Consider the following 62252-nt stretch of genomic DNA (forward strand, 5'->3'; position numbering starts at 1 on the left):
TAACCAATTGTTCTTAAAAGGAACATTGGATGTATATTGTCAAATTATCCAAGTACTATAGCGGAGCCATTGATTATGGACTTATATTTAGTAGTTTTCCATCATTGTTGAAAAGGTAATTCTTTTTTTTCTCAGTAAGCAAAAATTTGTATTGATGAAAGGTGGTTGTGGGGGGGGGTGTGGGTAGGAGGAGAGTACATGAGGAGTTATTTACAGTCTACTCACACAGTAGCACTATAAGAACTTAACAAAACCTATAATAAACATGTTCTGGAACCTCCCATTTGGTTATCCATGGGGGTTTTACAATAAAAACAACTTGATCATTGTCTTGCAACCGACCGAGTACTTTGCCAATTGATCTGGCGGAAATTGGCTTCTCTCCAAACTGGAGTCAATTTGCAGTAGTCTAAAAGATTTATGCATCTCTGCCATCTCTGCTTCATACACCAAGGTACACTTGAAGTTCCAAAAGCATTAACCGCAGATGTCGAGTCTGAAAAGGTAATGTGTTATAAGTTGGATCCAGTAATGTTTATATGTTTACCCTTGGTGGAAATTGAGTGTCTTGGATGTCATCCAAGCTAATCGCCTTAGAAAAGGCATGTGATGATGTTGAGTGGGTTAGCAACCTCTTGGAAAATCTTCCTATTAGCTCTAAACAGTCCCCTGATGTATATATGTTTTGCAACTGTCTCATTGCAATAGCTAAAACATAAAGATATATATGTGCAATGGGAAAATAATACATGTAAGTTTGAGATATAACTTAATCAAGCAGCTGCTAGAGATTATGTTAGGTTGGACTTCGTTTGGCCACATGTCTGACCACACCACTTTTTGGAGGCAAGTGGTTATACGTCGAAGGGGATGGGACTTATGCCCATATATATATATATTATTATCGACGAACCCTACCTATGTGATTGGAGATCCCATGAAGTAGGTTTAAAGGGGAAAACAAGTTACTTCGTCGTCCTGCAGTACTATCGTCTTATTTATTTATGAGACGTCCCACCCTATGGCGAGATGGTACTATAGTATACTTTGTATAACTAGAATTGCAATGAGTAAAGATGAGTTATTTTACTCTTATTGGAATCCATAGTCCATTTTATAATGAAATAATTGGATATCTACCTACGTGAATGTATAACTGGGTCGGTTCTTATGAGTATACGGACAAGTACTCTAGAGCATTCATGGAACACAGGCAGCGTAAGGGCCAAAAAGTGCAACACCGCAGAACAGGCATATAATGAAAGAGCAGTGTGGGTGCATGTGATCTATTTTACTACAAGGGAATGTTGGTTCAAAGATTTTTTAATCCACCACTTTCACGTATTATAAGACATTTTACCCTATGACTGGTTCAAGCCCGTAAAGCACCAGTATCTTATGCATTGTTTTTTCGATTCTCTCTAGCATTTCGTTAACCCATTTCTTTTGTAATATCCTATTCCAAAATAGTGGGGGACTATTAGTATAACACCCCGTGTTTTATAATTTATTTTTCCTAATAATAATAAGAATAAGAATAAGAATAAGAATAAGAAGAAATAATAGATAAAACAATAAAATAAGATAGATATTAGTAAGGATAGGAAACCCAGTAGGGTTAGGAGATAAACCTTCCTTCCTTGTTTTTAGGAGAGTTTGAAAAAAAAAAAAAAACAAAAAAGTTTTTTTAAAATAGAGAGAGAGAGAGAGAGAGTGAGAGTTTTTACACAAAGAAGAAAAAATAGAGTTTTACACATAAAGGAGAAGGGAGGTTTCTTGCTAGAATTTTTAATAGCTACCTGATGGTCGAAGCTAATCAGGTGAGTGAGTTTAATTTTTCTATTTCACATGTATACATAAATAAGTTTACTGGCCAATATCTCCGCTCACTTTTGTTGCTCACCTTCTTTCGTTATTTTGTTATTTTTCTGTCGAAGGTGTTAAATATTAGTACGCCGATTTGCTTAATAATTATTGAAACTCTGAAACTTGTTAATTATTGAAACTGTTGAAACTCTGTGTGATGGAACTGTCGAAGCATTATGCTTGTTAATGGCTGCGCGAGCCAGAGTCGTCCTGTATATTAGTTTGAACTTGAATCCTTACTATTGTGGTTATGATTAAATGATGTTGGTTGTTGTGGTGAAGTGTTGGGTATGTGAATTGATGTTTGGTTTGGGTGATTGAGTGTTAGAGAGGAGTGGAGCTGTTGAAGCTCTGTAAATGCATTAATGGAGGCGCGAGCTTGAATTTGTACTGTTTAATTTTGTTGTTTGTTTTAGTGGGTTATGCTGTGGTTCTAGTATGGAACGGTGTTGGTGATTGGAGATTTGATTTGGTAGTGGGTTGGGGGCTGTTGAAGCTCCGGACAAGCATTAATGGCGGGTCGAGCGCGAGTTATGAAGTGTGAGGGTATTGGGATTTTGTGGTATAGTTAGATTGGTCTTTTGGCAAGGAGGAAAACCGAGGGTTAAATAGTGGTGGCAAATGGTGGTTGTGGGGGCTACTGTGGCGGTGGAGGCGCTGGTGAGGTGAGGAAGAAGATGACCAGCGAGATTATTTTTCTGTTGGGCTTGGGACGAGATTAGCTTAGGTGGGTTTGGGCCGAAAACCATAGGTCTGTTTTGTTTGGGCACGGAATTAACTTAGAATGTTTGAGTTGGGCCTGATATGTGTTAGGCATGGGCTTGAGGTTATGTTTAAAGATTTGGTACAGTCATAAGTTATGAGTCTAATCTAATTTCATTTGTTTGGGCGGTTTTTCCTTTTTATTTGATCTATCTCATTTAAGTTGATTTGAGCCGGTTTCTATTTTTGTTAGGGGCTGGGTCATTATTGCTTTAAGTGGATCTGTTTCTTTTAGATATTTCTAGTTGGGTCCTAACCATGACCTTAACCATGCCATGAGCCCATGAGCCATGCACCTTGACCTTAGCCATGAACCATAGCTATGACCATGAACCTATTGAACATGGAAATGACAAGTTGACTTTGATTGTTGACCAGGGTTGATTTTGACAAGTTGACCAAGTTTGACCTTTGACTCGACAAATGATTAGGTCTATTAGGATAGGTCTAGTGCTATAAGTGTGTTTGGCGTTAGGCTAAGACTTTATATATATATATACGTGTGTACGTATATTAACTACTATGTTATATATCAGTCTTTTATGATATATGACGCTATGACACTTAGACATCGATATATTAATAACGCGTAAACTATAATACAAGAAACAAGATACTCCTCCGTTCTCTAAAATAATATATGCAATAAAGTTCAATAGTGTTCTCAACAATTTACCACACCCTTTTAGAATCTCTCCACGCCTCAAGTTTTGGAAATGAGATTTTATGACTGAAGATGTCATGTGATAGGTGGGCATTTATTGAATGTGTCATAAATGGCCCGTTAGCATTATAACTAGGTATTCATTGACTATGCCATGAATGACCCGGTATTCCTTGAATGTGGCAGGAATGACCTAAGGTACATAGGTACTAAATGGTGGGTGTATAAGAAAAATAATTAATTAATTGATAAGAGAAATTGATTTGATTATGCAAGTGTGTTTGGGCTTACATTTGAATATCTATAAGATATCTACACATGTTATATAAAATTTCTAACTTCATTTGCAGGAGGGTAGGACTTAATAATATTTTGTGCAAGGACGCGGACCTACCATTATACAGAAGTGGATATCGGTAAGTTGTAATTCAATTACTTAGTTATTAAAACAAGTTATTATAATGAGTTAATATAATGGAAGTTTTGCTTGGGAAGAAACTATGCCGGTTGAAATGACGAAACTACTTGTCTCCCAAGCTGAGAATGATTAAGTTATGATATATTTAAAGTGTTAGTTTGATAAGTAAAGACTGAAAATGTTTATATGTGGTTAGTCTACTCATACCAGCAAATTCCATTTTGCTGACCCATGTTTGCTTTGTTTTGGCAACGTGGGTGTGTTCTTGGGAATATAGGTGGAAGGCAGTGGAACCACGGCGTTTGATTTGGATTTGTTTATGGAGTAGTCCGGGAGTTTATTTTATTAGGCCTGATCTTTTTGGAAGTATGTAATAACGTAGTTTCATATTCATATGACATGAGAATACGATGTTGAAGACCTATTAATCTTAGAGTTTTATATTGATGATTTTTGGACGGAAGATAGTCTTTTAATAAAGTGATGGTTGAGAAATTCTGAAGATATTTTGTTGTTAAGTTGATTCTTTTATGATGTGGGTTTTTGGTTTTGGCATGACTTGTATCCACCCCGTCATAGCCTGGGTTTTTAGACAATTGGACATAGTAATGTTTGAGATATTTATATTTCAAATATTCACTTTGTAATTGTTTAGAAATTCGGGCTGTGACAATTAGTATTTTGAAATAGTGGGGGATTATTGGAATCTCTTGTGTATTTCTAAATATTAGTGTGTGTGTGTGTGCAAAGTGGAGGAGATGAACAAAGGGTGTTCTCTCCACTTTAGTGCATAGTAGATAGTCTCACATTGGTTATCCACCACATCGGGTATGGTTCGGGCTTGGGCTTGGGCTTACTGTTGTGGGTAGTGGTTTGACCAATTGCCTAAACTTGTTTTGGTTTTTTTCTTGAGCAGCAAGTTTTAGTGTTCTATTATGAGTTGGTCTCTCTTCCTTATCTGTTTAGGAGACCGACTTAACCTCTATAAATAGGATTGTGAGTCCATAGAGGAAATGGACTTCAACAGAAACCAATCTCAGAGAAATAGAAACTTGGACCTGCCCTATTGTTTTCTCTTCTTCCTGTAGCCGCTAGAAAGAGTTATATTGTTGTTCTAAAGAGTAGTTTGTTCTAGTGCAAAGTCAAGCTACTGTAAACCATTGAATCCTGTGAGGAAGACGCCACTGCTGCCTTTCTACACCACTGGAAGGGGTGAAATCTTTTCTTAAGGACAGCCTAATACGCGCCTTAGTTGTTCCCTATTATTATTGTCCTTGTCTATTGTTCCTTCTGTTCTACTCTAGTTGTTGTTTACATACAACTATTCTAACACTAGGGATGTGCACGGGTAGGTTCGGGTTGGGTTCGGGACTAAACCGACCCTATCAATTTATGTTTTTCTGGAACCGAACCAAACCGAACCGAATTAATTTTCAGCTGAACCGATATCTGAACCAAATTGTATGATCCCATTTCATATACACTAATCTTACAAGTCTCTACTCCTCGGTTTCCTGCCAAAGATGAGAAATAATCGCGATTTGAATTGATCAGCTGAACCCATTTGGGTTGCCTACGTACCCCCGAGCCCTTCTCGGAGGATCAAGTTGTTCCATAGTTCTCCCCTTTCTCTTTTCTCTCTCCTGTTTCCCAAAGCCGCCTCCTCTGGTAGTTGGCCGGGGATTTGGGAAACAGGAGAGAGAAAAGAGAAAGGAGAACTACGACACAACTTGATCCTCCGAGAAGGGCTCGGGGTACATAGGCAACCCAAATGGGTTCAGCTGATCAATTCAAATCGCGATTATTTCTCATCTTCGGCAAGAAATCGAGGAGCGAAGACTTATAAGATTAGTGTGTATGAAATGGGATCATACAATGGTGCCGTCTGTGGGGAACCGAAACAAAAAGCTAACGATAAACTATGGGTCGGGTTCTCTCTATTGATGATGATAGAGTGAAGTTAGGAGTGGAGACGAGTGAGAGTTTTGTGAAAGAGAGATGATGGCTAGATTGAGACACATCACGGGCATTGTATTGAGTTTGTAGAGTGAGAGCGAAAGGGAATAGACCCTCCACGAGCTTAGTAGTGAGTTCTATGAAGGAGAGTTGATAGTTGGGTTGAGACACTTCGCGGGCATGGTAATGGATTGTGAAGAGTGAGTGCCAAGGGGAAAAGAACGACCCTTCGCAAAATGGTAGTGGGATAAGCCTTCGTGGGATCAACTTGGGGGCAAATTGAGCTACCCCCCGCCGAGACCGGGATGAGCCCCATCTTGCAAAGGTTTGGAATTCAAGTACGAATACAAAAGAGGTCAAGGTCTTCTCGGTCCACCGTCTTCATCGACGGACCCGAGAGGGGGCATCTGTAGTAGCCATATTCATGACCATTGACATCATATGTAGAAGAGGCCCAAGAGTACAACACTGAGGGAAATGAAAGCACCAGAATATAACCCAACAAGGAGTGAGAGAAACAAGTAGACCTTGTATGGTATTGGGGCCAAAGAGATGGGCCCAATATCAAATAGGTCCAGGGGATTAACCTAGAAGAGAGGAAAAGAAGAGAGAGAAGAGAGAGAAAAAAAAAAGGAGGCGGCTCTGGGAAACAGGAGAGAGAAAAGAGAAAGGAGAACTACGGCACAGCTTGATCTTCGAGAAGGGCTTGGGGGTACATAGACAACCCAAATGGGTTCAGCTGATCAATTCAAATCTCAATTATTTCTCATCTTCGATAGGAAACCGCAGAGCGGAGACTTGTAAGATTAGTATGTATGAAATGGGATCATACACGAACCGACTGGGTTACTGTTTAACCGATATTAACCAACCTGAACCGATCGGTTTTCACATATTTTTAAATTAAATCAATTAAATATTTATATTTTAATATATATTATATATGGCAAGTCGGTTCGGGTCAAATTTGGGACTAAACCGACAACCGAACCGACTCTATCAGTTTTCACATATACTAACCCGAACCGAACCGATGAATAAACATAACCGACCCGAAACCTACCGGTTCGGGTTTTGTCGGTTTGACCAGTTTTATGCACACCCCTTGGTATGTACGTAGTCGAATTGTGTAAATTTGATAAGTTTCGAATAAACCAGTCTTGGAAAAATTGACTTCCAATGAGCAACAAAATATTAATGTGTGAAACCAAAATACTAGTGAAAATTAAAAGATATTAGTTGTTTTTTGAGCTATTAGGAAAAGTGTTTTGTTGGGCAAAAGTGAGCTCAAATGTGAAATGTCTTCAAGAAATCAGACTTCGATGGACGTACAAACTACCCAATTATAACTCGAACCCAAGTCTCTCTGGAGAAAGCTAAGTCCCTTATCCAACTAGACTAGCTGTTTTTTGTGTAAGCAAAACTATTTGTTTTTACATAACATGAAATATCAATAGCCTCTTTTGTGTTTTTTAACGACCAAGAAGGCATAAAATGCAAATGGCTTCACTCCACCAAAATAATATAGAATATTGGATGGCGAAGCTTGGACAAGGTAGGGTAGCGATCAAATACTCCATACCTTTAACATTCTATATTAGCGCGTAGTTGAATTGTGCTAATTTGATAAGTGAAACATGATAAACTAGCTAGTCTTGGAAACTTCCAATGAGCAACAAAATGGTGTGAAAGAAACAGGCGCATCACGCTTGGCAATGAGCTCCGTCGAATTGTGTAAATTTGATAAGTGTAACTGATAAACCAGTCTCAGAAAAATTGACTTCCAATGATTAACAAAATTGTATGAAACCAAAATACTAGTGAAAATTAAAAGAGATTAGTAGTTGTTTTTTTTTAGCTATTACGCTCAGTTTGGTTTGATTCAAACAAGTACAAATAGCAAACGGATGCAATTGGAGCTCAGACGTAAATTGTCGCTAGATCTGAAACGTCAGGAAAAGATGGCGCTAGATCTGAAATGCCGCAAGATAAAGGAGGAGTTACTGGAATCTGTAATGAAGCAATATGAAGGAGCAGAGGGTGAGAGGGAAACATATGGGACTACAGATGTGTTGATATCGCAGCTACCTATACAAGGCAAAGATCGGCCGATGCAATGTGGCATGGTCATGACTAGCAACAAAGAGGATGAGAGAAATTCCCGGATCGCGAAGTAACTAAGCGCATAAAAATAAACGAATCCAATGGAAAGGAAACTCAAGTAAATCGAAATAACTGGATCGAGAATGGAGAAACGAAGGTACAAGAGCCTCGAATGTAGAAGTAGAAGGAATCACGACCAAGATTGGAAACACAGATAAGGAACCCATCAGAAAGAGTTCATGGGCAGATGTCATAGGGAAGAAGGCAGTTGGAAGTGCAGCACTATCATACGTCCCTCCCTCCATAGTGAATGGAAAACCTGTCATTCACGTCACTAGCACGCAATTTGAAGAGTACAACAAAAAATTCGATAACCTAGTGGTGGGATCCTTTGTAGGAAGAAGATTAAACTACAACTTTGTGAAGGATGTAGTAAGTAGAGCATGGGGGATAAAAAGTTTTGTAATGAAACCATATGGGGATGCTATGTTTACATACAAGTTTGAGAAGGAAGAAGATAAACAGATGGTATTGGATGTTGGATCTTTCCACATTGCCAGCCAATTGTTTGTAGTTAGGCCGTGGAGAACCTTCGATGAAGCAGAATCGAGGGAACTGAAAACCATACCAATTTGGGTGATTGTAAAAGGATTGCCAATGGAGATGTGGAACAAAGACGGCTTCAGCCAAGTGGGGAGTCTTTGTGGGCATCCCAATGTTCCGCGAGATAAACTAACAGAGAATATGACACGCACAAACTATGCGAGAGTTTGCGTAGAGATCGACACTGAATGCCCGTACCCAGATCACATTCCAGTGATACTTGATCAAAGGAGAGCATATAAAGTAACTTTCGAATACAATTGGAAGCCGCCGAGGTGTGCGAGTATCAAACCTTGACGGACACCGATCAAAGATGCCCAAAAAAGGAACCAACGGGAACAGAGGCTACAAATAAAGTGTGGCTAAAGAAGGAAGTAAGGGGTACAGAGGGAGAAGAGAATAAAGATAAAGTGCAGCACCAAACACAACCACAAAAGGATCAAACACAGGGGGAAAAATCAGAAGAGACAGTTCATGAAGTGTATGCAGTGCCAAATGATGATGATGGCTGGGAATCTCCAACCAAGAAGCATCGATGTAAGGCTAGGAACCTCCAAGGGGAAAGTAGCATGACAGACGTGGCACAATCAGTTAAGAGAGGGAATGACAGCAAGGAATTAAGGACAGAAGGGAATGAGAGAGCAAAGGTACAGAGGGATAACAGCAAACCACCAGCAGAACCTAAGGCTACAGAGAGACAAGCAGTTAGAGGTGAACGAATAGAAAAAGAATGTTCTGAATCAGAGAAGAAGAGGGCAGAAGGAGCAGAGTATGAGAAGGGACAGGGTAGGCAGCAGAGTGAAATACTAGAAAAGGGGAAAAAAACTATGCCGACAAAGCAAATCGAACAATTAGAAGAAGGGGAAGCAGAGCTGCCAATTGAACAGGGAAATAATGCCGCTAGAGGATCACACACAGCAAAGCTAAACAAGGGGCCGGAACCACAAAAATGCCACTCAAGGAGGGAGACACAACATAGTGACAGCCAAATGCACGGTCACGCGTTAAGCATCCAAACTCGAGTAAATGAGTACACACCTCGGCTGCTGGAACATGAGGGGATTCAATATGAATTTCAAACAAGTAGAAGTGAAGGATATGGTAAGGAAATATAATCTGAGCATCATGGGTTTAGTGGAAACAAGAGTGAAAGAAGAAAAAAGATATCGAGTGTTTAACAAAACGTTCAATCAGTGGGCAATGGAGGATAACTACTCACATAATGAATTGGGTAGAGTGTGGTTTTGTTGGGAACCTAGAGTATGCACAGCAACCTTATTGAGAAAGGATGCGCAACAAATCACGATGGAAGTGAACACTATATCAGGGGAAGAGTTTGTGATTACAATAGTCTATGCAAGTGTGGATATGAATGAAAGAAGAGAGCTATGGAGAGCATTAATAGACTTATCTTGCATCATACAAAAGCCATGGTTAGTAATGGGGGATTTTAACTCCATTTTGAGTCCACAAGAGAAGAAAGGGGGTATAGAAGTCAGACGAGAACATTTTTTTACGATCTCTTGCAATCGGTGACATCACGGACTAGTGGATATCAAGTACAAGGGGAATCACCTAACATGGAGCAACAAGCAAATGGAGAGAATAAGTTGCAAACTTGACAGAGTTATGGCAAATGCAGAGTGGATCGATGAGTTTGAAGATCATGAAACTGAGTTCTTAAACCCAGGTGCCATCTCCGACCACTCGTCCATGATAGTAACTTCGATGAAACGAGAGAAATCAAAAAGAAAAGAGCCTTTAAATTTTTTAACCGGCACAAAGAAGAGGTTTATCGCGAATAGTGGAAGAAGCGTGGAAAAACCCAAAGAGGGGTAACCCAATGTATGTCTTTATGAAGAAACCGGAAGGTAACGGAAGGGGCTCTTATTGTATGGAATCGCGAGAGTAGGGAATGTAATTGATAGAGTTAAAGAAAAGAAGAGAGAGCGGACGGTATCCAAAACGAATTACAAATACTTGCTCGAGCAATCGAGATTTGATTACAAAGGAAAAAGAAGCACTTAAACATTATGTTCATGCAAAGATAGAATGAGAGGAGGGATTCTACAAAACGAAGTCCCGCGATCGGTAATCGGTGTGGGTGACAAAGAATACCACCTACTTCTTTAGATCGGTCCAAGCTCAAGAGTGGTAAACAAGATCACTTGCTTGATAAACGAGACGGTAACATCATGCAAGATTTCAATGATATTGGAGATGAATGTGTGAGATATTACAAGGATTTGTACAGCCCAGAACAGATGGCAGAGATTAACCTAGCAGTATTTCAAGAGATTGGGCCAAGGCAGACCATAAATGAAGTCGACCATGCAGATTTACAAAGGCAGATCACCAGAGACGAGATAATAGAAGCTTTGGCAGCCATAGGGAATGAAAAAGCCCCGGGAAGTGATGGATTTTCAGCACTCTTTTTCAAGTGTACATGGAGAATTATAGGTGATGACTTCATAAAGGCAATACAGAATTTCTTTACCTCAGGTCAGCTCCTTCAAGAAGTTAATGCAACTTTGCGTCCACACTCATACCAAAAGTACATAGTCCATCCAATCACGGGGAGTATAGACCAATAAGCGTGTTGTGGAGTGGTATACAAGTGTATTACAAAAAAGTGATGACAAGAAGATTGAAGCGGATAATGCCGAAGGTGATAAATAAGAACCAGTCAGCATTCATTACAGGCAGGAGCATCCAAGATAACATCTTGTTGTCCCACGAACTCATGCATAACTATCATAGGGATGCAGAACCACCAAGATGTGCAGTCAAAGTGGACATCAAGAAGGCCTTTGATTCATTGAGATGGGAAGCTATTGAATTAAGCTATGGATAGAGTTGGGATGCCTAGGAGATTCACTGAGTGGGTTAAAGTGTGTGTGGAATCAGCTCATTATTCAATCATGATCAATGGGGCACCATACGGGTATTTCAAGGGAAAGCGTGGGATACGGCAAGGGGACCCTTTGTCCCCATACTTGTTTGTCCTTGTGATGGATTTGTTCTCGAAATCATGCACTACAATCGTGTAAAACAAATGAGTATAAGCTTCATCACAAATGTAAAAAATCGGTTATAACTCATTTGTCCTTTGCGGATGACTTGATGGCCTTCATGCGGGGGATGTTCAAACAAAACCACAAAGCTAAAAGAGAATCTGAATACATTCAAAGATTGCCTTTGGATTAGAAGTGAATGTTGTTCAAAAGCCGGATATATTTTGCGGAGTGGATGACGGCACATGCACGAGAGATTGAGGGATACTACAATTCCCCGCGGGAGAGAGCCGCCGATGAAATATTTGGGACTCCCCTTAATTACAACAAGATCGAAATCACCCAGATTGTAGTCCTTTACTCACAAAGGTTACAAACGGGATCTGAGCTGGAAAGGAAAGGCATTGTCATATCTTGGGAGATCTGCAGATTAGTTAAAGCGATCCTTAACAACCTCGGTGTATTCGGTTTTGCATCGTTTATTATGCCGCTGAAGATCATTGATGATATAAATAGGTTGTGTAGGAATTTTTATGGGCCGGGGCACGACCACCACCAATCACATGCTTTGATTGGATGGGAGGAGTTGTGTTACCCATATGAGGAGGGAGGGGGACCGAGGAATCTCGGCAATGGTGAATCAAGCGGCCAACATGAAACACATCTGGAAAGTACTAACAAAGGCCGATACACTATGGGTGGACTGGATACACAGAAACTTGATCAAAGGTAGGAATTTCTGGCAACTAAAGATTCCAAGTGACTGTTCTTGGAGCTGGCGAAATCTTTTAAAAGAGAGGAAAGAAGCGTTTCGGTGGCTATACACCAAATAGGAGACGGAAGTAACACCAACTTCTGGCTTGATCCATGGCATCCGAGTGGAATTTTGAAAGATAAGTTCCCACAAGTATTTACTTACAACTCCACATGTCACATAAATGCAAAGGTTTCTGAATTTATAGTACAAGGAGAATGGCACTTTCCTGATCGAATTAAGGTTCACATAAGAGAGATAGTGGAAGAGATCGACTATGGAACAGAAATAATGGGAGGAACAGATAAGTTAGTATGGACTGCATCAACTCATGGAGACTACAGCCTGCGAGACACTTATGAAGGACTGAGAGGGACAAAACAACTAGTGCCTTGGCATCAGCTGGTATGGTTTTCAAATCGAATCCCAAGACACTCGTTCATCAGCTGGATGGCGATTAAAGGAGGACTCAAAACACTAGAGAAGATGAAAGAATGGAATAAAGTCACTACAGATACATGTATATTGTGCTGGAAGGAAGTGGAGACGACAGAACATCTCTTTCATTATTGTGATTACTCTAAGGAGGTTTGGCAGCTGATACTGGACAAAATGGGATACAATAGAACACAGGCAAGCACATGGCAAACAGAAATCGAATGGGTACAGAGCAAGGCAGTGGGTAAAGGGCCGAAACAAGACGCAATGAGATTAGGATGGAATGGGTTCATATATTGGATTTGGAGAACACGAAATGAAAATTTTTTTGAAAATAAACAGTCGGGCACAGCTCAGGTGGCTTGTAGAATTCTGAATGATGTCAGAACAAAGTTAGAAGCAATGGATATAAGGATGGAAGAGGGATCCGGAAAACAACAAATTGCTCGAGAAAGGTGGAATGTAGATGTGATATCGGCCGGTGAGGAAGACGGCAATCAGAGGCCGGGAAAAAGCGCACGAGGGAACTCTAAACTTAAACACGGCGGGTACACTTAATGGGTCTTTGGCGGGATGGGTAGCGGTTATAAGAAATGATCAGGGTCAAGTCACAATAGCGAGTAAGGGAAGGTCCAACAAGCGGACCATTGCCTTAATAGAGCTGCAAGGCGTCGAAAAAGGGATCAAAATGGCTATTTCAAGCAGGAATCGAAAACTTCGAGTCTTGACGGATTCAAAGAATGTAATCTCTTTTTTCAAAAATGAAATGAGTTACCCATGGCAAGCAGAACAGATGATGAGGAGCATTACCCAAATGAGAGAGAAACTAGAGAAGTTCACTATTACTCATGTATATCGAGAAGCTAACAAACTTGCAGATGCATTGGCAAGTAATGTTCCTACGGTTAGCTATGTAGAATTAGTTCCTAGCTCCTTTTCAGAGGATGTAAAGAAAATCATATATGATGATGCAGTAGGCAAACTCTATATCCGATTGTAACAAGCTTATTAATCTTTTATTAATGAAAAGGGGTAGGGGACCTCTATAACAACCTCGCTTGCCCATCAAAAAAAAAAAAAACGTAAATTGTCTTCAAGAAATTAGACTTTGGTAGACAAACCCAGTTCTACCAATTTCAGCTTCACCACATCTCCAACTCGAACCCAAGTCTCTCCTGTGAAAGCTAAATCCTTTATCCAACTAGGCTAGATGTTTTTTTTTTTTTGTGTAAACACAGCTAATTGTTTTGATGTGAGCTATAACTGGAGTTGGAGACCAATAGTTGATAGCTTAATTGTTGCATTTGAATCTTTTAATTTCTCTAAGTTTATGTTATGCCATGTATCCATTGTCACCAAATTCAGCATTTTTTAAAAAAAAAACGCGTTTAAAACCCGTTAAATTAGCAAAGCGTCTTGTACTAGTTTAAAACCCGGGTTTTTCAAAATATCATGTTTTAAACGTTTTAAACCCGAGATTTTAAAAATCTCCCATTTAAAACTCTCTCTATTTTTTTCTTCTTTTTTTTTTTTTTTAATCTAAAAGAAAAAGGGGTTTTGGAGTTTACTACCTTTTTGAAGAGTGGGCGTTGGATTGACTTATTGAGACAGTTCTATTTTGCTTTGGACTATTAATATTTTGAAATTTTAAAGTTATTCACTTATTTGTAGTACTTGATTATGCAATTATGGATGGTAATTAGTAGTATGATAGTATCTTATTTAGGATCGTGTTTTGGTACTGAATCTAAAACTTCTAGTATTTAAATGAGTAATTTATAATTTGATACTTTCATCAGTTTCATCTATTTATTTATTTTTTTCCATTTGTATTATTATTTTTTTTTTTCTGTGCCTATTCTTTTTTCTACTCTTATAAAAATCAAACTCCTTATCTATCGTATTCTTTATCATCGGTTTTTATCGTTTCTTTTACATATTATACGTTTTAAACCCGTTTTTTATGCCCACATTTTTTTTTTTTTTTTTGCAAGACGTTCCGTTTAAAACATGAACTAAGTGTTTTTTTCAAGTACACCGTTTTAAACCCGTACCATACTTGGTGACAATGCATATATCTGCCAACTCCTGGGCAGTTCTTCATGGCCCAACAACTTTTGTTTGTATCAAGCAGAACACATTAGGCATGTTCTAAATCCTATGGTTAAAATTATAAATTTATTAACGTTTGAAAAGGCTCATATATTCAATTCAACGTAACATAAAAATCAAAACCTATCAACAATTTCTTTTATGTAAAGTTATATACTCTTAAGTGGTGCTTATTTAATTTTCAAGTGACTGTTTGGAATTTTGGCATTTTTGAGTATGTTTGGTTTTGTTTGTGTTGGGCAGCACTTGGTAAAATAGGTGGTGCCTTTATGAAAACCCCAAAACTAATAGAGATTAGTTGTTTTTTGAGCTATTAGGAAAAAATATTTTGTTAATCAGAGGCAAAAAGAGCTCAGATGTGAATTGTTATTGTCTTCAAGAAATCTGAAAACTAAGTCCCTTAACCAACTAGGCTACCTGTCGTTTGTGTAAGCAATGCTAATTGTTTTTACATAACAGCTACGTCTGGTTTGCAGAAAATGAGTGAAAATAAAACATTTTCTTAGAAAGTACAATTTTCTTGCGAAAACTGGAAAATGGAAAATAAATTCTTCAAACAGGTCAAAACAATGGAACTCAACCTCTTTTTTTTCGGAAAGAGGAAGTTGTTTTCAATTTTGAGGAGAGAGATACTGTTACAAGATTGGAGTTTTTGTCAAATGTTTGATCCGGTGTTTTGCCGGCGTTGATCCAATCTAAGTATAAAAATTAATCAAGACAAATAAGTCGGTGGATTAAAAAATAGAATAATAGATAACCCAAGTCAGCAAATCAGTAAAACTTGTCCGGTTTAGTCCAACTAATAACGACATTTAAAGGGCATTCCCCGTCATTAAGGAAATCTCTTACCAAAAGCGCCAATAGAAATCAAACAAGTAGGCTAGTTCACGACCTCTAACACCCCGTTTCACATCAAAACGTCAAAGTCACTAACTGCCCTCATCTTTTGTCTTCTCGTCCCTTCCCTCCCTCCCAAGTAACTTCCTCATTCTCTCCCTTTCTTTATAACTTCTCTTACCTAACTCTACTTGCCCCATAACCTCAATACTGTAAAACATCTTTCTCTCTTCTATGTCTGAACATAGTGATCCATCAAGAAGATCAAGAAAAACAACTTCAAGAAACCATCATAGAGTCAAACCTCCAAACCCCAACATCTCATCTTTTCGTCGTAGAACTTTTACGACTCGGAGATTGAAACACTTAAAGCCTATTAAACATGATCTTCTACGGTGTAAGTCAGAACCAATTCTTTTGAGTTGGACTATTGGTGTAGTTTTTTATGGGGATGATGACAGTTCGAAATTCAATGGCGTACCACAAACGCAAAGTTGTGCTAACATATTTGCACCTGTGTCTCCATTGCCTTCAAATTCCGAGGTAACTTCTACTTTTTGTGTGTCTCAGTGTCTCAGTCATTTTTTTTTATCTGTGATTCTAGATTTCGAGGTCGCAAAAAGGCAACCGTACCCGGTACCCTTGCCCGAACGCCCACCCTCCCAAGACCCTGGAGGGAGCCTCGTTCACTTGGCTAGCAGCTAGCTCTTTTTTTTCGTATTTTTTCTTAGTTATCACGAACGAATTCATGGTTTATAAGTTTGATGTCATTAATTAAAACTATTTTCGTGTACTCTTTTAAGTACTTGCTTCTTGCTGTCTTTGATTTGTAAATCTTTTACCATTTATGTCATATTAAATTCTCCCCACGGGTGAATATGTTTTCTAGGAAGAGAATGCTTAGAAGGCACGCACATGGATCCATTGGGGTAATACAAAATTCTAATACTTGCCTTGTTATCTGTGGAACTTCAGAGATCACTCCCGCACCCCTCACATTTATTTTGAGAGGTTACTTGAAAAGATATGCAGGGCCTTCCCTCAGTTTTTGTATGTGAATAAGAAGGTGGAAGTTGTTGGATTGAAAATTATACATTGGAGTAGTAGTTCGATTGTGATTACAAATCAACAGTTATAAGCTCTAACGCTCACATACAGAACCATCCTAATCTAAGAATATGTAAACTTTACAGCAGCCAGCAACATATTGTTCATTCCTGTTCCTTGGAACTTCATAGTTGATCTGTTCTTTTTTTTCTATACTCTTTTCTTAATGTCTGTGAAGCTAAAGAACGAAAATGGTAATGCAGAGGTATAATAAAGACGCGAAGGTAGTGGTGAATGTAACTGTGGAGGGTAGCCCAGGTCCTGTGAAGACTTTGGTTAAATTAGGAGCTAGTGTTGAAGATACAATCAAGCTCGTTGTCGACAAATACAGTGAAGAGGGACGAAGTCCTCAAATTGGCCGTGATGGCGTGTCTTCGTTTGAGCTGCATCAGTCCCACTTCAGCCTTGAAAGTAAGCTCTACTGGCTATTGCCTTTTTCTAAGTCCATGGTTCAGAGCAAGCTCAATTTAAATGACGTTCAACCGTTTTGTCAACCGTGTGAGCTTTTACTTTGCTGATTGAAGTCCTCCGACTGATTATGACTTCTGTTTTGTTGTTAGGCCTCAGTAAAAAGGGCACAATTGGGGATGTTGGGAGCAGAAGTTTCTATCTTAGGAAGAGCTGCAGTGGCCGTAGCAGTAATGAGGGTGGCATATCACAGCTAGATTCATTTTCTTCTACTACGGGGATGGTTTCTGTGAAATCGAGCACTCCTCCAGCATCACCTTTTACTTTCATGTCAACTTTCATCTCTCGGAAGATTAGTAAGATTGGCAGAAGAATGTCAAATCTCTGGAAAGTTTTGGTTTGTAGCCGTTGAGATAAAATACATTTATTTTCCCCCCCTTATTTGACTGTTAACAATAACACACAGAAAGATGTAAAACAAAAACCTTGTACAGAAAATATATATGTTTTATTGATGACACGTACAAGTTGGATATTTGGATGTGCATTGTATTTCTGCAATTCATTTAAATTTCTCAACAAATAATAAAATAGAAAAAAAAATATTAAGTAAATTGCCTCTGCTTTTGCAATGCGAATCTGAAAGTATTCTCTCATAGTTTACAATTTTAATTCACTGCAATACCTAATTACCTATTTTGTATTTATATCATTGCAAATCAACTGATGCTATATTTGGTTAGGCTATACCCAGTAGAACAGAGCCGACAATATAGTGGTCTCCATGGTCACCAATTCACCATGACTAGAATATTCGGAACGTTGAATGATCCTTGGTTCCATAAATTTTGGGAGAGTGGAACTTCTGCTGAGATCAAAACGTTATTTTGGAACCTATTACAGTACTTAGGCAATACTTTATACCCTTGGTTAAATTAAGTCAAATAAAGCAGACAGGAAGCTAATGGAATAACTAATTGTACAAAACAACTGTTATACATATCAAACCTTCGATAGGTTAAATGGCGACCATTTTTTATGTTTTTTATTGGCACTACAAAATAGAGTTGTATGGAGTTACATAAATGACTGTAAAACAGACCCACTACACCACAGCATCAGGTTGTTGTTGGGGCAAAGACGCTTGAAATGCTGGTAGAACCTTATATGCTTCATGGACCTTACTCAGGGTAGGGAACTCAGACTGCACAAACACAACACAAACGAATGTGATTATTGAAGAACTAATGATAAAGCAAGTACACACACACACACACAGATTCACCATATCAATGTTGAACCTTGCAGCGGCTGCACTGATTTGTGGGGCCAAAAAGACATCAGCCTGCATATAAAAACCCTTGGTAGTATCTACTGACTAATTTACAATATCAAGAAACACAACAAAGCACAGCATAAAAGTATTATAAACAAGAGCAGAGAATGAGAAACATACCAAACATATCTCGTCTCCAATAGCGTATCTGCCAGAACATTCCCTCAGTAACTTCTCCAGAGCTGCACAAAGATTAATAGACTTGTGAATATAATTCAATTCAGTAACTTAATAGCCCACTTCATCATAAATTTCAAATGGTGAGATTATTTTTACTGGACATCATGTCAACTTAATCTTTGGAAGAAAAATCTTCATTGTGCAGACTGCACATCCAATGGTTCAAGCACACTGCACCTAGAATGGTTCAGGTTTGCCACAAGTCCGACAAATCTAAAGAAAAATTTGTTTCCCCTAAGCCATTATTTCATAGAGTCAGAGTGGGATAGTTGGTACAGAAGTTTGGTTCAGCCACGACAGCAAGTGCAGTATACTACATTTAGACTCGAATTTAAATTCAAAATGAGCCACAAAAAGGCTGTTGAATGCAGATAATGGCTGGTAGACCTTCTTTCTGCATCCAAACTAGATGAAGCTAGCTCCTTAGTCCTTACATATGCCATGTGCACATGCGAGTTATGAACACAATATTAATCATTATTTCTTTTTGATGAGATAGACCTTTTTTTCCCCGATCAATTGTTAATGCGATAGAACATGATGTGGAAGAAAGCATATTACCAACGAAACCTTTCTTCATATGAATTTGAAGCAATAGTCGTTGCTCTGCTGGACCAACTTTTTCCTCGATGGACTTCTGCAGAGATGTGAAAGGTCTATGCAGTTAAGATTTACTATTGAAAGTTTGAAACCATCAATAAAGAAGTTGTAAGATTGAGAATCGATTAAATTGAAGTAATACACACCAGCCTGCCCAACAGATGAAGGGGTTGTATGCTACTAGCGACAATACTTGCAACCTGTAAAAGAATATTAATCTCAGCTTGGCTCGCATGATGCTTACATGCTAACTATGCAATAAGTATGGAAATGATGGCATGATGCAATACATCCTTCCAACCTCCTCAACATAACAAATGGACCCTCCCTATAGCTTGTAATTTGTGTCATTCAAATGCCCACAGCTCAGGGTCTAACTTTGCAATTGTGCAATTTATTGCCAACAATGAAATATTGAATCAGTTCTCGTTACAAATGTCGTTGGGAATTTACCAAATCAGCTCTGGTTATAAATATATATGTATTGAAAAAAAAAAAATGAGCATGTAGCTATTGATATTGCAATCATATAGTTACACCTTAAAAACGGTTTCTCAGAAAAGGATTCTAAGAGCAATGAAACAATACACTTTAGAACCCCCTACCTGGAGATTGAAAGCTTTTTGCTTAATATCAACAGGCAAAAGAGCGCGTTGGGGATACTTATCTTCCAAATACTGTCACAATAAAACAAAAAAAAAAAAAAAAACAACTAGAAAGCTATTGCAAAATACAGCTAATATTGTTTCCAACCATTTATGTTATCGAAAAACTAACCAGCAAGATGGCAAATGAATCCGACAGGATTAAATCGCCGTCAACTAAGACTGGAACGAAGTGTAAAGGATTCAAACTCTCGAATTCTGTGATTTCAAACTAGACATAATTAAACTAAAGCTATATATAGCAAGCTAATTATTAGAACATGATTAATTAAAGAAGGTGATTTAACTTCACCTGGACTAAATTGTTCTCCTTTGTAAAGATCAACTGCTTTATACTCATAAGCAAGTCCTATATATATATATATAACATCCAAACTGATATAATAATTCATTGATCAAATAATAAAAAACACTAGGAACAATATATTTTAGATAGTATATACAGTACCTTTGAGGTTTAAAGCGAAGCGAACACGCCATGCACACGAACTTTGCCAGAAAGAGTATAACACGAGCTTTGAAGACGAAGAATACGAGGTGTCCATTAGAGAAGAAGTGATCAAGAGATTCAGACAAGATGAAATGTTTCTTTTTCGGTTTGCACTGTGAGAGTGGACTTGTTTGAATATCAATTATTATTATATTGTTCGATATATCGGATTCTGAAATATCGATAACTATCAGCTAATTACTAGTGTGCAAAATTAGTCAAAATTACTCCCTGTGTATCCGATCAACGTGTCTTAAGTCTGCACGGATGGAACGGGACCTGTGGTTCAGCGCGTCAGTACCAAAGGTTCATTTTATATTAAGTCGTTGTATGTATATACCAAACCAAAGGTTAAACCTAATTTCAATTTGGCTTGGCTGCAAGTATTTGGCATTTTTACCAAATGTTCAATCTACCTCGACAAACTAAATGTTTCCCAAGCAAGTATAAATTTGTTATTTTGTTCATGGGATATGGATGTAAATAATATAGGGACACGATTTTTTAGTCTCCCTATTAACAAATTAGTTATAATGTTCTATCCTCTCCATAAAATATCAAAAACTTATCAACAAGCTACCTATTAAGTTTTTATTAATGTAAAAGATGGAAAAAAAAGCATTAATAATATTCAATTCTTTATGATTCTCTCGTTTGTAACATCTTATCACTCTCCTCAATGTAAAACACAAATTTAATCAGGCCTGGTGTATTGAAAGTAAACAAGATTAAAGAATGTAATATAATCAGTCATGGTGTAGTGATTCTAGAAAAAACTTAAGGTGTGAAGTTGCTTAGCATCAAGTTCAATGCGTAAGTCTGCGCTTTTCTTACTTAATCAAGAGCCATCAGAACAAATGTCGTGTACAATCACGACTAATAATTTACTGTCTCTGTGTACGACATCCGGCTTTTGTGCCGAATGACCGAGTAGTGGAGAACCGAAATTTATGAAATTCGGACAAACTAAGTACTGAACCATTCAAAATACCGAAATTTGTCAAATTGGAACCTTTAGGTTAAGCACTAAACTTATTCTCGGTGCAAAACACGCTGATACAGCTAGCCAAAAACACGTGGATAGCCTTTTCAGGGTTTAAGCTTTTTGAACGCCACCAAGCCCACAGTAGGGTTTTAAGAACAAGCCGCACCTTCAATCGAAGCATTAGGCCATCTCAACTTCTCTACCCAAAAAATGGCCTTTTGGGGTTAGGCCTCTTCTCTCAATCTCAAACTTACATGTTTATTTTTTTACTCCATGTTTGCTTATGTTACTGTTATTGTCTATTTTATTAGGTGTTGAAATAAAACCAGAAACACCATATAATCACCTATTCGATGAAACCCGAGGGCGACTTCATATATCTCAGGTAATAATAATATTCCATATGCCCATCATTTTATTATTATTATTATTATTATTATGTAGTGGGTTTTAAGAATGTTGTATTGTGATGTGGTGTGTAGGCTACATTGGGCAATGGCACGTCGTCGAAAAAGAGTTTAGTTCAATGTATTGTAGGTTATAATAGTCCGGTTCTCTTATGTTCATTGTTACCGGATAAGACTGAATCGTGCCCCTTGGATTTCGAGTTTGAGGAGGTGGATGTTGTCACTTTCTCTGTTATTGGCCCAAGAAGCGTTCACCTTACTGGTTATTATCTCGATAAACCTGCCAATTTCAATGAAAATGATGACGAAAGGTATACATTGGCGAGTAGTATGAATTATTGTTTTTGCTTGTGGTGTTATTTGTAGGATAGTCTTACCGTGTCTGGGTTTTGTTTTTGTTGTAGTGACTCTTATGGAGAGGATGTTGGTGAGAGTGAGAGTGAAGAATCTACTGATTACGACATGGATGATGAGTATGATGATGACTTCATTAATGATATTGATGATGGTTTTGATTTAATCCCATCGACAAGGACTAAAAGTGGAGGTATTTTTGTTGTCTTGTTCATTTCTTTCATATATTTTTTTGATCAAGTGTATTTCATTCATTCATTTGGATTGTTAACTTGAATATACAAGCCCCAGTAATAATAGTACATTATCAATTTCTTGAGGGCGAGTTTGCTATTAATTATTGATACACTATGTTCCTCCCATACGAAAAAAAGGAAAATTGGTTGGTATCAGTAAGTTCAATGACTTCTTGTTTGTTTAGTTCCACTATAAGTTGTTGGAGTGCCCAATTATAACGTAAGCTCTTAAATGTATCTAATAATTGATATGTTAAAAAATGTTGAAACATCCACTTTTGGCTCATGAAGAAACATTTTCTCGTAGTATCTTGCATTTGAAATTTGTACACTTCAGGAATGGAGTTGATAAGTAAAAATGTATCTTAAATTTGTATGTGTAGGCAACATAGTACAATCTAAAATGTATTGTTAGGCTCAAAACTAGATAGTCTTGGAATATTTCTTTAAGGCGTTGCCTGCATAGTTGGAAGATAAACTGTTCCATTGTCATTTTGAGTATCCCCGACTGCGTCTGATCTGTGAACAGCATGTGGATTGATGTTTTTCCTTTTAAGTACGTTGTCTTCTTATTGGGAGTACTGTGTATTAACGTTTGATTTCTGTTTTTTTTTTTGTAGTTGTAATTGAGGAGATATTGGACGATGAGAAATATGTTGATGGTGATGATAGGAAGCAAATTATTGTTAATGGTGGCACTAGCAGCATTGATACAGAGAGTGAGGATGAAGATGGTTTGCCAAAATATTCTCTGTCCAAGACTGACAATGAAAGTGGTGAAGCACAGAAGAAGTCTGACAAGAAAGTAAGCAAAGGGAAGAAGAAGAAGAAAGCTGAAGATGGTGGTGATCGAGTCACAGGAATGAAAAGGAAAATCGAAGACATTCAGGAGAGCAAGACAGAGAGGTATGGATCTGCTCAAGTTTTATTTCGAATCGAACTGGTTGCTTCTTTTATTTTCTGGAATAAAATTCTCTCAAAATGATTGGGAAGGTGGGGGTACTTGATAATACTGCTCGATGTGAGTATTTAGGCTTATGACACTTGCGAGGAAAATCTTAAGCAAGTTCATAAAAGAGTTTTAGAATCATGGTATTCTAAAAGCTCAAGTAGTCGCTCTTGAGCTTGTAGGCTAGTAGCTATCTTTAAAGTTCGGCTATATACCTAAATGGCCATTATAAGAATCCCACATTAATTGTTATCATAAATTGCGTTATGGGGGATGCTGTTTCCATGTGTTCAGTTAAACAAAAATAGCAGTTGCTTTATACTGTTGTTCTTCTAAAATACTGCCCTGTGAACAAAATTTTTAATGGTGAATAATTCCTCTGGCAAATTAAATGGAGCTCTTTTAAAGGCAGTTTGTCTCAATTTCCTAATTATGAGTAGCTTAAAAATGCATGTATTTGTGAAGCTTTTGTCTCACATGTGCCACTTTTAATCTATAAATACAAGCAGAGGAACAGAAAATCGAAATGATTCTGCTGTGGATTCTTTGGAGGCTGGACAAGAAAATTTTGAAAAGCCAAAGAAGAAGAAAAAGAAAGAAAGAACTAAAGAAGGGAAAAGTGGCGGAGATAGGGACGATAGCATAAATGATGACCAGAAAGAAGATAATGCTCAGACTGAGGAAGGAAATACTGATGTTATCAAGAGGGTGCCTGTCTGTCATGAAGCAGATGACAAAGCATCCAACAACAAGTGAGAATCTTATTTAGCATCTTATGCACTTTAGTTTTCCTCATCTTTATCTGTTTCAAATGTTTCCTTTCAAGAGAAAAAGGAAAGTTTCGGAATTTTAAGAGATTAATTGACCATAATATAGTCTGGTTTTATTGCTCTGGAAGCCTTCTTATATACTATTAAAAGAATAAAAATACTGTCACCTTGACTTGAATTCTGATAACTGGGGACGCCATATTGCTACTTCTGCCACCTTTGCCCTTTCTTTCTTTTGATGTTAGAATGTTAGTGGTCTCTGTTTTGATTGGTCTCTATTGAACAAGTCATAACTGAAAGTAATATATATCACCATGTGGTTTTCTTTCTTTGTTTTCACAGGAATTTGAAATCTCATGGCAATGGAGTTTCTGATGAAGATACTACTACTGGAAAAAAGAAAAAGAAGAAGAAGAAGAATAAGAAGAATAAGACACCAGAGAGTGACAAAAGTGCAACTGCAGACGAAGCTAATAAAGGGTCTGTAGTGGAAATTGAGGATAAGAAAGCAGAACTGAAGGCAACACAAGCAAGGAATTACCCCAACGGCCTAGTTGTTGAGGAGATAAAAATGGGCAAACCAGATGGGAAAAAAGCGTCTCCTGGAAAGACGGTAGCTACTTCCATACTTAATGGGTTTAGTATTATGTTCTAGGCTTTTAGCCAGTGCTACATGTTGCTATGGTTATGAAGAAATTGGTTAATAAACATTTAAGTGATGTTGTCATTTGTTGGTTTCAGGTATATGTTCATTATATCGGGAAGTTGAAGAAAAATGACAAAATTTTCGATTCTAACGTAGGGAGAGTACCATTCAAGTTCCGTCTAGGTACTGATTCACTTTTTTGGTTAGCTAGTGCGTTTCTTAATGTTATCCTATATTTTTAATTTCCTGTTGGTCTTTGAGTGATTCTAAAATCTGATTTTCTTTTTGCAGGTGTGGGACAAGTTATTAAGGGGTGGGATGTTGGTGTTAATGGTACTAATTCTTGTTGACTATTTAAACAAACTTGTTATTGGTTTCTTTTTTCTATGAAGAAGCTGTTTTAATATTTTGAACTCTCATCCTCAGGTATGCGGATTGGTGACAAGAGAAGGTTGACAATTCCACCATCAATGGGGTATGTATTTATCTGACTTTTTTAGTTTTTCTTCTTGTTATATTTGTTCATATAGCTCGACACTAAATATCCATCCTCTCCGTGATGCAGATACGGATCGCAGGGATCACCTCCTGCAATACCACCAAATGCGTGGCTTTTGTTTGATGTTGAGTTGGTGAATGTTCGTTAGTGTTTGCTGGAGTGCGTTATACTATATCTTGTTTATACAAGTATAAATGTTATTTTCGGCACAGATTATCTGAACTGGTGAAGAGTAGTAGTTTCAGAGCTTCAGGGCACCATAATATTCAGCATTCACCTGGGAATTTTTCTTCTCTCCAAACTGGGAACACAGTTTAGTTTTAGGTGTTTTTTTTTTATATGTTAACTCCATTTCGAAGGATTGAATTTTAGTATAGCTTTTTAAGGCTTGAATGTTTTAACAATGAGCTGGATATGATACGAAATTCTTGATCCTGCCTTGAGTTTTAGTATGAACATATAAAGTGCAGATGCTAAATGTTAAAAACTTTTTATTTAGTATATTCAGAATCCCCACAACACCCCCACACTGTATGACTGTAACCAGCACATAGTGCCCCAGAGGCCCGGAATGACTGCTCCGTTACAAAGTAACTGCCTTACATCTAAGGCACAAGAGATTGAGTACCAATTTTCATGTGGGACGTCTACGGGGAAAGTATTAGAAAAGATACTTGAAACCTTTCTGCATCTCTTAGAGGATCGAATTGGTGTATACTTTTAAAACATTAACAGCGAGTCAGTGACTTATTAGACTACAGGGATATCTATATTCTCTCTCTTATGTACTGTAAATTGTTCCTGTGATAATTTCATCAAACTAAGATGCATATGACTAGCAGAGTAGCAGCCAATACTATAACAGTAACCAAGCTTGGTTAATCACACGTCTTAATCTATTCGGATGGTTAGTCGAGTCCGGCTACACAGTAACCGGTTACTGGGATCAAATCCCAGCAACCATTACAAGTTGCCGTTGGATTGTCTCGTTACGGATCTCGGCACACCCACACAGATCTCGGTGCACACACACGGATCTCGGATCTAAATCAACGGTGACTGGTAACGGTTGCTGGGATTTGATCCCAGTAACCGGTTACTGGAAACCCGAATCCTTTCTCTGTTGTTATATTTTCAGCCACAATTACACGTGAGACACGTTTCACAGAGAATCTCATTTGACTCTTTGGACTTGTACTCTTTTATTACCTAAACTGCTCAACAGAGAGAGAGAGTTTCACGCATGGCTTCAATGGCATTCTCCGCAGCAATATCAACTACTCATTCTCTCTATAACTGTACTTCCAACAGTAGTAATGTATCTCTCTTCGTTCCTCGTATCATCGCCTCTGCGCAGAGTAAAGAATCAAATGCACAAATGGGTCGGAGAGAATTGATCTTAAAGTGTAGTGAACTTGCAGTTCTTGGAGCTATCTTTAACTTCAGGTACACTTTTTCTGTTGTTTTTGACATTTGGGTATTTGTTGAAAAGGTGTTTGGGGCATTCATCATTAATGAGTTTGTTATGGTTGTTGATAGTGGAAAAAAGCCTGGTTACCTTGGAGTACAAAAGAATCTTCAAGCACTAGCACTTTGTCCTGCAACTAAAAACTGTATTTCAACTTCTGAAGATGTTAGTGATAAGATTCACTATGCTCCCCCTTGGTAATTCATCTCTTTTTTCTTTCACTCGTTATTTCTGTGTTAGAGCTTGATATTAATCGATTCAATGTGGGTTACTTAAATACATGAAAATGTGATTGAGTTCATTAGCATTTCAATAACTGAGGCATGCTTTAATGTTTCGCCTACTCCTTGAACACGGTTTTATAAACTAAGGATTTGAAGGAGCTCCTAGGTGTGATCTTATGAATTAAAGTCCAATAGACCAATTCATTCATGACTACGGGCAAGTTCCGAACATTTTTGTTGTAATCATCGTGGTAAACCCAGTCTGTCTAAGTGGCAAACTCCTTTTCCAGGTTACGTCAAATATGATGACCCCTTATCTAGCTGCATGGTCTCATTGATGTTCTGCTACCCCTTTGGACAGTATAGACTCTGACATTTTTTTTCTTGTGATTTGAAAAGACAAATGTAGGCAGAATACCTCCTTGTTCACTAATGAAAGTGGTATGTTACTATTAATAATAATATGCAGGACGCTCAAAACACGATGTAATGGAAAAGCAGGACATTGTTATGTAACAGGATTTGTAAATAATGAAATGGGATACCGGTTGGAGATTATCAGTAGCTTTTAAAAGAATCAATTGGTAACTTGTTACAGACCTACTATAAGTTCATTGATGGGGGAAAATGTCACAATTTAACAGCAGGAGATCTTCAGTCGAACTTACTGAAGTAGTGTGGGTCCACCAACATCCAAACTCTCCAATAGGAACTTTGGCAAATGGTTATGTAAGGAACTGTTAAACTAACCATTTCACCTCCTTCTGAGATTCTTCTTGGTCTTATGCTTTCTGTAGGAATTATAACCCCGAAGATGGGAGGGGTAAGAAGAAGCCTGTGAGTAAAGAAGAAGCAATGGACGAGCTTCTTCAAGCGGTATAATTCTACTTCAAGTACTTTGAAAATGATATTTGTAACCTGATTTAAAACATTTACTTGTTAACATATTGGACTCAAATGATTAAAAGTAGGGAATGATGAGTGGACTCGCTACCAGGAGTACCAGCTCATCTATCCGTTTTAGGGTCCATATGAGTAAAACCTAGGATTTCACTTTAAATTTGTGTGGGCATGGATGGTTGATCGTAGAGAAAGAATCAAAGCTTTGATACCTCCGTCGCCAAATATGGAAGAGCTTCAGAGAATGTTCACGTTTATTAGTAAAAAACTGGGGTTAGGGGCTGTGAAAGGTCAATTAGATCTTATGACCTCACGTAAAACTCCATGCTTATTATTTTTTATTTTTACTTAGGTCTTGATTCCTATCATCAGATTTGACTAAGAAGGAAGGAACTCGAAGTGAGATGGCACCGTCTTGTGCAATGTAACGATAGTTGCCCTCTATCATCTTCTATTTGGTAGACTAAGTCAAAGGGGCCCTCCATATGATTATCAATCAAATGAAAACTTATTCTACGTAGCAATCCTTACATCGCCTACAACTGGCGGAGTGTCCCTATGTTGTTCATTTCCACCATCAAGTTGAAGACCTAGTTCAGTAAGATCGAAAACTTCGTATTGGTCTAGACACACAATTTGAACTATTTCTATATGTTCCTAGCCTCCTAGGTGACTTCTTGCAGGTGAGCTTATAATACTCTTACTGGTGATCCTTACATTGCTCTTTAGTCTTCATGGAACTTGGCCTAAGAAACTGTCTTACCGGGTTAAGTTAACACCAGGCTTCCAAACTTGGTCTGGTTTAACTCTAAGTTTGACCTTGATCTTTTCTTTTTGCAGATAAAATCAACAAAACCAGACAAGTTTACACCACGGATACTGGAGAAAAAAGATGATTATATACGAGTAGAATATGAAAGCCCCATCTTGGGAGTGAGTATTTATATATGTTTTATCACCAAATAATCTCCATAAAGCCACAGTATTCACAGTTATTTCTTTTGAATATGTGAGTCAATTTACTTTGAATTCGGATGTTGGCACATATGCTAATATTCTTTTCTTGTCTATGATAGTTTGTTGATGATGTTGAGTTTTGGTTCCCACCTGGAAAGAAACCAATTGTTGAGTATCGATCTGCATCCCGATTGGGGAATTTTGATTTCGATGTTAACAGAAAGAGAATTAAGGTGATATATACAACTTTAACCTCTCCCTTGTAGTAGAGTAAATTGCAAATTGGTTCTTTCAAGAAATGCTAAGGAGCTACTCATTTAAGAGAAGCATCAAGCTTCTTCTTCAAAGACAAGTATATACTTCTTCCTGAAGATAAAAAGTGGGTCATTCAAATCTTGTTGTCTTGAAAATCCATAAAAACTGTCTTTTCAGAATGATAGCTTGTTGCATCTCAGCCTTTTACAGCTGTAACTCCTCGTCCTTGGTATTTCTTGATTCTTTCCTGTACCGTGGTTTAAAATTTATAATTGTTAGCACGTCTTTTAAATTGTGTCAGGCCCTGCGCTTAGAGTTAGAGAAGAAGGGATGGGCTTCAGAGGGAACTTTCTGACACAGAAGAAGCTAAGAGTGTTCCACATTCTTTGATCCAGAGGGACGGTTCAGACTTGAAATATATACAGGCATGTGGAAGGTGAAGACTATACAACTAAAGCAATGAAGACTGCAGAAGGCAAATCATAACTTTCTGTAGTTTCATGTCATACACAATGTTACCAGAAGGTGATGGAACCAATTATGCAAGCTTAGACAATTGCCTCTCATTTTCGCTGGTATGCCAGGCAATTAGTTTCAGTTAGAACCAGAACTAAGGTGATTTGCCAGGCAACAATTGCCTCAATAAAGTCTACTTATCAAAAAACAAAGTTAGAACCAGAACTACCTCGTTTTAAAAATACGGGTTTTTTTACTTAACCCCCCTCTCAAATAGACCATTTTTTGAGATAACCCCCCATTTTGGAAATCATTACTAATTGCCCCCCATTTTTAACATACGTCTTTGAAAATTTTTAAAAAAATAAAAATAAAAATCTGAAAACTCAAAAAAAATCCTAAAAATTGAAAAAAAAAAATGAAAAAAATAATAAAAACTCGAAAACAAATTAAAAAATATGCAATAAAAGGAAAATTTAAAAAAAAAAAAAAAACCCAAAAATTTCCAAAAATTGAAAAAACAAATCGGGAAAAAATTCAAAAAAAATTTAAAATAAAATTCAAAAAATGCATAAAAATTTAAAAAAAATAATAAAACAACTCAAAAATTTTGAAAAAATAATAAAATTCATTTGTTTTCCTATTTTTAAGTTGTTTTATTATTTTTTTTCAAATTTTTATGCATTTTTTCGATGTTATTTTATTTTGCCGAATTTTTTTCCGATTTGTTTTTGAATTTTCCTTTCATCGAATATTTTTTAATTTGTTTTCGAGTTTTTGTTATTTTTTTTTTAATTTTCTGGATTTTTTGAGTTTTCATTTTTTTTTTTTTTTTTTTCGAACTTTTCGAAGACGTATGTTAAAAATGAGAGGTTTTTACAAATTTGACATAAAGGCAAAATTGTCAATATGGAAAATTAACTCTGAAATGGGAGACAATCAGTATTGATTTCCAAAATAGGAAATTATCTCAAAAAGAAGTCTATTTGTGGGGGTTAAGTCAAAAAAACCTCTAAAAACACTGCAGGCGGATTCGAAAATTGTTTATGCCACCAAAGATGCGTTTTTACATACGTTGATACTACATTTATTTGGGGTTGCAGCAGAAAAGTGGATCGTATAACAATTGTGTGATATGGTCAGAAAGTTATCAATTCAATAGATTATGATGCCACAAAACCAAAAGTGACCTTATTTTATTTTTATTTTATATGCAATCATTTGAGAAACTCAATAGATTATATGCCAAAAAATCAAAAACTCAAAAATTCTTTTATTTTTATATTATTTAGTATCAGGATTTTAGGTATCTCCCAGGATTCATTTCCAATTGCATACATGGTCCACTTCAGCATTTGGTCACTGGTTCGGTGGCTAGTAGTTTTCTATTTCCTAAAAGTATTCCAAGAAGCCACAATCACATTTTAATCACTTCGTTTTCAGGATAAATTTGGCCCTATACAACTCTCTAAATCTGGCAACTTCGATAACGACTATAATTTGGTGGTAATTAATCAGACAGCCCACGCCCAAAACAACCCACCCCCCTCCTTTCCAGGAACCTTCCTTATATTTTTCTCTCCCTCTCTAATACGTACGAATGTTTCCATTTTTTTCATCTCTCCTCAGCATTTTTCTCTTGTCTTAAAAACTATAACATCTGGCATGGCGTCTCGTCCAGAACTTACCCAAGTACCTGACACAACAAAGAATGCAGTATCGGGAAATTCTGACGTACCCCAAAGGCCGAAAAGTTTGACAGAGTTTTTGGGTTGGCTGGAAGTTCAAGAATGCAAGAAAACACCAATACAAAGAAACTAACGAAACTATTGCTGAATGTAACGATACAAAGAAGCTTAGGAGCGGTTCAAGTTGTGATATCGCCGGAAAAGAAAGTGGAAGATTTGATAAGAGTGGTTTTGGAAATTTACGTAAAGGAAAAAAGAAGACCGCTGTTGAATATAACTGATGCTCGTTGTTTCGAACTTCACTATTCTCAGTTCACTTTAGAAAGTACGATTCTTGATTTCCGAGATTCTTTTTATTCAAAACCAATTGTTTATTGTTTATTTTCTTGGGTAAAGATTTTTTATACTGTGTCTGAATGCGGTTAATTTTGGTGTATATATATATATATTTATATAGGTTTGGATCGCAAGGAGAAATTGATAAATTTGGGATCAAGGAATTTCTTTTTATTTCCAAAGTCGACTGAAAACTTGAACTCGTCATGCTCGGATCAAGCGATAAGAGAAGTCGCCTTCACCAAGTTCATGGTTTTCATGCTATAATACTTCACTTTATTTTTATTTTCAGTTGTTGCATTTTGCTTAAAGCTGTTGTTACATGTTAATAATATAGTTCACATTATGTAATTTCAGTGATTAATCCTTCCAAAGCATTGTAACGAACTAAAGATAAGGGATTTTGCCATGGTGGACACTGGACAATAAACACTTGTTTGTGCGTTTTTCAGTGGATTCTTAGACTTTGTGACATGAATTATATGTTGTTGAATATCAAAATCAGTTCCTGATGTCCAGCAAGTAGCAGCACAATAACATTCCCCCCCTTCTCCATATCAAAGGAAAAAACCCTACCCCAAAGAGCAAACCACTCTTATCACCTTCTTATTCCAATTCAATTCATAAATAATATACTACAGCAGTGCAGGCCCTACTTTAAAAAATTGGCACCAGTACTTGGATACTTCAAGAAATAAGAGTGCTGTTAAGAGCATTCCCAGTGCAGGTGGATATGGTGGGAATGTGACAATATTCACCTCTTTGTGGTTTAAAACCTTTGCCCAATGCAAAGGTAAATATCAAGGTGACTATTTTCCCAAGTCAAAATGATGGTGAAACCTTCAACCGAAATAGTAGTTGAACTTCGTTGTGAACTTCGGACGGGATGTTGGATTCCATCTCGTGTGTTTTTTAAAAAAAATTCGGTTTTTTTTCGGATGGAACGTTTCATTCTGTCTCACGTGTTTTTTCGATTTTTTTTAAACTTCAGACAAAATGTTTTATTCTATCTGGCGCATTTTTTTCAATTTTTACATTCAGTCAGAATCCAACATCTCGTCCGAAATTAATATTCACCTTTGCATTGGACAGCCTCACCTTGTTTTTTACCAAAACGGTAAAAAGAGAAGAAATTACATTAGACTGCCTCACCTTGTTTTTCACCAAAACAGTAGAAAAAGAAGAAATTGAGCCTAAGTGGACATAGACAGATTTGGGGTATCATTTGGAATCTGGGTTTTCTACTAGTTCTTGCGTAATGCATTTAAAATTTTCTTGAATCAGATGAAAATACATGTTAGAAGGCGTTTCCCTCCCATATTAGAAGACCATAACAACTTTGCATCAAACGGACCAGATATTAAAAGACACAAGAACCGCGGTAACGAGCATAAAATGAAGTTTCACATCCCATATACGACCAGCCCATTTTAATTATTTACCACCACAGCCGAAGCCTCTTAGTTTTCACACAGTTTTCTCTTCTTTACTATATTTTTTCAATTGAGAAAACAAGAATAAGAAAAGTAAAATTAGAGAAAACAAGAATAAGAAAAGTAAAACTAGTCAAATTAATTGCCAATTCCGTATAAATGATTTAATAAACAAAGCCATAAACAATACACAGTGCAGCACCAAAAAGAGTGAAAAAGGCAACAGATATTGATTATGATGATATGGAATATACAGTTTGGAAGATTTACATTGGTACCCCTATTTCGTTCAGAGATCTCATTCCCAATGGAAAGGCTGATTGATTCTATCCCACCCCAACCCCAGATGAAAATTCAAAACCTCCATTCCATACGGCTTCTCAAAAAAATATAAATGGCCGTGTACAAAAAGGTAAACAAAGAATCATGAGTGATAGCGTCAAAATCTTGAGCCCACGGACTCCTCTCATGCTAATATACACTTATGTACATTCTCTGTGACTTGATTTAGCCATTAAGCTTTGCAAGGAACTGGTTGAGATCATACTCCTCCGTATATTGTGATTGGTCCCACAGCTCCTCCAGTCCACCAAGGACAGCTTTTAATCCTCTCCCACCTCCCACGACTTTAGTTTCTCCGTCGATCTTGACCTCAGGATTCTTTGAAGGTGCGGCACCCTGGTCCATCATTAGGCAAACTAAGTCGAGATTCTCTATTTCTCTATTTAACTTAAATTTTAAAGGATATAAGTAAATACCTTGTTGCCTGTCTGAGCAGATGTGAACAAATCCAGCAACTGGTCTGTATTCATTGTTTTCATACTGGCATTCTCTGAATTGATCACGGCATTGGCTACTGAAACTTTAAACTTTTGGAGGCTCATAACTTTTTCCTCCAACGTTCCGCGCATGATAAGGCGATGAACGTTTACAACTTTACGCTGACCCAACCTATGTGCTCGGTCCATTGCCTGCAAGGGCATATTGCAACAGAAAACATAAGTAATCCAATATAACATATTAGGTGGCATTCACTTTTTTTTCGCTAAACCCTAGGTGGCATTCACTAAGCTGAACTTAAAAATTGTTTTTCCCATGATTCAATGTATACTTTTATTTTAATTGGAGCACTATTACATGATTAATGTAAACTGCAGTCCTGAACAGTTGTTGACTTGTGGCCTACCATACTTTAAAGTTGATCAGGTGATACTTGTATGAGAACAAAAAAGGATAAAATCACAGCCCTGTCACAAGAAAACATGAGTGAGTACCTGGTGATCTCTCATAGGATTCCAATCATGTTCCATAAAAACTAGTGTATCCGCTGACGTCAGGTTCAATCCAAGTCCACCAACTGCAAGCATAACATCAAAACAATTCTGAATATACAAATAGTCCTAAAATTTCACGAGCAAGGTAAAAGAGGCTTCTTGTAGCTCCATCCAGTCTATAAATCATAAAACCAATATGTACCATGTGTAGTGAGCAGGAGTACATCAATAGTCGGGTCTGAATTGAAAGCTTTCACAATTTCAAAACGTTTTCCTGGTTCAACAGAGCCATCTAGCCGCATGTATGTCAAACTGATTTGAAACAAGATTTAAAGTTTTAAATCAGATTGGGGAATCAATAATAATCAGTAATGTTCATAAAACTCTGAATTACAAAAACCAAAACTTAATTTAAGAAAAATTTGGCCTGATTATCAACAAGGTAACGAGAACTTATGAAGAGATATTGACGCAGCTTAAACAGAGGGTTTGAGTACTAGAGACGCAAATGCAACAACCTAGACATAAGTAATAAACTTTTGGAATCAAGAGCTAATTTCGTCTCCACTAGACACAATTTGTAGAATTTGGTCCTTTGGAGTACGAAATTGTTGGTTTTTGCAAGATCTAGTCTAAATGCCAGTCAAACATAAATACTCCAAAAGGAGCCTTGTTTATCAGTCTATCAATTTCCAAGCACACGAGCATATGCGTTTGATGTGTCATATATGAAGAACAATAATGTGATACCTCTTGGATATGGTCCCAATGTGATCAAAATTCTTCTCGACATTAGTACAGAGTTTTAAAGTGACAATACACACAGTAAAATACTAGGACACACTTCAAATATGCATCAGATACACTAAATATCTAAAGGATATTTCTTCAATATGGTCCCCGCCTGATCAGCATATTTCATAGAAAGTTGTCAAAGTTATGGCATATATACACAAGGACTCTCGTATCATAGGACGCTGTGAAAATTATGACATATATACAAAAGGAGAAATGGTAAGCCGTTGGATGGTTAAGAGAAGGGCGGTGTTATCAGTAAACACTAGACAAACATCCGCACTGATACTAAAACCAAAATTCTATTCAACATTGACCTTCACTAAAATTAGTCCCACACAGCTAAAAGGGTCAAGATATTAGCGAAGCCATGTTTAACCAACTACAAAATAAAGCAGTTTCCAACCTTTTCATATGTGCATGAAACAAATCTCTTTCAATTATATCCAGCAAGGCCTGCGAATGCACAAACATATAATGGAATGACATTCTGACTCAACTTCCAAGGAATCCAAATTAAACACGAAAGAGTAAAATATTACCTTGTGCTGAGCAAATATCAAAACCCTGTGTTGTCCAGCAGCAACATCAGCTTCTGAACTTGACACATCAAGACCTATCCCACACTCCTCCAGTATTTCTTGTAAAGCTACTAGCTTAGGAGAATGGTGCAGTTTATGAAGGTCAGAGATAATGTCAGCACACCCAGGAATGAGTTCTGAGAAAAGGCTTGTAAGGGAATTAGAAAGCTTTTCACCAACAACGAGCAATGGATGACTACAAAGTTTTAGCAGGTACTGAAGTGCCTGTAAATTAAATATATAAGTACAAAGAAAATGAATAAATTATAATTTAAATGATCTAAACACAGTTAGAGTTGTAATACCTGGAAGACATGTGAAGTTGCTTTTGGCGGAGCACTATTTCCTTCAGCTGTGTCTTCTGACTTGTTTATCTTTACCAGCGTAGAGATCTCTCTTTTCACATCGGAAGAAGAGAACTGCTCATAAAGTTTCAACTGCACAGGGCTCAAATCACAATATCTATCTTGAATAATTTTCTCAGGCAGATCAGACAACACCTCATCCTTCGTTCGACGGAGGAGGAACGGCATGACCTGTTAAAAGATACTTTAAGTTAAAACCAAAACGATATTGAACCGTTTCACATCAAAATTGTAAGCATCTTATTAGAAGAACTAACCTGCTTGTGCAATGCTTCCATAGCAAGTGCCCCAGCTTCAGCATCCTTGACAGAACATTTAGCATCTTTAGATGCTAAAAGCGGTTTCCCATAAGTGGCTTGGAACTATAAAAGAAACCCGAACAAGGACTATGGTCACAATAGATAATGAAAAGCTAAATGTCCACGGGACCTTATTAATACAAAATGCATCGTTATCAGAAACTTCAAGATTAGCAAAGCTAAACTTCAAGAAATCACATCTACCTCTTCTATTATATCAAAAAATTTAAGGGTGATCCCTTTTGAGTATTTTGTGGTGAGATAGGATAGGCTTTTGTATTTAGAAGTAGAATAATTTGTAGTTCTTGGGTTAGCCTCTTGTGGCTATGTTTTTAGTTTTATTTTGTTTCTTTGTAATAGTAGGCTTTCTCAGCCTACTTTCTTTTCATTTTTAATGAGATTTCAACTTAACCGAGCAAAAAATATATATATATTTTTGAGGTGATGGAGAAAATACACCAAGCAAAAAATATATATATATTTTTGAGGTGATGGAGAAAATACACCATACCTAGTTCAGATAAGCAAATCATTCACGAATAGGTACAAAATGGCACCAACAATTTCCACAAATTTTCAAAATATGCAACCATCTCTACATTAGCTTCAAGATTTTCCACATACATCACATCTCAAACATTCCATGCCACTACTACTGTAATTACATCATTACGCATACGGATATGCTTCCGTCGTACAACTCCTTTTCGTTTATTCCACATCATGTTGGTTAATGAAGTTCCTACTTGAATTCATGAATAAGAACGCAGTTTTGTATTTTTTTTTGGGGGAAAACAAGATCGAGGATACTATCATTTAAAATTATAGACAAGATAATGATAAATATAACCCACACCAAAGCCTTCAACTTGGTGTTTCCAGATTGTTGTTAATGTCTATAATTTCATCTAATCTGGTGACTTAAGAGTTTACACTTTATTCGCATATTATGTCTACGATTCACATAACCGACGGTAGGTCCTTTAACTATGAAGATGAATACAACGAGATTTATAGCATGAGCTCAAGCGTAACTGAAACTGAAAACTATAAGGTCTTTCAATATGTAAAAATAAATGAGACTCACCTGTCGCTCTGTTCCAAGAAACCCAGGCATAAGAAAGTCAAAAAGGGACCACAGCTCCAATATGTTATTCTGCAAGATATACATATATACAAATACCATATGAAACATTAGTTGAGGAAAGGTAAAGTTATTTCTAACTTCTACTAAAAGAGCTTCATGTATTGGTTGCAAGCCTGATAGCTGACCTGGATCGGTGTTCCACTAAGAATTAGTCGGTGCTCGGCTTTTAATTGTTTCACAGCACCAGTAATTTTAGACTTCGAGTTCTTGATGATATGCCCCTCATCTAAGATACAATAATTCCAGACAACTTGTCCAAGATGGTCAATATCTTTGCGGACCACATCATACGATGTTATGATGGTATTATGCATTTCAAAATGACTTCGAAGGGAAGCACGCTCCTGAGCAGAACCAACATACTGGAGTGGTTTAATTACAGAAGAGTCGATATACTTTTCTATCTCATAAACCCAATGCCCAACCAGAGTTGACGGACAAATAATTAAAGATAGGGTATCCCTGCCATCATTAGAAGCACGATTTTCTACTATGTCAGAGGCCACAATTGCGGATGCTTGAAGCGTTTTGCCAAGTCCCATATCGTCACATAAGATTCCATGAAGCTTGAAACGTCTCAAGAAGGATAACCAGTTTATACCCTCTTGTTGATACCTGGAAAAAGATATAACATTTGTCACCACGGAAATCAGAGAAACAAACCAATTTATAAAACAAAGGCATTTTGCAAAATAAATAATAATCCAAAAGACAATGATTTTAGATAAATGACACAGAATTATAAAATTAAATAATAAGAGTAATATAAATAACAATAAGAACAATTCCAATAATAATAATAATAATAGCAATATTAAAAACAACAACTACCTCCTTAATGTCACTTTCAATTCAGTCGAAAGCTTGTAATCATCAATATGAGAGTTGTCAAGTAGCTGTTCCAAAAACTGTGCATCTTCCGTATTCTGAGATACAGATTCACTCAATCCAATTGGGGGAGGGAGGCCCCTTGCTAAAGGGAGAAGAGGTACAAGAGCAGCAAAACTATGTGTCACACTTTGTCTGACAGCTGCATCAGAATCACTCATACACCTTAGAAGAGGAACAACTAATAATGGAGAATAGGGTACCAGCTCAACTCCTAATCCCTGTACAAGCAAACGTAGAAGCATACTAGCGCCTTGTCTAGCATGAACAGATGATCTATCTCCAAGCATAGGTATGGCCTTCTCAATGACAGCTGCCATCACAGTTACTTCCGTTGACTTGGCCATTGATGTAATACACCTGGAAGCCGCTAACCTCACAGCAACATGAAAATGGCAGACACACTTAAAGACGCATGGAAGAAGCGTGAGCAGTTTGGCCTTTAATGCTCCATCAAGTAGAGGTGCAACAGAACGTATTACCTGTATAACAGGGAGACCGTTCTTGTATCATTTTTCACAACACAGATTACAGATTTAGTTTCTGTTGGAAGGGACTAGAATAGTGGACAAAATGAAAGAGCTAAACATGTGTCCATTCTAAAACATCATAAGATAAGGACAAATCACCTAGTACAGTCATACTATAGCTCAAATTTCATTTCATCTCAAAATATGTCCACAGTATGGAAGAGAAGAAAACAAGCAAGAAGATCTTGGATAAGACTAGCAAAGTCGGTAAAACCTTTGGGTGATGATACCAGAGGTCTGGGGGTCGAACCCCGCCAACATCAAAGAGTTACTGATCTCATTTAAAACAGGCTTGCCGATCAAAAAAAAAAAGTGAATTTTCACGAGTTATACAGAGGTAGATATAAGTTTCTAGTTATTTTGTATTGCTACTACATACAGAGAATATCACAAAAGAGACATTCGAATTCTTTATTAGGAAAAAAGCTCTAAGACAGACAGACAAACAAAATGTCCTCAAAGAAACAAACTAGGAAGTCATAAATCTTTTCCATTACTAATCATCATCAACGAAACCCTCCACTTGGATATCATCTATGTGACATTGGCACAGGTCCGCGTCTCAGTGTCCGACACGGCATCTTGAAATAAATGGGCAACAGGCACACAGCTGGGTCAATACTCTGTTCAAATTAGCTGACCACAACTCCTAATCTTCCATTTTAGTATGTGATGTATTACCAGTTAATCATAGACTATCTATATATTGACCCCAAAATCTTGCTCAACTCAATGGTAATCAACTTTTGGGTAAAAAGAACGAGCTTACTATCCTTCACATTTCTCTTGTCTCTTACAAATGTCACAGGATGAAGGAATTAGATTAATTTCCTCCACCCCTTGTTTCCCACATTTTTTTTGATCACCTTTTCATTCCCCTTTACAGGACGAACAAATCCATTTAAGTGCATCAACATGTGTCCACGTATCCGGCCGACACATGACACATTTTTCATATGAAGTGTTAATGTTACACAGTTCATCATTTTCAATCATATTTCCCCAACACACCCCAAAACAACTTACCAAAAGAAAACCACAACGAGACTGTTTAAAACAACACACACACGAACACAAACTAGAGCCCATCAGAATACTAGGCTACTAATATTAACATGCAAATAGAAGTGATGATCACCTGAATATTGTTTATCAAGAGCTGCGGATCTTTAACACTGTCAACTGCATGAGTTGTTTGCTCATTGTCTGAAGTTTGCTCTTCTTGACTCTGAGGCTTAAAAACTTCAGTAAGACATTCCCAAACTTTAGGAAGCTTATCGAATAGATTAGCACCAAACTTCTCACACAAATGCCTCAATGCAAGTTCTGACCCACGTCTGCTAATAAAACCTTCAAACCTGGACCGGTCTTCACCACCAACCGGCAAATGAGATTTAGTCTTCTGAAATCCCACAGAGCTTGCAAAACTTAACAAATCTTGATCTTCAATAATTTCCATGGAATTTATGACTGCGGCTTGAGGTGTCTCACAAGGATCCATGCATGTTAAATTGCACAAGTTCTTAATTAATTTATCATTTGGGCCAGGCTTTCGTGCAATACAATGAGAAATGAGCTCAGCAAGTGCTTCAGCGGCCTTGTGCTGCAGTATTTCCTCCTTACAGTAAAAAATCAAAAATTACGTTAGAACATCCACCACAAAATTAATTGACACTTGATATTTACTCTTAAAAAAAAGGAAAACTTCAAATTGGAAATTCAGCAGATCTCAGGTCATCCATATTACCATAAAACACCACACAAGTAGTGACTCATGAGTGTGAGTGTCTGTCTATCTATAGTTCTATACAATATGCAAGCTCATATAAATACACTATTCAAAACGTCCTTTACGTATCAGTATCCTACTTTTCTTTGGATAATGTCATGTCCGAGTCGTGTTGTATCCACGTTACGTATATCTATACAAGCTTCTTAGCATGTAACGTATGCATATGAATATATATGTAGATGAAAGTAAAAGTAAATAAATATGTGTGATTGCGTGTGGAGATTTCTCACCTGCTCTCTTTTTATAGAGGCCATCAAAGGCAAAATGATTGGATTAAGTTTAACAGGCAACTCAGATATCCAAACAACCGCAGCTGCAACAAGACTTGAGACTGTAATATGCAAATTATTCTGCAAAATTTATAAAAGATAAATCAAAAGAATATTAAAAGCAGGGAGGATGAAGAAATGCCACTCTTTGCAGAAGTAATAGGAATGCGTACCTGAATGCATTTCAAATAACCAGCAGTTGCAAGAAGTCGCTGCCTTGATGACTCCAAACCATCGAGGATATGTCTTTCAACATTTTGTTCCCCAGTCAACTGGTCACCCGACAGTGAAATTTTTGATCCAAAACTAATAGCATCATCAACATTCAAGGTTTCCAAATTAATAGGTGATACAATATTCTTTAAAATCCCGGATGATGCAACTGCAGCAAACAACAAACTAGCCTCACTACGCATCTTTGCATAAGTTCTTGAAAGCTCCGTGTATGGAAGAACTGAATCTTTTGTAGGCATTGAAGGATCAGCACATGATAACAAATCCAATAGCCATTTCCTGAGACGTCCAACATAGCCAGATATGCTTACATCCTGTCCAGAAATAGAGTTACTCTGAAGCTCTTTGAACCATGCTATAAGAATAATGGAAGCCACCTGGACAAATGGAGCATTTCAAATTATGATCATGAGAATTTAGTGCCACAAGACCAGTATTACAAAATTAGTAATCGTATCGACTATTGAAGAAGTTACCTGTCTCTGGACTCCAGACGCAGAGGTGAGCTCGTTCCATAATGGATCGACTACAAACTGCAAAGACTCATGAGACAACTTAGAAGCATATATACCCAATGCCGCAGCTGTAGCAACACGTGTATAAGTGACTGACTTCTCACTATCTGCGCCAACAATTATCTTGACATGATTGGAAGTAACCACTCCATTTCTCTCATGCAAAGTGGTTTCTTTTGCAGACTCAAACCCAAAGTTTCCAGTGCAGTCATTCTCTAGCTTTATAGCCCTCATCTTGGCAGCAGCTCGAACATGACTTCTCCGAGGAAGAGTAACGGGCCAATACATTTTTGAAGCATCTAAAGGTGACCCATATGGAGTACTTGCAAGTTCTATCCAAGAAGTAAAATATGACCTAGCAGCCATTTCTAAATCCGTTTCTGGACACTGGCATGAGTAAGAAAGTGAAAATCAACATGAAGCAGAAAATACTGTACATTGAAAAGCAAGCAAGAGTGTTGAACAAATACCTGAAGCAGGAGTCGCCAGACCCTTTCTGAACATTGCAAGATCTCATCATTAGCTTCAAGGAGCAAATTTTGGTAGACGATCCTGAGTGTATCACCCAAGATAAAAGAAGGCCAGAAAGAACGAGTTGCAGACTCAGATGCCTTCTGACATCCAGCTACGAGAAGCCGCTCCTGCACAACTATCCACTTAGTGATTCAACATTTAGATAAAGTGAGCATGTCAATACAGAGACATACACAATCTCAACAACAACAAGAGGGCAAACAACACACTTAACCAAACTGTTAGCAAAGAGCTAACGAAATGTAATACTGTCTCAAAGGATCAAACTTCCTAAAAGGAAATATATATATACTAGAGGCACAAATTCAGTAGCATTGCCACATTAAAATGACTTCATACAATTGTAAGAGGGGATGAATTGAATCTTACTGCACATTCTAAGTCAATATATACAATACAGACGCAAATTCAGTAACATTGCCACATTAAAACAATCTTATACAATTGTAAGAGAGGAAAATTTGAATCTTACTGCTTGTTCTAGGAATAAAAAAAGGGGTAAAAAAAATGCAAAAAAAATAAAGGAAAGTTTAAATTAAATTCAACTTCGAAACAGAGGATGACAAAGAGTAAGTAAACATGAATATATGATTTCGAAAAATAAAAAAATCTTTAGATCTGACACATATAATATGCTTGGTAAATGACTTAAACGACACTCTTTAATAAATCAATATATAGACTCAGTTCATAAATTACAGTAACTGTGCTGAATCCCATCATTTGTTTTCATATGATTCTGGCGCCAAAAACAGTTTTCATTTCAGGACATGGTTATATCAGCAATTCCAACTACTGTAACAACTCTAATAGCAGAAGTGTGCAAAACCGAGTATGTCCATAAGTTTGTTCAAGAAAAAGTTAATAAATTAATAGTTATCTACTGATGTTAAAAAAATTAGCAAATGTAAAAACAAGCTGTTATAGTAGAGTTTACCAATGTGTGTATAGCTGAATGACGGACAGATGTGATGCTGTGCCTCATAAATGGCCATAATCGTGGTGCAAGTGTTGACAACATGTATGGACTCTCTTCAGATTTATTTCCATCGCCACGTTCATCACCCAGTACCACTTCATTAAGATCGATTCCCTGTTCCTCTTTCACTGTCAATGATCCCAACATCTTCGGGATCATCTCTTCATGAGAATATATTTCTGCCAACAGATTCATAACGCTGCACCACAAAAGACAATTTTTATTTAGTTTCAACATCTACAATTTGTTTTAACACGAAGTCAAAAAGTGAGATAACAAATGACTTGCCTAATTTAACAGGAAGTCTGAAACCACTACTTATCTTCCATACATGTTAATGTTATATTGTAAAACTTACATATCTATAACAAGTCACCCACATCTTGTGAATGTTTACAGAACAAGACACTCTAAAAGTTACAAGAATACATGATAGGAATCATAGGATGCAACTACTATGGTGTTATCAAGTGCAGTGAGTTAGCAATGCAACCCATCACCTTTTCCCTATCCTTTCTTTTCTTCCATACCTGGGCCAGAGATACTGAGTATCATAATGAGGTTGACTTAATTCAGGTCAAATCACTCAACGTGATAAAATTCAACTCAAATTTTAGGATTCAATCTATTTTAAAGAGAGTTGTAATGTTCAAGCATACAGGGATTCACTGGCGACATCCAAAACAGTACAGGAAAGATTCATCTCAAGTTGGAAGATTGGAACTGTGAACACAAGACATTAGCATTTTGACGACAAAGTCTCCGAGGACAATGGATGGGCATAACCATCAACTCCATATGAAAACATTGTAATTTCATACTCATTGTTTTGATTCCATACTTGTACTAGGTAATTTGATGCACAATGACATGGAAGGAATGAAGTATATAGAAACTGAAATATACACTAGTCTAGATACATGTACTAACTACAGTGGAAACAAGTATGTTCATTTTTTTGATGCAGCTACTGGACTTCCAACCAAGAGCTTAAACTACAATCCTACTCGGAAGAAGGAAGCATGACTAGGGGATGGAGGTGGATGGGAAAGACTAATAGACACACTAGTAGGTAGTCAGGTCATAGTAAGGTAGTCTCATTAGTCTCGTTCTGTTCTTAACATGCTTGTATTGATCTCTCTTCCACATTCAGGTAGAAGAATAGAACCCTTTTACTTCCACCACAATTCCTATAGAATATAGATCTAATCCAAACCAAGTAGAGTGACATCTACCCATCATAACAAAGGTGGTTAACTGAGTATCCTGCATAACTAACTACAATTATGTTTACTGGAAACATACGATAGACATTATGTTAACTTATGAGTACTACCATCAAAATAAAAATAATATGCCAAATAAGCGTAGGCATAGACCTGCTAGTGGATGGGCTCAGATCATCTAAGTCAAGCAGTATATCCCAAAGTAGCATAACGATCGTATGTAATATTTGGCCGTTAAGAGAAACTATCGAAGCTGCAGCAGGTATTAAAGCATCAGCAGCAACAGCCCTAACATCATCATCAGGATCTTCCAGCCCCGATTTACAAGCGTGGAGAACAGAATCAAGCAACCCATTGAGCATATCCTGCAGACCACTAAAAATAGTTAACGTCAAAAGAGAAAAGAGAACAAAGATTCATAATCAAGGATGCTCCACAATAAATGAAACCAAAACAGCAAATAAAGTATAAATCTAATACAGTGGACTACTGGTCAATCCCTGAAAGGATGCGCCTGCAGTCTTGGTCTCCATCCGCCGGGGAGGTTGTTTAGGGTTTAAGGGAATAAAAATATAACAACCAATAAAAAAATATGAAGCAAACATGTCAAAAACTCACATGAGTCGGCTTCTTAGGCATTAAAAATATAGGTATCAGGAGATCATCAAGATGTCATCCATATTATTCAGTAATCAGTATGCATTCGTTTATTTCAAATAATTTTTTGCAGTAACTTGATCCAAAGATTAGTATCATAGTCACCTATATAGCTATATAACTCAGTCCAGTTAAAGAAATAAACTTAAACAGAAACAACAAACATTCCATCCTTTGAAAGTACGTGAGCAAAAAAATATGAAGAATCAAATCATACCCGTCGTACTGCGACCAGATACTTGATACCCAAAAGGCTCCCATGGCGAATCTCCCATTCTGATCTACTCTGAAGAATACACAGAAGCATAAATCCTATATGACTCAGAACTCAGAAAAAAATATTGAATCCAAAGAACGACGGAAGAATAACAAATTTCCAAACCCAAAATAATGACCTGCATTTGCAACAAGATCTTCAGAGTTTCATGAACTAACGACGGATGCATGTACTTGAGCGTTGCGCCAAGTGCCTGCGCACAGGTTTCCCGAACCGGGGCAACAACCTGGTCAGAAACATAGTCTCCAAAACTGCACAAACACCAAGTATATAAACAAGTTTTGAGCATAAGATACAGCACTAGACACAAAATCATTATAGAACTAACACCATGTGAAAGTTAAAGGGACTGCAAGAAGAGTAATAATATTTTTGGGTGGCCTTTTATGGAAATTAAAATGATCAACAGCCAAAAACTATTGTAAATAGTAATGCAAATGTTGGGTTATCCAAGTGCTCCACACGTGTTTCTTAAGAAATACCAAGGTTTGCTTCAACCTTTTATTTTGCCATATGAAACGAACCTTTGTATTTCGAAGCAAACCTTGGTAATCCTTAAGAAACACATGTAGAGCCACCCTTGGATTACCCAAAATTTGCATTATTATTATTTCTTTTTCCTTAAGAATTAAACTTTTAGTAGCACATCTTGCAAGTTATACTTCTAAATGAAAATGCACTGGAGTATTACAGCAGTACCAGATGGGGCCCAAGTCATTAATTAACCAAAAACTAGCTGTTACAGCAGGAGAAAACCTTCAATCTGAGGCTTCATGGGCTGAACACTTTAAATTATGAAGCTATTTTAAACTCTAAACTTTTATAACTATCAAAGAGACGCAACTTTAGAAAAGGGAGAAATCAGAACAAAGCAGTAAAGAAAGAAGCAGATAAGCTCATACCGGTCCAAAGACAGAACACAAAGGAAACGTATGGCACAATCTTGAAGAAACTCCCAATTTTTCATCCATGAATGCCTTGTTAGAGTTGCCAGATATAGATTTTGATGTTTCCAAGTCTGGGATGGGCCCTGTATTTTCAGAGAAACTCTTCTGCTCTACCATGTCACCCCCTTCCTCAGAATGAGATCCAACATCATACACGTAAGCCTCCGCTTCAACCTTGGCAGATTCGACCTTAAGCACATCACTAACCTGCTCAGGGATCAAGTCACATCCTCCATCTTCCATCTTAATGCATGTACCAGGATTTGCCCCCTCGTCCACAGAGGTCATTGTATATATAGTTGAACATATACCATCTTCCGACTTCAGTTTTTTCCAGTTTGGCTCTGTCTCCTCCCCAGGAACCTGAACATTCAGATCAAGTTCCATCTTTCTTTTCAATGTGGTCAATTCCTGTTTTACTTCAGTCTTATCTGAATGTGCACTTTCGGAGTTCAAATCAGGCGTAAACACTCCAGAAGAACCGCCATGATGGGTTATAATTTCTCTTAAAGCCATCATACTACCATGGCGAACCTCCCAATCTGGAATAAAAGCATCAGAAATAAGTATCACCACAAAATACCATACTTACTACTTAGCAAAGGAGTAGTCATTTCATCGGTAAAAGTTGTATTCAAGAACATACAAACATAATTAATAGAAAACTTTTTTATTCGTTAATGACTATAGAAAACCTACATGCAAAGATATATTTAAATACAGATTAACAAAAAGGACAGATAGGATACATACTGGAACAAACATATCGAGTATACATTGCAAAGATATATTTAAATACAGATTAACAAAAAGGACAGATAGGATACATACTGGGATCAAACATATCGAGTATGAGTTGCTCTATGAAATTTTGAAAGGGCCACTGTCCTTCTCCATCATAATCAAATGCATCATCATCTATAACAACATCCATAAAGATCTGTGAACAGAGCGCAATAAGAACCTGATGACCTAAATCCCAAACAATTATACTTTGGCAGTGGTGATACTTTTCAATCTACTAGATCTATAAAGAAGCATGGTCTACAATTATAGCATCAGGGAGACTGGTTTCGCAGCAGTCTCCTTTACTGAAAAACTGGAAGATCCTTTCTGATTAGGTAAAGAAAGTCTCCATCGTACCTTATTGGAGCTTATTGGATCTGGACATGTAACCTTTGGTAAAACCAAACTCTGAGAATGTGGTGCTTCAGACTCTGCAGCATCACACCAGCTTTTTGTCTGGTCTTTTGCGTTTATCTTCGCTTTCCGTTTTAACAGATTCAATTCCCTGGCACTTGGTCTTTTTGATAGAAAAGTAGGAACAATATTTGCAACAAGTTGTTGGATTTGGTTCCCATGCTGGAATATATAAGATCTATGACCAACCCCATTTTCATGAGAACTAAATTTGTTTACAAGAAGATCTTCGTCTTTGATCACATCATTGACATCCATAAACTGCTCACATACATCCAAGCCTGCCTATGGGAATAATCGCACATCAGCAAACAGGACTTTGTGCAGAATACATAACGTATGATACGCAATTGAATGCCATAAATACATATGTAGAAGGCTTGTAGAACATACACAATCCAGGATAAAAAATTGGTTCCTAACTAATCATTCAACAGGAGGATACACCAAAGACAGAGGGACTGGGTCTAGTCTAAAATAATGAAAATTGTACAGAGCACAAGAAACTGAGAATTACATCAACACTAAAAGCAATAGGCCAAGGCTATTCCTGATGGACCACCTACTCCCATGTACAACCACAAACCTAATGAGCATAATTACAGGTAACCAAGACAAAAAAAGCTAAAAATCATAAACAAAAGAATATAGCAAATCCTAAGTACGAACAACAAGAAGGTACCACTAAGACGATTCCCCTTTTCCCCCTTTTCCGAAGGTGGAAATTGAGCCCAAAACCAAAATTCCTCTAATTCCCATCTTCTGCCTGTTTTCAATGACTCAAACTGCCAATTGAAACCTCTGTGGCATATTCCTAGTTTTCAAATTTCAACATTTCTTGTACCCATCTACAATCACGCTTACTAGCCTAGGAAGCTAGGGAACTCCAACATGAATATGGTGTTCGTGTAGGACACTCCAAAATGCATGTCCCACATTTTTACAACCTAAACACTCACAGACCGTGTGTCCAACTTCTTGAACAGTTTTAGGACACATTTAGGGCACAACAAAGCATGGAAATACTTCTGGTTCTTTTTATAATTTAGAGATATAGACAACTAAGACTATTTGGGTCCTCTATTATGGATTTACGCCTCAATCAGCTCAGAGGCTAGCCTTAAGCTATTATGCTTTTGTTAAAACACTGGTATTTACTTTTATTTTATTTTTTTGATAGTTAGAACCCCGGTGAAGGTAAAAAATCCAACATAAGACCTTGGGCACAACCTCCAAAGTCTTAACCAGTAGGCCCAAACGCTGGTCGTGAAAGTGTCCGTGTCCATGCTTCCCAAGCCTGCAGGCCTTTGACGTTAAGAAAACCAAAAACAGAAACACCTTTTCCTATACAAACTTTGAGGTCAAGGAATTTAATTTAATAAAAAAAAAATCCACCACTTTTCTCTGGAAACAATTTGCTACTATTTTCTGTTAGATCAGAACCACTTGCTACTATGATGTTCCTTAAAAGGCTTCCTTTGAAGGCATGGACCAATTTAAAAGCAAAGAGATGTATCCACAATTGGCTTTTGTTCCATTAGACACACCAGACTCCACTCCAAGGATAGAAGAAGCTTACTTGTCAGCACAAATAGATTTAACTTGACCAGTGTTAACTTGAACATCCCATCCAGGGACGACAAACTAAAGTGGAGATAATTGAAATTATGTTGCAACTCAGTACACATATGCACAGTATTAAATAGCTCTTGAACTGTTGAGAACCCACCCCCTTGCACGTATATCTTACCAAAGGAAAACAACAAGATGGAAAGTAAAACAAAGGACTGACCCAGTCGACGCCGAAGATTTTGTTTTTGACGTGCCAATCGCTCCCCAGGAGTCTTGCTACCATCACTTGCAACATCATATTCCTGAACCAAAGCTGTTATTATTTCACGACATAGATTACTTAATAAAGCACAATATGGACAGAATTATAATTATAAGGTAGGCACTAGAACAACTAAATCTCAAAGAAACTGAAGCATAAAATTTTAGCAAAAAGAAAAATACATGTATAAGTACAGACACAAACATTTCTAACTAAGGTACAGCACTATGTGTACTAATGTACTATTGAGAAAGACAATTGCTTATGTAGCAACTATATAGAACACAAGTCATATTAATAACATACTAAATTTCATATATCATATAGTACTAGTCGAATGACAATTGCTTATGTAGCAACTATATAGAACACAAGTCACATTAATAACATACTAAATTTCATATATCATATAGTACTAGTCGAATGGTTCTAGCAAGTACATAATAGATTATTCCAGGCAGCCAAATAACGGTTAAGTTTCTCTGGCGAAATAATTAAGGAAATTGTAGAGAAATGAGAAAATGAGTACGAGTGTAATCGTTTATTAGGTAAATGTCGCAGACTTATTCATGAAGTTTTGAGTGATTTTTATTAGTGCTGTATCCTGTGGATAAGGAGACTAAAGAATCTCCATAGCAATAACTCAACAACAAACATAGTTACCAAACAAGCTCCAAACACAACTGGTATTACTAAGATCATCGACCAAGAAATATTTAAAGGCGAGACTAGAAACAGGAAAGCAGAATGAATATGGTCCAGAAAAAAGAAGTATGCCATCACCTGCCCACCAGATGCTAATAAAGCACCAAACTCCAACACCTTGCTGAGGTCAAAACTAGAAAAATGACAGGAAGATTAGGTGCCAAATGGTTATGCTTTTGTAAACTTTGTTACTTGATCAATTGAAAAATATAAGCAGTGCAGAGTTAATCAGCAACAAAGACGAAGCATACACACCAAGTATGAGGTCATTTTTGTACAAACAAGAAAGTGAACCAAAATACGTGACTAACCTTCTGAACGAAAGACCAGATACGAAGTCAGGGTGAGAGTTTGTCCATGACATTATCACATCTTCACCATTGCCAGAAATTCCAGCCGCCAACAACTCTGCTTCAACAGATGCAAACAATTCCTGGAGTGATGTATGAACAACATTCTGAGCAATTGCCCCAACAGCATGAGCAGCAGCAACCCTGGTGTCCCAGTTCTTACTACGAAGATAGACTGACACCTATATGAACACGACGCTCATAGTAAGAAACATTTTGAAGCATTAGAAACTGGACTAGCAGCAATAAATTGAGGAGACAAGCCGTGACAGGTAACAAACTTTTCAACAGTCAAGGTAATTTCAAGCTTAGGAAACAAAGCTAGCATGAGAAACTATTGAACACAAAACAAACGAGTTTGAAGATAAAGAACTATATTAGAGCTCAGACATCGGAATACATATTACTAAACACTAACCTAAAATATTGATAAATAGAATAATCAAATTAATCTGTATTCAAAGTTATGGAACTAAAAGTCACAAGGAAGGTTGTTGTAACAATGATAACAACATCTATGATGGTGGTTCACTTGGATTAATATTACTGTTTTTCTTATTCTTAGAGTGTGTACATTAGAACAATAACCACAACAATGACAACGACACCAGTGGTGATGGTTTTGCTCGCAATCAATCAAATGATGGATGCGGTGTTAAAAGCGCTAGAGGAAAAATCATTCAGTCCAAGTATGTCATAAGCTTGGAGCAAATAGATCGCTGTATAGTTTTTATAGAGTCCACCACCAACTTTCAATGATTACGCAATCAACTAAACCCCTGGAATCCCTGGAGTACACTATATCTGACATACCTCACACAAAGATTATGAGAGTTGTGAAGATTTATTGCCAAACAATGAGTATGAACATATGAGAACAGCTTTTGGACACTTTTGGTATGATACCAGCTAGGTGGGATTATCAAAATAAAAGGTAATATTTTGTCACAAAAAAGGGTAGCAAGAATATAACAGAAGGGAACGGAGTCAGTCAAAGGACACTCCACCATATTTGTGTTCTTAATGTACGCTGAAACAATTGTTTTCTTTTATACATGTAAGTCACCTATAAATATAATTATACTACACGAGTTTTAGTTTTTGAATACTAAGTTGGGATTAGGGCAGGGAATCGGGTCGGGTAGACCCGAATTTGACCCGACTCAATTACCGAATACATCGGGTTCAGGTCGATTTTTATATCCATTTATATGATCGGTTCGGATATGTTGGGTTCGGGTTCAGATATATTTTTTAGGTTTTTTTTTAAATTTTTAGTGTTATCCGGTCGGGTTCGGATATTAAATTTCAGATATAATCGGGTTCGGATTCGGATATTATGAAACTATTCGGATTCGGATATAGCCGAACCCGACCCGATCCCTGCCCTAGTTGGGATCTTTAGAATAAATTTTGGCGGGGAAAACAGGATAAAGTTCTGTATATACAGAAAAAAAGAAAAAGAAGAAGATATAATCCTACAAATGAATGTCTCTGCATATGAAATTCTCTGTTGCAAATATCTAATTAATGGAGCACGCTTGTTTACCCATAAGGTGTACGTTTATTAATATATGGCATCCCATATGATGCTTCACTCAAATTCGCGATGATATCACCAAGGCAAATCACAAGAAAATCGGTTGCGGGCTATATGATCATGGACACTAGAGCTAATTAGATTCCCACTCCACTCAATAGCAAATAGTTAATTAATGGGTCATGGGGATGCTGCACGCAGGAGGTGTTCCTCATCAGTATTTGCCCATGCAAAAGAAACATGTTTACACAAATATTGTCACTGGTAAAAACATTTGCAAGAATAAGTTAAGCAGGAAATACAACATCAGGATATAGAGTTGCTTCAGCCAAATACCTTCTTTAGAAAAGAACTCAGATCTTGTGGATGTGCTTTAGCAATAGCCCCAATTTGATTAGCAGCCTCAAACCTTGTTGCTTGAGTTGAACCAGCTTTATGTCTATCAAGGAAACTAAGAACAGAAGCTCAAAGGCAAAAACTTTACTTTTGAAGTTTAAGTGATCACCATATATTTGTTGTTTTACACATTGAACTGACAATTCCATAAGGTATGATGGTATACAAGTAATTTCATTAAGAAAGACAATGACCTAATCTGGGGTTAAATCGGTATAGCCTGTCAAGGAGCGATTAGCGACTAGGTGTAGTAGGTTGGGGTCAGGATTAATCGAGTGGTTCTCCCAATTAAGAATTTCCTTTCCTTAGGAAACATAATACAACATGAATTTTTTAAAAAAAACACACAAAATTTGTGTTAAATAAATACTAATGAAAACAACATAGCAACAACTGTTAAAAGTAAAAACTAAGTTGCACTTCTGATGGTAATCTGGGAAAAATATTCACTTTTTCGAAAGTGCGATTATGCATAGTACAGCAAACATGGTCTAACATAAATCAAATGAAAAAAAAGATTGAAATACCAAATAAATTCCCACCATAATCTCGCAGACTTGTACATGTGTGATTACCATAAGCATATCCTATTATCTTGCAAGGAGAAACGAGATCTTAAACAAGCATTAAAATATTTTTTTCAAGTCAAAATCAAGATAACTCTCCTGCTTATTCGGGGACTTTTAAGCTCTGACTTAAACTGGGGGATAAATTGGGGATTAACCCCGACTTAACTGCATATCACTAGTGGGTCTTATGTTTATTTAGAAGACGCATTCAAGTTGTGTGACATCTAAAAGTGAATCAATTCATAGCCATGTAATAACTCCAGCATCTAATAAGTCATAACATAGCATATTTGAGAATACATAAATATAATCATAACAAACTCAATCATAACCAGAAAGGATACTGTCCAATAGTGTGAGCAAGCGATGAAGACGAGACGACTGTTGAGCCATAAAACTTGTAGTGGTGCAGACTCTTTCATGCAAACTCCCCAGGATCTAAAAGATCTGATGTCTACTCCATTCATTTAGTACAATGCCATGTGTTGTTCTTGAAAGTATTCTCAATCTTAACCTTTTATTTGAAATGTACATCTAGCAAGAAAACAAAAGAGGTGAAATAGATGATGCAACACAGATGCAAATTTAACCAATATAATAAATGAACAAGAGAATAATGTATTATCATTTAAGCCTTTCAACCTAAAAATATGAGGAAGAACATATTCTAGATTAACTAGGCCTTTTGCTATCATCTAATAATTTCTTTTCACAAGCTTTTACCACATTTAATTTCTTCCATCACATTTGCAGATTTAAAGGATTACGATAAAGGAAGGGAGAGAAGAAAATTGGGATTTTGGATCGATGTGACCAATATTTCACAAAACGTTTTGAGGCTGAATCAAGACAATGCCTAAGGAAATGAGGCATACCTCAGTGTATACACCTCAAAGTTACTTTAAACATGAAATTTTGAAAGAAGAAGAATATCAACAAATCGAGTACCTACTAGGTCACTCTTCTTAATATGTGTAAATGACTCTATCATCTGCAATATTCTTTTGCATATTATACTCGCATTCCCCATCCTGATTTAGTCAATTTCAGCATTCACTTTGGCATGTGGCTGAAAAATATCATATAGAGACAAAAATAACTTAGGTTTCCAAAGTAAACCTAGGCAAATTAGTTTGTTCCGTTTTAGAGAAGATGAGAAATGAGTCAATAAAGTACTTGGAATTGAACTCATGGGAATCCTTAGTTCTTTACTTATTAATCACACACATTTCTATCTACATTCCAAAGAAGAAACCTGGTCTGTTTTTCTATTCACTACTTAGATTGTATAGCCACTGCCTTTGTTGTTTTTTGCTTTTCTGCTTTTGGTTTCAGTTCCTGTTCTTAAACAATCTCACAATGCCCGGCCTAAAAGAAGTCAAACCATCACAGAAATCCCGCCAGAAATCAACCTAAAAAACCCTCACTCCAACCATCTCATGAAACACCATTACATTCAATAAAAATACTAATTCACACATCAAAACCACTTAGCAAACCATTCCATATTAGAGTCCATGTATTGTCAAACACAACATGAAACAAAGACCCCTCCCCTGTGAATCTTTGTACATAACTTCATGTTTATAAATGAGATTAACTTGTGCATGCATTTATAGCAATGAGAAAAAAAAACACAATGCAGATCAACAAAAACAACAAATGTATGATTAAGTACCTGATTTCAAGGTCGCCCTTTGTTTCCCACAACAGAATAAATGCACCTTCTCTGTTCAACGTCTGTGACACATTTCATCAAACAGTTAATTAGCAATTCGAAACTCATAAACAAAATAAACATATAAAATGATTGTGTAACTACCTCGATTCTATAAACCCGTTTATATGTTTCTGGATTGAAGGGTGGGACCTACCAACTAGATTTTGTTTGTTTAAGAAAAAAAAAAGGGGGATAATGAAATGAAACTGAGAACGTGGGAAATTGAATCAACGGGTTTTGTTTTGGAATGAAACTTGTTCTCCTCTTTTTTTTTTTTTTTTTTAATAGTGACTGACTGATTTCGTTTCGTGAAAAAAAATGATGGAAAATTATTTATTTATTGACATCATTTTGACGACGAACTAGGGTTGGATCACGTCTTCTTCTAGATTCACACGTCACTGGGCCTGGCCCTATTCTTTTGCGATGTAATGGGCTTGGATCCGGACTTTATATTTATTGATCCAGGCGGTTCAAATTTGTTTATGTAGTGAGGCCATTGGACACGTCAATTTTCAACATTTGTTCTTCTACAAATTACATTGATGATAGGTCCTTCACAGAAACAGATTGCTCTAAGTGCATGATATAAGACAATACTGCAGCTCATGCATAACACCCACCTTGAATGACATTACATTAGTGATTAGTACGAGCAGCAATAGTCAAGACTACACCCAGACATAGCAGTAGTGGCCCTTCAACAACTGCAGTACATTTTGCAATGAAGCTTGTTGAAAAACCAATTCTTTTATTGATAACCAGCAAGAGTTCACAATTTGTTTTTCTTTATATTTGCCCGAATCCCTGCTGCTTCAGGATTTCCTTAAGATGCTTGACGATTGTGGAGTCTGAGGGGTGCCACTTGCAGTCTTTGATACATGGAGGTCTCCTTCATCTTGTATTAACATGCCAGTTGCTTAAGATAGCCAGATCCATTGCATTGTTGTAATTGGTTTCCTTTTGAGAGTAATGTCGTGATTTGTAAATATAGAAAAGACCAGCTTCTTGCACACCGCTGCAGTGAAGGTTCTTTGTCGTCAGATACAATCCCATATGTGGAAGAATAGCAATGCCACTAGCCAAACTGTAAGTACACAATCCCACCATTCACAATGTCTTCTCATTATTAACAATGCACTGAGAGACACAGCAACTGGACCAATTGTTATGTATCCAACCGAAAAACAAAATATGGCAGAGATTCAATTTCTAAAGGCAATGTTGGGCATTCACTAGCATATCCATGGCACAGCGCAAGCAAATTCAGTCTATCTAAACCATGTTTGTGTCATCAAAATAAATATCAAACACAGCGTTTAGCTCAACGAAACCTGGAAAAAGGAAAATAACCAGGCAGTAGAAATCTCAAATTAGAGGTGATTACATGTATTCCTTCAAAGACTGAAAGATGATACCATTTATTCCATTTCTAACTTGCCAGAAATATCTCATAAGTAATGTTTCAATTCAAAGATTCCTATAATCAGCTGGTATTGACAACATAATAAACCACATAATGAAATGAATACAGAATACTACTAAGAGAGGGATCAGTGATTACCATGACCCACAAACAAGTAATTTTGGTTCACGTTTCTAAGTGCTTTCAAGATGTTACCCGTATCTGACAGTAACACACGCTGTAGTGTCCATGTCACTTGGAAAATACTCACAGCTTGGTACTTCTGATTATTATAACAATGCACAGAGAGAGTTGAGACATCTAGATGAGAATATATTAAACACAAAGGAAAACGCTGAAATCCACACATCTTAAAGACAATACTAAACACATGAAAAGTGTAGCTGAAATTCAAATCCTAAATGTTGGGTATTCACTAACATATAAAGGGCACAGCACAATAAAATCCGTTTCTCTATTCTCTAAACAGTCTTTATATGCTTGGACGAAACCGTTAGCAAATAAGTTGAACGAAAACAACAGCCACCAACCATGCACTCACTTAAAATTACAGCAGGCCATCAAACACCATTCTGAGGGTGAGACGACCACACGAGAACATCCTAATGAGATGATCCCTCGACAGCACACACATCTAATCCCACATGCTCAAAACTAAAGATTTCGTCATTTCTGTATATTGTGGATGAAACTTTGAGCAAATAAGAAAGAAACACAAAATCAGATAAATATATACAGTTCCAAAGTACAGAGAAAAACCATTTACTTTTCAGCCTGCGATTGATCAAAACCTATAGAGATATGAAATGATCCCCTCAAGCACAACAACAGAGATGTGAGACAATCCTGAGCACCATTCATTGCTGATCCACAGGCTTAAACTGATGGGTCTCATCAATGACATCTCAGAAACAATCAGTAAAAAATTCCTTTAATAAAAAAACATGCTATCAAGCTCAATATGAACCCACAAGCAGCTCCTTCTAGATGATCCCACAGGCTCAGTAGACAGTAATGATTATAATTATGTGTATTAGCATGAATATATGTGAAACAAAATTCAAAAAATTATTTTAGGTTTAATAATTTTTTTTTGAAGTCTCAGCAAGTCTTCAAGCACTACAAAGATGTGAGGAGGGTATGTCACTCAAGCTTTAACAACTGTTGTGCGATGACAGCTTTAACAACTGTTGCGCGATGACAGCTTTAACAATTTTGGCACGATAATCCCTCCGTTAACACAGTTTGAGATGACTCACATCATCTATGTATAATGCCCAAGACCACACTCAAAAAACAGAAGTCACGAAGTCAAGTAAAACTTACATAAACAAAGTAACATAAGCTCACAAAAAACGTTTTACTCAACAAGCTTTCATGCACAATCTACAGAGGCATAAGATGTTCCCCTAGGCAGCAATGTTGTAAATGATCCCTCAGACTCAATGATGATAAACCTCTATGTAGGATATGCAAGAAAACATGCTCAAAGGTAGAAAATGAGACAAAAAAAAGTAAATAAGAAACTCATATATAAATGAATTCGTAAAATCCAAAGAATGTTTACTCTTTTTAAAACATGACGTTCAAGCACAATCTACAAAGACGTAAGATGATCCCTCAAGGCAGCACAGATAAGATGATCCCTCAAACTCAAAAGTGCCTTCATCGTCTATGTATAGTGTGCAAGATAACAAACTGAAAATAAAATTTACAAGACGAAAACTATTAAAAAAAAATAAAGAAAGGGAAAGAAAACATATAATCAAGTAGCACATAAATGAATTCATAAAACCTTACGCAAAAAACTTCTTAATCATGCTATCATACACAATCTACAAAGACACGAGATGAACTCTCTGGCAACACAGTTGTACGTACCTCCCCACCACAGTAACGACTATATCTTTCTTCTCGGGAACATCTCGAAGTAACAACTCTCATAGTCTATGTATGAAGTGCATGAAAACATGCTAAAAACTTTAAAGCATAAAATCCACTTTCATAAATTAATTCAGACAATCTAACGAAAATATATCTTATTGACCATGCATTTAGGTACAATCTACAGAGACGCGATATGATCCCCCCCACCCCAAAGTAACATATCTGTAGATGATCCTGATGATTCGTTAATAATGACTTCCACTCCCTATGTATGGTATGATGTGTTAGAAAACACAATCAAAGAAGAGGAAAAGACGTAAAACAGGTAAAATCACTTTTTAGAACATGCTCTTAATCCCAGCCCAAAAATGTGCAAGATGTCCCCTTGGGTGGCACAGTTGTAGATCCCTCATACTCAATTCAATGGCAATGATTTTTGTCGTGTATGGGTACATGTGCAGAAAAAGTAATCAAACAAAGAAAACTTGAGAAATCAAATCACATGAAAACCTAACAAAAAGGAATTTATAAAATCTAAAGAAGACTTGCTTTTCTTAACACGCTTTCAAGCACAATCTACATTAGATGAATCCCCAGGCAGCACCACTATGGAGGACCCCTCAAGACTGAAAGTGGTGACTTTCATTGCCAGTGTATGATATGCAAGAAAACACATTTCAGAAAAACCTTGTGAAACACATGATCAAGTAGAAACTAGCATAAATTATACACTAAATTTGGAGAAAAATGAAACAGGGAAATTTGGTTTTTGAGGATGTTTTCAGGCACAATCTACAAAGACATGATACGATATGATCCCTCAACCTGCACATGTGTACATGATCCATTCCAACTTTCAACAAATAATGCATGTCAGCGTCATCATATATGTATGATGTGCAGAGAGATAAGAGAGAAGCTAGCAAGAATTTACAGGAACGTGTTAATACAGCCCAAAGAAAAAATATACTTTTTTGCAAGGTCTCAACTCTCAAGAAAACACACAAAAGAATATTATTAGTAAAATAATGGAGACATAAATCAAACCAATTCATTAAATCCATGGGAATTTTTTTTCTGAACATGCTTTTGGCCACAAATCTAGAAGTCCCTCCCACACCAAAAAATAAAATAAAAATCAAGTATCATAGTCCCAGTAAATATATGCAAGGAAACACACTAAAAAATAAGGCAAAATCTCGTAACGACTTGCACATAATTTCACAAAATAATGAGACCGTTTCTTTCTTCTTTCTTTTTTCCTTCTGACCATGTGGTCAAGCACATTCTATAATGACATGACACTACAACATGATCCCTCAGTATAACGACTTTCATTGTCAATGTACGATGTCCAAGAATATCCCTACAAACAAATTTTATGAGACACACTATCAAGTAGAAACAAAGATACTCAGCTCTCACAAAAAACTAAAGAAAATATGTTTTTTGTAAGTACTGTTTCACGTATAATCTACAAAACTCGAGATGAACCTAGCTTCAGGCAGCAGCAAACAAAAGTGGTCTGCAGATGCTCTCTCAGACAGACAGCACATTATTTGCAGATGATATATAAGGTTACTTAGTAAATACCTTTCATCGCCTATGGGTATTGCGCATAAAAGCACGCACAAACTCGCAGTATGATCTAAGTGTGAGATTACAGCTCAAGCAATCCTTACTGAGAATTTAGATGACCCCTCAGGCAGAATGTCCCACAAGTCCACACGAAACTGCCACGAAACATGAGCAAAAGGATGAATGAATCACAAAGTCAAATAAAAAAAATTGGCTACCAAACAAAAAGTCGACATTTATTTTAAATATGAGATCAAGTACAATCTACATAGATAAAAATTTAACCCACCAGCATAACCAACCGAGATGGTAGCACGCTTATAGTTGGTGACCACATTGGCCCAAAACTAAATCATTCCATCATCCAGGTAATTACGTATATTTCACATGAAACCATGCGCTAAAAAAGTGAATGAAACACAAAATCACCTATTAGAATTCGGCTGCATGACTTTAAATATAAAAATAAAAACTGGACATCTGATCAAGCACGTATCTCAATCCCTCAAGCAGCACAAGTAAGCAAACTACAAGATATGACTACAGAGGCAACATTATCAAGCTTTATAGCTATACCAAGTAAGGTGCTATTACACACACCTTGGTAGAATTAAATAAGAATTGTTTGCAGGCCCCTCTGGAAAACCTACCTACTTAGCCTATTTTCCTGTTTCTTGTCCACATTGATGGATGCTACCTCCATCTCCAAAAGCAAGTATGACTTCCCTTCTCATCATCTTGGCTGCAACCTCCAAGACACCGCTGCTTTTGTTAGACTCACTGATGGATCGCTAAAACAAATCTTAAAAAGAACTAAGAGCATCTCTAGGTGGTGGTAGCATACTCTTCAAATTTGAAGAATGCGACCACAGAATCTGGTAGCAAATTTCGACCAACTCTAGGTGGTCGCAAATTCGTGGTCGCAAAATTCATTGGAGATGACCCTGCGCGACATTAGTACTGGCGCCAGTATCACTGTCGCGCGACATTACCACTGTCGTAAGCCCCCAAGTTCAAAAAAAAACTCACGCGACATTCCCACTGTCGCACCAAATTCCGAGATGAATGAGGCCACCTAGAGATGGAATTCCGAGAAATTCCGAATTTTTTCTTCAAATATGAAGGATTTGACAGGTTATACTACCACCTAGAGATGCTCTAAGTAACTATACAATCCGCATAATACACTGTGATATAACAATAATGACAATAATATAAATATCGACAATACTAATTCTATTAATTGATCTACCATTATACTATTAACAATAATAGTTGTACTTGATCTATTAGAATTTGACCTATACGACCAAGTCATTCAACCCCCTGAAAATAATGTAGATGGGTTGGTAAAGTTGGTCAGTGTACCTTTGATAAACTGTGAAATTCTCCATATCTCAGTGATCTACATGAATAGCTTAAGAATTTATGAGTAAATAACCAGAAGTTCTTCAGAGCCTACAAGTCCTTCAAAAGCCACCGTAGCCTCAATTCAACTTCTCCCTTCGTGATTCAAACATTTATTATAATAACGTCTTACTTGCATCCTAAAAGTGCAGTCATAATGGCTTTCCGTAATCCTAATTGTACCTCTGAAAACAGTACATAGTAGTAGTTTATCAGTAGCAAAACAATAATTATTAAAGCCAACAAGTGGCTCAATAACCTCCGAGGCTCCAACTTACTTCCATGATCCAACTTTTAGCTTCACGCTCCTAAAGCCCAAAGATGGGCATTGCTAAAATTTTAAGACTTTCCCTTAAACTTGTGGCTTTACACCCCTCTGAGAAGACACTTAAATGCATTCAGATCATGATTCTAAATAGGAAGAAGCAATCTATTCCATGCTTCTAAAAAAAACTTCAGACTTGATTTTACAGGAATGAATAAAGATAGGAATATTGTCGGACTAGGTTGGAGTTGTGGATATATTGCAAAATCCGCTTTTTATTATCAAGAAATAGCACACCTTATTCTGAAAAAGAAGTCAATAAAACAGATGTGTCAATCGTACTTGGAATATCGAGATATGATCATACAGATTAGATGGCATCAGCTTAATCAAGACCTAAAGGCAACTCAACAACACACAATGACACACTGAATTAGTAAATTGATTAGCAAAGCTGACTACATCTCACTAAGGATTGCAAAGAATAATGACCACACGGAGCCTGGATGTGGCTTTAGTGCCTTTTCCTGTCTTTCCTACTGAAGCACAATTAAAAATTTTGGTTAATAAGCAGTAAGATGCAAAGTACACCAGTAAACTATCATGCAAATGAAAATTCTTATACTGCTTCAAGTCTACAGCCCTAAGAAAATAGTGAACGCATATACTGAGCCAACATTGCAAGATCATATGAATACTATAAACCACACATGACCAACGTACCAAAAGCTTAAAAAGTAAAACCCAAAAACCAGGAAAATATGAAGCCTAACTCGAGTATAAAGTCCTACAGGAGAACATAAGTAAAGAACGTAAACACATTATACAACTTGCCCTATAAAGAAAATTCTGAGTTGAGAACTTCTTGATAACTCGATTTCTATTTAGACAACCAAGTGACACAGCCACTTGTAGAAATTATGCCAATCAAAGAATGCATATACTTAAATGACTTAGTACGATTATCTACACATACACAAAGCAATGGAAACAGTAATGCATTTAACATCAAGAGTAACACATCTCTCACAGTTGCAACAAGACACCATCAAGCATAATCTATTGATCTACTCAGACATTAGATGATCCCTCGGGCAGCACACGCAGCTGGTCCCACAGGCTCAAAACTAAGGATTTCATTGTCTATGTATATCGTGGATGAAACCATATGAAGATAAGATGAACTAAAC

General features: G+C 37.0%; 5 protein-coding genes across 10 annotated transcripts; 3 read left to right on the forward strand and 2 right to left on the reverse strand.

Moving 5' to 3' along the window:
* Nucleotides 1-15636: 15636 nt before the first annotated feature.
* On the forward strand, nt 15637-17577 carry LOC147514073 (PPR containing protein). Its single transcript, XM_086597480.1, has 3 exons — nt 15637-16070; nt 16838-17045; nt 17195-17577. The coding sequence occupies exons 1-3, from the start codon at nt 15762-15764 to the stop codon at nt 17452-17454; spliced, it is 777 nt and encodes a 258-aa protein (XP_086453606.1). The 5' UTR covers nt 15637-15761; the 3' UTR covers nt 17455-17577.
* Nucleotides 17578-17994: 417 nt separating this feature from the next.
* Nucleotides 17995-20438, reverse strand: LOC147514074 (glutathione S-transferase zeta class-like). 6 transcript variants are annotated; one of them, XM_086597484.1, is made up of 9 exons: nt 20272-20438; nt 20116-20172; nt 19936-20021; nt 19764-19835; nt 19305-19358; nt 19060-19195; nt 18499-18560; nt 18344-18387; nt 17995-18246 (listed from the first exon to the last, which is right to left on the reverse strand). In XM_086597484.1, exons 1-9 carry the CDS (start codon nt 20366-20368, stop codon nt 18228-18230), a joined length of 627 nt encoding a protein of 208 aa, XP_086453610.1. In that variant the 5' UTR covers nt 20369-20438; the 3' UTR covers nt 17995-18227. The 6 variants fall into 6 exon arrangements, with proteins under 6 accessions (XP_086453610.1, XP_086453613.1, XP_086453607.1 ...); XM_086597487.1 differs by having other exon boundaries at nt 19120-19195; nt 20272-20437; XM_086597481.1 differs by having other exon boundaries at nt 18328-18387; nt 20272-20437.
* A 595-nt stretch (nt 20439-21033) lies between these two features.
* Nucleotides 21034-25594, forward strand: LOC147514075 (peptidyl-prolyl cis-trans isomerase FKBP53-like). Its single transcript, XM_086597488.1, has 11 exons — nt 21034-21521; nt 21610-21683; nt 21781-22016; nt 22110-22252; nt 22916-23201; nt 23754-23996; nt 24357-24627; nt 24756-24843; nt 24952-24993; nt 25087-25135; nt 25226-25594. The coding sequence occupies exons 1-11, from the start codon at nt 21509-21511 to the stop codon at nt 25305-25307; spliced, it is 1527 nt and encodes a 508-aa protein (XP_086453614.1). The 5' UTR covers nt 21034-21508; the 3' UTR covers nt 25308-25594.
* A 654-nt stretch (nt 25595-26248) lies between these two features.
* On the forward strand, nt 26249-29631 carry LOC147514076 (DUF1499 family protein). The gene is made up of 6 exons (XM_086597489.1): nt 26249-26605; nt 26699-26824; nt 27649-27727; nt 28592-28684; nt 28828-28941; nt 29265-29631. Exons 1-6 carry the CDS (start codon nt 26403-26405, stop codon nt 29316-29318), a joined length of 669 nt encoding a protein of 222 aa, XP_086453615.1. The 5' UTR covers nt 26249-26402; the 3' UTR covers nt 29319-29631.
* Nucleotides 29632-33084: 3453 nt separating this feature from the next.
* Nucleotides 33085-54886, reverse strand: LOC147514077 (TATA-binding protein-associated factor BTAF1-like). The gene is given in 31 exon segments (XM_086597490.1): nt 33085-33554; nt 33635-33847; nt 34151-34233; nt 34353-34462; nt 35352-35401; nt 35488-35751; nt 35832-36062; nt 36149-36253; nt 37278-37346; nt 37463-37952; nt 38169-38707; nt 39894-40373; nt 40778-40897; nt 40990-41427; nt 41527-41952; nt 42036-42206; nt 43037-43277; nt 44458-44669; nt 45179-45247; nt 45357-45489; nt 46141-46266; nt 46268-46727; nt 47017-47125; nt 47329-47666; nt 49178-49259; nt 50003-50057; nt 50236-50456; nt 52151-52245; nt 53124-53313; nt 54458-54519; nt 54602-54886. Coding segments are annotated over 29 exon segments (6150 nt in total). The 5' UTR covers nt 53173-53313; nt 54458-54519; nt 54602-54886; the 3' UTR covers nt 33085-33383.
* Nucleotides 54887-62252: the final 7366 nt, after the last annotated feature.

Source organism: Coptis chinensis, chromosome 3, assembly GCF_015680905.1.
Source record: "Coptis chinensis isolate HL-2020 chromosome 3, ASM1568090v1, whole genome shotgun sequence".
Lineage (NCBI taxonomy): Eukaryota > Viridiplantae > Streptophyta > Magnoliopsida > Ranunculales > Ranunculaceae > Coptis > Coptis chinensis.

Coding starts and splice junctions, on each gene's coding strand:
- LOC147514073 (XM_086597480.1), top strand. CDS start 15,762: ATGTCTGAACATAGTGATCCATCAAGAAGATCAAGAAAAACAACTTCA. Junction 16,071..16,837: donor CATTGCCTTCAAATTCCGAG/GTAACTTCTACT, acceptor ATGGTAATGCAG/AGGTATAATAAAGACGCGAA. Junction 17,046..17,194: donor GTCCCACTTCAGCCTTGAAA/GTAAGCTCTACT, acceptor TTTTGTTGTTAG/GCCTCAGTAAAAAGGGCACA.
- LOC147514074 (XM_086597481.1), bottom strand. CDS start 20,368: ATGGACACCTCGTATTCTTCGTCTTCAAAGCTCGTGTTATACTCTTTC. Junction 18,561..19,059: donor AATTGATCGGGGAAAAAAAG/GTCTATCTCATC, acceptor ATCTTTGTGCAG/CTCTGGAGAAGTTACTGAGG. Junction 18,388..18,498: donor TTGGAGACGAGATATGTTTG/GTATGTTTCTCA, acceptor TTTTATATGCAG/GCTGATGTCTTTTTGGCCCC.
- LOC147514075 (XM_086597488.1), top strand. Junction 22,017..22,109: donor AATGAAAATGATGACGAAAG/GTATACATTGGC, acceptor TTTTTGTTGTAG/TGACTCTTATGGAGAGGATG. Junction 24,628..24,755: donor AAGCGTCTCCTGGAAAGACG/GTAGCTACTTCC, acceptor TGTTGGTTTCAG/GTATATGTTCATTATATCGG.
- LOC147514076 (XM_086597489.1), top strand. CDS start 26,403: ATGGCTTCAATGGCATTCTCCGCAGCAATATCAACTACTCATTCTCTC. Junction 26,606..26,698: donor GGAGCTATCTTTAACTTCAG/GTACACTTTTTC, acceptor GGTTGTTGATAG/TGGAAAAAAGCCTGGTTACC. Junction 26,825..27,648: donor ATTCACTATGCTCCCCCTTG/GTAATTCATCTC, acceptor TGCTTTCTGTAG/GAATTATAACCCCGAAGATG.